This window comes from Malania oleifera, chromosome 4, assembly GCF_029873635.1.
Source record: "Malania oleifera isolate guangnan ecotype guangnan chromosome 4, ASM2987363v1, whole genome shotgun sequence".
Taxonomy (NCBI): domain Eukaryota; kingdom Viridiplantae; phylum Streptophyta; class Magnoliopsida; order Santalales; family Ximeniaceae; genus Malania; species Malania oleifera.
In genome coordinates this window covers 112,602,421-112,674,509 of record NC_080420.1, presented here as the reverse complement: position 1 = coordinate 112,674,509, position 72,089 = coordinate 112,602,421, and the positions used below count along the sequence as shown (strand labels likewise).

General features: G+C 36.1%; 2 protein-coding genes across 2 annotated transcripts; both read right to left on the bottom strand.

Annotated features, from left to right (window-relative positions):
• Positions 1 to 24,482: 24,482 nt before the first annotated feature.
• Positions 24,483 to 26,637, bottom strand: LOC131154106 (heavy metal-associated isoprenylated plant protein 32-like). Its single transcript, XM_058106628.1, has 3 exons — positions 26,202 to 26,637; positions 25,951 to 26,026; positions 24,483 to 25,790 (listed from the first exon to the last, which is right to left on the bottom strand). Exons 1-3 carry the CDS (start codon positions 26,229 to 26,231, stop codon positions 24,616 to 24,618), a joined length of 1,281 nt encoding a protein of 426 aa, XP_057962611.1. The 5' UTR covers positions 26,232 to 26,637; the 3' UTR covers positions 24,483 to 24,615.
• A 10,545-nt stretch (positions 26,638 to 37,182) lies between these two features.
• Positions 37,183 to 67,598, bottom strand: LOC131153144 (probable E3 ubiquitin-protein ligase LUL3). Its single transcript, XM_058105233.1, has 4 exons — positions 66,876 to 67,598; positions 38,931 to 39,441; positions 37,635 to 37,737; positions 37,183 to 37,490 (listed from the first exon to the last, which is right to left on the bottom strand). Exons 1-4 carry the CDS (start codon positions 67,358 to 67,360, stop codon positions 37,483 to 37,485), a joined length of 1,107 nt encoding a protein of 368 aa, XP_057961216.1. The 5' UTR covers positions 67,361 to 67,598; the 3' UTR covers positions 37,183 to 37,482.
• Positions 67,599 to 72,089: the final 4,491 nt, after the last annotated feature.

Below are 72,089 nucleotides of genomic sequence, written 5' to 3'. Positions count from 1 at the left end.
AAAAAAAAAAAAAAAGGTAAGCAATTTTTTTTTGGCTTTCTTGAGTTTTTAAATTTGTTTGGAATTTATAAGAATTTACACTATATGCGAGAGCACTAATGTTAGAATTTTAATTTAAATTTATATAAATTTAAATAAAATTAAATATTATTTTATATTATATTTCATTCAAAATTTACATAAATTCAAATCAAAGTGGGCCTCCTCAAATGCACAATTAATTTTTTATATTTAATTATAATTAAAAACAAAAATATCCATAATTAGACATCATGATTGATTAAAAATCCCATAAAAATTTATAAGGTCGTCCTCATGCCCCCCTTGTGGGAGGCATGGGATCTCAAGTCCCGATATTCTCTCACATCAATTGACATGCATCTCTTAACCTATTTTTATTCATTCAATAAATAAATACATTCCCAATAAAAAAAAATTCAAAAAAAATAATCTCTAAATAAATAAATAAGCTCTTAAATAAATTGTAATTTTGGTTGTTAAAAAATTAATTTCCATACAAGGAATTGGAAAAACACTTGTGTCATTGTCATCCCTAATAATTTCAAGCAATATGTCTTCTTGTTTGATAAGAATAAGAATAAAAGAGAAAATTAGTGAAATTTTAAAATTTTAATAAATATTTCTAAAAGATTTGATGAAAGAAAATAATTTTTTTAAAAAATTTTAAAAATTTTATGGACTTTTTTAAAAAAATATATTTTTTAAAACACTTCAGCCTTTTTCTTGTGTTCATCTTTTTGTCTAAATATAAGCATAATTGCATCATTTTGTCAAGTTTCATCAAAGATCTTAAAAATTTTAAAAGTTTCAAGGAAAGTTGTCTCTTTTCATCAAATTTCAAGGAAATTATCAAAATTTTGAAACTTAAAAAGTCATACATGGTCTTACGACTTTATGGAAAGTTGTGTTTTTTTGTTAAATAATTGTCTAAGCCTGATCAGAGCAATCCCCTTTGTGAGTAGGCATCTTTTCTCCTGAAGTTACAAGACTATTTTGCAGAATTTCTTAGAGAGAGTTGTCTCACGCCACTATGTATTCTTTATCTACCAACTTATATCGATTTCGAGTAGAGACACCCTTTTGTTGAAGGTCATTCAAGTATTTTTCTAGGAGTATGACATGGGTTACTTCAGTGCCGTAGCGCTTGATACTCAAACATTGATTGAGATTTACATCCATTTGCCAAATCTCGAGGGATGCTAGTGCATTTTCTCTTAAAAAATAATAAATATTTCAAGTGAAATAGTATTTCTTTACTGTTGTTTTTTATCCCACATTGATAGAATAGTTTTACATTAGTATAAAAAGTTATTTTGAATTTTTATTTTTATTTTTATTTTTTGTATTATTAGTCCCACATTAGAGAGAAGTGTTTTTTGGACTTGAGGTTGAAGCTATATAAAAAGTTCAACTCTTCATTTGTAAAACACACTTCAAAGTTGTACTTTATCAAGAAGTAATGGATTGATCATCAGCTTCCAAGGACGTAGGTAATTCTATATCGAACCTCGTTAATTTCTTATCTTGTTCTTTTTACTATTTTATTATTAGTTTATGCATTACTTTAGTTTCTTATATATTCAATAGCAATAGTTGCAGTATTGGTGTTTGACACAAGTGAAGTGCCCGACACGACAATTGGTATCAGAGTTAGGTTTAATAGTGTCGATACAGAGGTGTTCCCCTATTAGGATCCTTGATTCCACGTTTGATGCTTAAGAAAAACCTTGTCTAAGTGAGTGCTCAGAGACCATTGCGGCTCACTTGCTCCCTAGAGGTTGGTCTGGTCAAAGTGAAATTTCATAGGATAAAACAGAGTAGACACAGTTGGTACGTACTATTCATCCTAGGCCTTTTACTTTGTTGGTTGCTATTGAATATATAGAAGATGGCACAAACTAGTGTAGCAGTAGAAGAAACTTTGTCCACACGAACTCTAACCCCTTCGGCTTCGACCTCATCATCGAAGATGATAGCTAATGCTCAGTTTGAGGTGGAGAAATTTGATGGTACCAATAATTTTGGTATGTGGCAATGTGAGGTGATGGACATCTTGTATCAGCAAGAACTAGATATTACTTTGGATGATAAACTAATAGATATGGGTGACAGAGATTGGGAAAAGATGAATCATCAGGCATGTGGTACGATTCGTCTATATCTCACTAAAAAACAAAAATATTGTGTTATGAGGGAGACATCTGCAAAGAAATTGTGGAAGACATTGGAAGATACATTTATGACCAAGAGTCCAGAAAATTGGCTCTATTTGAAAAAGAAATTGTTTCGCTTCCAGTATCAACTAGGTATTTCAATTAATGACCACATAAATGCTTTCAAGAAAATTTTGGCTGATTTGTTAAATTTGGATAGGATAAAGTCATATTGTTACTGAATTCTCTCCCTGATGAGTATGAACATTTGACCACCACTTTATTATATGGGAAAGATAAAGTTACTTATGATGTTGTTTGTACTGCATTGATTAGTACTGAATGTAGAAAGAAGGATCATAGGGTCCATAAGGAAACAACAAAAGCACTAACAATAAAGGGATGTTCTCAGAGTCGTATGCTTAGAAGGAAGAGAAAATCTCATGGGAGGAGTAAATCTCGTGAGAGACCTGCTAAAGATGAATGTGCCTTTTGTCGTAAGAGAGGTCATTGAAAGAAAGATTGCCCTAAGTTACAGCAGAAGAATAAAGGCAAAACATATTCTAATGCCAATATAGCCAATGATGATGGAAGTGAGTCAGATTTTTATCTTGTTGGAACATCTTCGTCACATTATTTTGATGAGTGGATTATGGATTTTGGTTGTTCCTATCACATGTGTCTCAATAGGGAATGGTTTTCTAATTTTGAAGAATTAGATGGTGGGGTTGTTTTTATGGGAAATGATAATACTTGTAAAACAAATGGAATAAGATCAATATAGTTGAAATGTCAAGATGAAACTATTAAGACCTTGACTGATGTTAGGTATGTTTCAAGCCTAAAGAAGGATCTGATTTCATTAGGTGCCTTAAAATCATCACTTTTAAAGAAGGAACCTTAAAGATTAAATCATGTGCGCTGGTGGTAATGAAAGGAATAAGGAAATAGAACTTGTATTATTTACAAGGTAGTACAGTTATTAGCTCAACAACTGTTGTTTCTGAGAAAGATGTAGGTTCAGATACAACCAGGTTATGACATATGCGATTAGCACATGTAGGAGAAAAATCTTTGTAACAATTAGCTAAGCGAGATTTGTTAAAGGGTGCAAAGGTGTGCAAACTTGAATTTTGTGAGCATTGCATTCTAGGAAAATAGACTAGAGTGAAATTTGGCACTGCAATCCACCAGACTGGAGGTATTTTAGACTACATCCATATAGATGTATGGGGCCCCACAAAAACGGCTCCGTTGGGTGATATGCATTATTCTTTTGTTGATGATTTTTTCAGAAGAGTTTGAGTGTATTCTATGAAGCATAAAACTGAAGTGTGTGATATTTTCCTTAAGTAGAAAAAATTAGTTGAAACTTGAACTGGCAGAAAGATAAAACGGCTCAGATCAAATAATGTTGGTGAATACATGAGTGACTCGTTTATGAAAGTATGTTAGGATGAAGGTATTGCTCGACACTTCACATTTCGAGATACACCATAGCAGAATGGGGTGGCAGAGTGCATGAATCAGACTTTGCTAGAGAAAGTTCGATGTATGCTGTCTAATGCTGGGTTAGACAAAAGGTCTTGGGTTGAGGCTGTTAGATATGTGTGTTATATCATCAAGTGTCTACCATCATCTGCAATAAGGGAAAAACACCCTATAAGGTATGGTCTGGAAAGTCTGCTAGTGATTATGATTCTTTACATGTATTTGGTACTATGACTCATTATCATGTTAAAGAATCTAAGTTGGATTCAAGAGCCAAGAAAGCAATATTCTTGGGGATAAGTGCAGAAGTCAAAGGATACCGTCTTTGGTGTCTAGAGACGAAAAAAATGATTTCAAGTAGGGATATGACTTTTGATGAACTTGCGATGATGAAGAAAACAATACGCAAGGAGTCACGAGTTGAAGAGAAGACCAGTGGTACTCAACAATAGGTGGAGGTTGAGACAATTTTCGGGAACCCAGTGAGAAATGAGACTACACAAGGTAACTCTCCAGTTACGGTGGGGAATAGTTTACAAGAAGAGGAGAGATTTCAATTCAAGAATCTTCACAGCAATAAGAATCAATTGTTTCTCAGAGGCCAAGATGAGAAATTTGAAAACCTGCTCAGTATACTGATATGGTAACCTATGCACTTCCAGTTGTGGATGATAATGTTCTTTACACTTTCAAAGAAGCAATAAGGAACTCTGAATCAGACAAGTGGAAAAGAGTGATGGATGAAGAAATGCAGTCTCTTCATGTAGTAATCGAGAAAATTAAATTTTTTTTAAATAATAATAATAATAATAAAATAAAATAAATTAATTAAATTAACAAGTAAAATGAATAGTATGATAAGGAATATATATATATATATATAAAAGTTATTATGATATATATGTAATATATATAAGTTAAAGGTATATATATATATATATATATATATATATATATATATATATATGATTGCACAAGCTTCTCCAGGAAGCTTGCTTTAATTTTGAACAATTCTCTCTTTCTCTCTCTCTCCTACGACTCTCTCTCTCTCTTCAATTTCGGGCCAGTTTTACGCCGAATTGACAAACTGAAGCCACCACGACACTCTTGGCGAAGTTCTCTGCAAATCTGCCGGAGCATATCGTTGGAGAAAGCAATTTGGAAATCATCCCTAAGTTGAGGTAAGACTTTTTAAGCCAAATTTGAAGTTGTGATAGTTGAGAAAAGTGTTATACGCATTGAAATATTAAAGTTTAATACTGTGAGTTTTTGTTTCCAGGTGTGTTGATTGGGAACGTTGGTAATCATCCCTAAGTTGAGGTAAGACTTTTTAAGTCAAATTTGACTTTGTGGTTATTATAGAAAATATTGTACGTACGAAAATACTGAAGTTTAATACTGGGAATTTTCTATTTCAAGGTATTGGTCAGGAAATCTTACGGGGGTTAGACTAGATTGTTTTGGGGGCTTTCTCAGTAGTCAGGTAATTCCTAAAGCTGCTCCTTTAACTCCCGAAGTTTTGCTAGAGCCATCCGATATGGAGCTTTAGAGATCAGCGCCTTACCAGGTAGCAACTCTATCACAAACTCTACCTCATAATCCGGAGGTAAACCGGGTAAATCATCTGGGAACACATCCAGGAATTCGCTGACTACGCGAATATCCTCGAGTCTCAGCTCATCTTGCGGCGGTTCCTCCACACAAGCTAAGTACCCCTAACATCCGTCCAAGAGTAGCCTCCTCGCCTTTAGTGCCGACAGAATCTATGGCGCTGAATGCACACACGATCCCACAAACTCGTACTCTTGCTCCACAGAAGGTCTGTAAACTAGCATCTTTCTACGATAGTCGATCACGGCATAACTGGAGAACAACCAGTCCATCCCCAGAATGACATCGAACCCTAACATGTCGTATACCACAGGATTCACCGGTAACAGCTTTCCCTGAATTTCCACTGGGCATTCTATCAACATCTTCCTACAAAAAGATACACTCCCATATGGCATAGTAACAGCTAATACCTCATTCATGTCTTGAGTCTCAATCTCACACCGTCCCACAAAATTTACAGACACAAAAGAATGGGTTGCACCCAAATCAAACAGAACAGAAGCTTTATTCGAAAGCAATAATAAGGTACCTGTCACCACGTTACCTGCATGCTCAGTGTCCGCTGGAGTAAAAGAGTATACTCTAGTCGGAGTTGTGTTCGTCTGAGCGGTTCCCCGACGTATCTGATTACTCCCTCTGTCCCCACTAACTGCAGGCACGTCTCGCCTCGGTGCTCGACAATCATGAGACATGTGGCATGGCTGGCCACAATTGTAGCAACTACCCCCAAATGACTGGCACTCTCCCTCGTGCCACCTGTGACATCTGGTACAACAACCACCGGTCTAGCTCGTTTGAGAGTCCTGGTGCTCGATATTCTGGTGGTAACCCGAGCCCTTGCTCCTCTTCTTCCACGATCCCTGACGAGATCCTGTCTAAGAACCAGAAGGTACCGTCCTTTTCCTCAATTCCTAATCCACCTCGTCCTCTTGGATACCAATCTCGATCACCGCAGCTTTATCCACCAACACCGAGAACTCGCGGATCTAAAGCATACCCACTAGTCTGCGAATATCCTTCCTCAATCCCTTCTCGAACCTCCGAGTCTTCTCATACTCTCTCGAGATCATACATGGTGCAAAGCGAGACAGCTCTATGTATCAAGCCGCATACCCTTGCACCGTCAAACTCCCTTGAGTCAGCGCAGAAAACTCATCTGCCTTCGCATCACGTACAAAAGCTGAGAAGCATCTGTCAAAGAACACCTCTTTGAAAAGGCTCCACGTCATCTCCTCAGGACCGGCTCTCTACCTTTCCAGCAAACTCACTGCAGTCCACCATCGACCCCCCTCCCCAGACAGTTGGAAAGTAGCATAGAGGACTCGCTGCCTATCCGTGCAGTGCAAGACTCCCAGAATCCTCTCAATCTTCTCCATCTAGTCCTCCAGAGAACGTCGGAGGATGCATGCGTGTGAACCTTTCAATGGTGCACCCCGCAGCAGTAGGAGAGCGCTCGTGTCTCCTCACACTTCGCCCAATCTCCCATAACACCTGCCTCATCAAACCTCGAGGTACAGAAGGAGACTCATCACTCGCAGTCTCCTCGAAGCCACTTCCCAAGTCATTATCCTTGGGCTCCATTCTATAACACAATAGGAACCTATCAGTATCGCTACAACACATACAGTTAACACCATGATCTACACTAATCGTGTTAACTATTCCCTGTCAGGTCTAGGTATGTCCTATCACACCGACACGAAAGTCATCAATGATCTACCCCACTTTTACTGGAATCGTCATCCCAGGAAAAACACGGAATACCGTCGACAAATTCCAGTCTAGCAACCGAACAACCCTCAACCAACTCTACCCATATCCACATCCTATACTCTGGTATGTACTCATAACTAAGCCTAACCAAGTCTACAAGATCTAGTAACCTGCTTAGTTCTGATACCAAGTTGTCACGCCCCGAACCCCGAAATGGGACCCAGGGGTGAAAATGTAATCTAACTTGTCCTTGTATCATACAAATCACCACAAATACAATACAATGTATGAGGGTCCGACCCTGTGGGGTTCCTAGGCACCCTAAATACATCCAAACACAATCATATACGCAGCGGAAAAACGTCATCTATATACATATACAGTACCATACCAGAGTCTATACAATAATAGACACAATGCTTTATCAAAAATGTACAAACGAGTGCGCAACACATCCCAAAATGGCAACCCACCAAAATTACAGTCCTAACACTTACCTAGCGCTAAACGCGGTACATCGGCCACTACGCTCCCTACACCAGGACGCTAGTTCCGACTACCCAAAGGACCTGTAAAAATGTACGTACAGCAGGGGTGAGACACCTCTCAGTAAGGAAGAACACAAGTTATATCGGTGTGTGGAATTTGAGTGTTATTATGATACAACATACACGCAGTTAAATGCATTCCAGTACTAATTTACACAGGGCATACATGCACACATACGGCGGCCATTTATACACAGCCCCGTCACAATACATACACGTGATCAGTAATCCTCAGTGTCGTCACACTCTTCGGCCCGAAGCCGGCCCGCGACATACAGCGTTGGCCCGTAGCCAACCCGCGAACACAGCACCACTGGCACATGGCTAGTCCCCGACTCCCATGGCATCGTACCGGTGCTAAACTGGTGGATCCACACCCTTCGGCCTGATATGTCGAAATAGGCTCACACACTCGGATGTAAAGCCGGACACTCTTGCCTACATGGCAGGCGATAACACGCCCTCGGAAATAGAGCCGGACACTTTCAGTACCTGGAACAATTTTGGAACCGCGTTCCTGCTAGCATTTCAACATATCACACACACATGCATGCTCATATAACCAAACAAACCACATTCATTTGGTAATCTAAATCATGGTTTTCCAAAAAAATACAATTTAAACAAAGTCAAGACACGACCATCCCAATATCACAATATAAATCACACATATACTCGGTTTTCAACAAAACCCGGGATTCAGCTCGTCGCCCCCTTTTTCCCAAAACTGTAATAATAAAAAACCCATAGTTTTTCCCGTTAGATCCCCCCAAATGAGTAGCCAAAACACACACAGGACCGTGGACCACAGTTGCACCAAGTCCGATTTCAAAAATAACCAATATAAACATAGTTCCCCTTACCTTAACCCCGCAAGCAAATCACGAACTCCAAGGTCCCTAAATAGCGAACCGAGTTCCAAAACCTACAAATAACAGTACAGAATATGTTCACAAGACAGTTGCCCACAAATCTACCGGATCAGAATTGAAAACCGAGCCTTACCTCGATTTTACGCTGAAACCCGAAAATCTCCAAAACGAGATTCTGATCTGTAGAAGTTGTAGATAATCCTCCACGATCCTCATGGTAGCTTCCGTTTTTCGATTCCCTCATCCATCGGCGAAGAATTCTAGAGAGAAGGAGTAGGGAGAGGTTTAGAGAGAGAGTGAGAGAGAGATATTTGAGATTTCTTAATGAAGAAGCAAAGGAAATTTCCTTTTATAGCCCTTTGACCTAGAATTTCTAATTTTGCCCCTCTCTTAATATTTAAACCCATTTTTCATATTTCGGGTTCTTACATGGCGAGTTATGATAAAATGTGAAATACCGGCGTACGGGTCGATGATTTTCATGATATATGTATATGTGAAAAATGATATGAATGATTTGATAATTAATGATATGAGTTATCCATGTATTACTATTTTAGTATATGTATATGATATCAGAACTTAGTTAGCTTGGTCTAGGCTAGCACTTGCACGGTACCGTTGCTTTGTGTCCATGGTCTTCGTGATCATAATATCTGTGTTAACACCGCTGTACGGAGTGGTGTGAGAATGGATAGTCGATGTGGTTATTTTCAACAAGTGTGCTGTTATCGCCCCTGGTGTACGGACCAGGTCTAGCAGACCCATCGGACCTATAGACTACTGTTTGACTTGGCAGTAGTAAACAGTGATCGGCCAACCATTGTCAAGTCCCGCCTTCGGGCCACACAACCCAGTCATGTGGGAGTAATACATGACAACAGTCAGCTAACCTACCAGGATTGTTTTATGTTATTATTATTATATGAGATTGAATATGATTACGAAAAATGCAGTATGTTCTACTATGTTTTGATGGTATATGTATGTTTTCCCAAATTTGATAAACAGTACTGAACATGTTATGTATGATATATGTTGAACACAGAATACTCATGTTGCCACACACTAGTATTAGTTTATTTCTCTTACTGAGAAGTGTCTCACCCCTAAATTTTACAAACTTTTCAGGAGCCCCTGATAGGCGAGCGGGAAAAGCCTCGCTGACCTAGTGCTGGATATTTGCCCTTTTTGAAGGGTAAGATTCTTTTTATAGTGATAGTTAGATTTTGTGGAAAATGTCCCTAGATATGATTTTTGGAATGTATATACTGGAATACAGTGATTATAGTAACTCTGGTGTTGTAATACACATTGTGATGTATGATATAATGGTATGTATATGATTATACATTTTCTACTGCGTAGGCTTCTGCTGTATGTTCTGATGTATACCTGGTACCCACAGGTCTAGGTGGATTGTGACCTACTGAGCTGGAATTTGAGATGTGTGGTATTGATTTATGATGATATTATTATATAAAAAAAATATGTGGAAAATAAGCAGGTCATGACACTTCATTAGAATTAGACTTAGGAGCTAGCCCAGTTGTCCAAAAGTAAGAAAGCAATTGGTTGTAAATGGGTTTATGTAAAGAAAGAAGGATTTCCATATGCAAATAATGTTTGCTTCAAAGTTAGATTGGTAGTTAAGGGCTACGCACAGAAGGAAGACATTGATTATAATGAGGTATTTACTCCAGTTGTTAAACATTCTTCCATTCGAATTTTGTTGGCTTTGGTAGCACAATTTGATCTTGAACTAGTTCAGCTCGATGTAAAAACTGCATTTTTACATGGTGATTTGGAAGAGAAAATCAATATGAATAAGTCAGATGGATTTCAGGTTGTTGGAAAAGAAAATTGAGTATGTAAACTGGGTAAATCGTTATATGGTTTAAAATAGTCTCTAAGACAGTGGTACAAACGATTTCATCAGTTTATGATGGGTCAGAAGTACATCAGAAATAAATATGATCATTGTGTTTATTTTTGCAGACTACCAAATGGATCTTTTATATATTTACTCTTATATGTTGATGATATGTTGATAGCTTCAAAGAATAGGGAAGAAATCAACAAGTTGAAAAATTAGTTAAATCAAGAGTTTGAGATGAAATATCTTGGTGAAGTAAAGAAGATACTTGGCATGGAGATTCGCAGAGATAGAATGAGAGGAAGAGTTAGTTTGTCTCAGAAACAGTATTTGAAGAAGGTAGTACAGAGTTTTGGCATGTTTGAGCAGTCAAAAATAGTAAGCACTCCTCTTGCTTCTCATTTCAAACTTAGTGCGGTTTTATCTCCTAAAGCAGATAAGGAACGTAAGTATATGTCACAGGTTCCTTATGCAAGTGTTGTTGGTAGTTTGATGTATGCAATGGTTTGTACTAGACCTGATATTTCACAAGCTGTTAGTATGGTGAGTAGGTATATGCATGATTCGGGTAAAGGACATTGGCAAACTGTGAAATGGATTTTGAGATATATTATGAATACGATTGATGTTGGTATAGTATTTGAGAAAAAATAAAACTATTGATCAATGTGTTGTTAGATATGTAGATTCTAATTTTGCAGGTGATTTGGATAAACGTCGATCAACTATTGGATATGTTTTTACATTTGCTAATGGTCCAGTGAGTTGGAGGTCTACCTTTACAGTCTACCATTGCCTTGTTTACAACAGAAGCAGAGCACATGGTAGCTTGAGAGGCTGTTAAGGAAGCTATTTGGTTGCAGGGTTTACTTGTAAATTTGGGAGTTGTTCAGAAGCACATTGTTGTGTTCTGTGATAGCTAGAGTGCTATTCATTTGGCAAAGAACCAAGTCTATCATGCACGGACGAAGCACATCGACGTTCAGTTTCATTTTATGCAGGATATTATTGATGAAAGCAAGATACTTCTTCAGAAGATTGCTACAACTAAAAATCTCGCAGATATGTTGACCAAGATTGTGACAACAATCAAGTTCAAATATTGTTTGGACTTGACCAATATCCTGTAAGTCTAAATATTTTTTGAAGGCGTCAATGATGTGGAACTCTAGAAAATGTTGGTGACTGAAAAATTTGTTGAATTTATCGTCAAGGTGGAGATTTGTCGTTTTTTGTCCCCACATTGATAGAATAGTTTCATATTAGTATAAAAAGTTGTTTTGAATTTTTTTTTTATTTGTCCTACATTGGAGAGAAGTGTTTTTTAGACTTGAGGTTGAAGTTATATAAAGAGCTCAACTCTTCATTTGTAAAACACACTTCAAAGTTGTACTTTGTCAAGAAGTAGTGGATTGATCGTCGTCGCCCAAGGACATAGGTAATTCTATACCGAACCTCATTAATTTCTTGTCTTATTCTTTTTACTATTTTATTATTAGTTTCTGCATTACTTTAGTTTCTTATATATTCAATAGTAATAGTTGTAGTATTGGTGTTTGGCACAAGTAGGGTACTCGACACAACATCTACTATAAAACTTTTTCTTATTGAGATCTTATTGGGTTTATACTAAAATTTTAATTTTAAACATCATTAACTTTTGATTTTGAATTATTAAATTATATTTGAATAATTTTTCCTTTCTTTTTCATAAAAAAGTCTTTAATCTATAGAATCTTAAGGACCAAATAGATGAAAAGCAAAAACTAGATTTAGACAAGTTAATTTTTTAAAAGATTTGAGGTTTTTCTTCAATTAGTGTGCAAAGTACTCTTCAACTAAAAGGGTTAAGCCAATAAATGTCTTGCATTTCTTGTACTTCCCATTACATGGTATAGTCCACCCTACTCTGACCTAACTATAGCCAAGCTTGCTACCTTGACTAGTAGTCAATTTAGGTTAGTTTGAAAAATTCATACCAAGCCTACTACTAATTAATTTTTATTAATAGGGTTTTACACATTGTACTTTGATTATTTTTTTAATGGTACATTAAAATTTTATAATTTTTTTATTAAATTAGTGTTATAGTATAATAGTAGAAACATTTTATCGCAGTGCATATTCTCTCTTTTTATATTTTATTGTCGTATGTCTCTTCTATGATATAAAAAGGGAAAAGGTGTAAAAATTAGTACTTTAGTTTGACCTTCGGATCAAACTAGAGAGCGAATGAGAGTAGATATGAGATGTTCTAGTAGAAAAGTAAAGAAAACTCATGTGGTCTGATTAGAACCCATCTGACCGTTGAAAATGTTTTCAATTTTAATTTTTTAAATTATAAAAATGTCAAAAATAAAGAGTTTGTTTAAATGTACAAAATAATTTTTTATTTTTAGATTTTAAGATAATCACATAATTTTTTTTTTTTCAATTTTTCAAATTCATATAAAGTTATATTTAGAATTATGGATTTTGAGACTTGACTTTTTCCTATTTGTGTATATTTAGAAGAAATTTTATGCATAATCTACACAAATTAAAGTCCAAGATCAAAATTTGGTGCTTTCATATGTACAATAAGAGTTTGAAGTTAGAGTAATAGTGAGAAGATGTTTTCCCACTTTTCTATATAAATTTGAGGAATTATAATATAAGGTGGGATTTTTATAATTATTTTAAAAAATAGAAAAAAAATAAAACTATTTTCACAAGTAAATAGTATCAAAATTGTTTATTTTTATTTACTTATTTCACACAATTTTTTTCAAAATGAAAAATAACCTAACTTTTTTTGTAATTTTTTAGAAAATTTAAAATAAAAAATAAAAATTATTTTGAACTTTCATGTTAGGAAAATTTTCCCAAAATCAAGTAGTAACTTACAACATCCAAAATTGAGTTCTCATAACAACTAATCAAACCAACTAATTTCATCCATTTAGTTTTCACGAGATTCTAAATTTATATTATTTTAAATAAAATTAAATATAGTTTTGTATTATATTTCATTCAAAATTTACATAAATTCAAATAGAATGCATAATTACTTTTTCATATTTAGCTTTAATTAAAAACAAAAATATCTATAATTAGAAAATCATAATTGATTAAAAATCCCATAAAGATTTGCTAGGTGGACTCCTCATGCCCCCATTGTGGGAGGCATGGGATCTCTAGTCCCCATATTCTCTCACATCACTTGACATGCATCTCTTTACCTTCTCCATATCTTCATTTCTCCCACTATTTTTTATTCATTTAATAAATAAATACATCCCTAATAAAAAAAATTCAAAAACAAAAAACAATCCCTAAATAAAAAGCACTTATGTCATTGTCATCCCTAATAATTCCAAGCAAGATATCCTATAGATTGATAAGAATTAGAATTAAAGGGAGAACTAGTGGAATTTAAATTTTTTTTATAAATATTCCTAAAGATTTTAACAAAACTTACGAATTTTATAGATTTTTTTAAAAAAATTAATTTTTAAAATACGCATACTTTTTCTTGTATTCATATGTTTGTTAAGTTACATTTAAATGCTTAAAAATTATGAAAATTTCAAGGAAGATTGTTTCTTTTCATCAAATCTCGAAGAAATTATCAAAATTTTGAAACTTAAAAATCAGGCATGATCTTACAACTTTACAGAAACATGTGTTTTTATTAAATAGTCATGTAAGCTTGGTCATGATAGCGATCCCCTTTGTGAGGAGGCACCTTTAATTTTCTCCTAAGTTACGAGACTATTTTACTGAGTTCCTTAAAGAGCGTTATCTCACACCCTTAGGTATTCTCCATATGCCCATCTGTGACGGTTTTAAATACATGCACTCTTTTGTTGAAGGTGATTCGAGCTTTTTCTAAAAATATGATATGGGTTACTTCAACGTCGTAGTCTGGTACTCAAATATTGGCTTGAGATTTACGTCCATTTGCCAAATCTTGAGGGATGCTACTGTATTTTTTTCTTAAAAGATAATAAATATTTTAAATAAAATAGTGTTTCTCCACTCTAAAAGTTTTGTTGGTTAAAATTTTATTTAGTCTAAACTAAAAATCGAAAGTCATTCATCTCTCATTTTACATCCTTTGGACTTTTTTACTATTCTCGAAAAAACTCAAACAAATATATTTATACTATAATTGTAGTTATTTTATGGACGGTCCACTTGGCCACTATATGAAGCTTAGGTTATGGAAAATATCAATTTTAAAAGCACAAAAATCTCATCAAGTCCAAAGTCTGCATGATTGCATCTGCGTAGAACAAATGAAAAGTAAATAATAAACAAATGAAAGTGGACATGAGCAATGGACCTTAGAAAAATTGAAAGCCATTGCCCTTTTATATTTTTGTAACCTAACATTCAAAGAAAGATCACCAATCTCCGCCCTACACTTTAATCATTGTGTCACCTCCTCTATACCCTTAGAGCTCATGGGGACCCCACATGCACGGGTCCCCTCTTCAAAACCCTACTAACATTTTTATATATGCCGATACTATTCTCTTAACACAAATAGATCGATTACAATTTACGAGAGAGTATTATTTTAAGCACAATTTTTTTTAAAAAAAGTCATATTTTTTTATTTGAGAGGAGTAGATTCGTAATATATGCATAGAAAATCGAACGAGTCATATAATATGATCATCAACTTCGTTTACGCGAATAAAATACATTTCCTACTCTATTTTCATAGTTTAATGATAATTTTTAGGGTAAAAGACATTAACCTTTTGAGAGATTTGATAAAAAGATAATGACTTCTACTGAGATTTTCAAAAATTTCAGAAACCTCCATTGAAATTTGTCAAAAAGACACAAAATTTCCTTTACAAAAGATAATATTTTTTAAAGAAGATGTGTGTCTTTTTGACAAATTTCTGGAGATGTTTGTGACATTTTTTAAACTTCAGAGAATGTGTATGACATTTTTGCAACTTAAAGAAAGATAAGTATCTTTTACCCTGTATTTTTACTATTTTTGACGATATTTTAGGATATTCATTTTCATTTGTAACTCAAAATATTATCAGCATGCATCTTATAATATTTTGCACACGATATTATTTCATAACTTACAACTTAATTTTTTAGAATCTATTGGATTATTTAAAGAAGTGGTAAAATTTTGAAATTCTTGAAAGGAAGTATACATACTTTTTCTAAAATTGCTAGTTGTCTTTAGCACTTCAAATAATAAACTTTAAGAGCTATTTATTTTCTTAGTGACAAATATTTTTTTTTTTATATAATCAAATAAAAAATAATTTATATCATTAATAAATTTACCTTTTACCTTTTCCTTTGACTTTAAATATTATCATTATTATTATTATAATAATAATAATTATTATTATTATTAGTATATTCTCAACTCTTAAGGTAACATAAGGATCAAGTGCAACCATAGTTAAGTATATATTACTTGCAAAATAGCGCACCCATTTTCAAAAAGAAAACTATAGTTGCCTAAAATTTTTGTTTTAATGGGTAGAATTACCTAAAAAGCATCATTCTTATAAATTCATCAATCAATATACACTGCGATCATTAGATCAAAGTAGAAAAAAATAATTAAGAGTTAAAAAAAAAAAAAACATAAACAAAGCTTTGGGGGAAGCTTTTTTTTTGCATAATGGGATTTCTTGAGGATTCAGATTTTGTACATTAAAATTTGAATATACAACCAGTAAGCATATAAAAATGAATGTTGGTTTGATGTATGGTTAATAATGAAATGTAAATCTATTAGGGAACATTCTTGAGTGGGAAAAAAAAAGATAATAAAATATGAACATCTTATTTAACTTTCACTTCCTAAAAATATTTTATATAATAATAATTTTTTTTATAAGATAATGACATTTCCTAAAGTTTCAAAATTTTAAAGACATTTTCTAAAATTTCAAGAATTTCAAAGACCTCCATTGAGAGTTTCCAAAAAGGCAATGTTAGCATATCTTCCTAAGTTACCCTTGTATACCCTCGTATCTTCTTAAGTTACCCTTATAGTCTGCCTCCTTTAGCTATAAAAGGATGGCTTCTTGTACGGTGTTTAGATACACAATCTAGAGTTTCTCCCTTTTGACATAGTATCAGAACCTAGGGTTTTTTAACCCACTTCTTTTTTTTCTTTTCTGTCGCCGCCATCCGCTCAAGCCCTCCTTCTAGCTACCGCAACCGTAGCAGTACCCCTGTTTTCAGTGACCACAGCAGTACCCCTCGTCAATCTTCTAGCTACCTCTCGGTGTTCCCTCGGCTTCTCGGTGCTGCCATTATTTTATTTTATTTTATTTTCGACATGGTATCTTTTAGACTCGTCTCCCAGAGTGCTCGTATCTCCCAGATTTGTCTCTTCGATTCCGTTAAATTGCTCTTTGCTCTACATCGGTCAGTTTTATCCATTTTTTTAATGGTGTCTTTAACTGATATTGCTCGCCTTATAGAAATTGTTTTGAATGACTCCAACTACAATGTGTGGGCTCAACAAATGTCAGTTTTTTTTATTGTTCGGCGATTATGGCGTTTTGTCACTAGAACAAAACCAAAACCCACCAAAACCACCATGCAATCCACAGAGAAGTTTGACGTTGTAGGTTTATTCAAATGCTGATTGGGTAGGGGACCCTACTGATCGTCGGTCTACCACTGGTTTTCTTTTTCTACTTGGTGACTCTCTTATCACTTGGCAGAACAAAAAGGAGACTGTTGTTGCTCGCTCTAGCACTAATGTTGAGTATCGTGCCCTCGCTGATACTACTTCTAAGCTTTTTTGGCTTCTCCACGATATGAGTGTTCCTCATCCCTCAAGCACTCCGCTTTACTATGACAATCATAGTGCTGTCCAGATCACTCACAATGATGTCTTTCATGAACGCACCAAACACATCGAGATTAACTGTCATTTTGTACGTCATCATCTTCAGGAAGGGACACTTTGCCTCCTGTCAATTCCTTCGATTGATCAATTGGCTGATATCTTCACAAAGGCTCATCCACCTGGTCGTCATCGTGCTTTAGTATGGAAACTCCAGTTGACATCTTCAATACCACCTTGAGTTTGAGGGGGGATGTTAGCATGTCTTCCTAAGTTACCCTTGTATACCCTTGTATCTTCCTAAGTTACCATTGTAGTCTGCCTCCTTTAGCTATAAAAGGATGGCCCCTTGTACAATGTTTAGATATACAATCTAGAGTTTCTCCTTTTTGACAGGCACAAATCTTCTTTTGTATTTTGAAGACAAGCATTTTGAGAAAAAAGTTTGTGTTTTTTTAGCAAATCTCAAGGGAGATATGTAGTTTTTTTGGAATCTCAGGAGAGGTTTGCAGCATTTTTAAAATTTTAGCAAAGGTCTCTATCTTTTTTCTTAATCTCACAGAATGTGAATGTTTTTTATGAATTTTTTTTAATTTTTTAATGAACCACTTGTCATTGCACTTGGGCCCATTTTATTATGAGAATGAAATATATGTTTTTTTAATTAATAAAAGGATAAAATATAATATTAATAATGATGCAAATCATTTTTTTAACACTAACCAACTCTTAAGTAACTATTGAATAATGAAAGGTTATTTTTTGACAATAAACTATAATATCAAGGGATTCTTTTGTTATCGCAAAAAATTGAAAGGCTACAATGTCATATTTAGAAAGTTTGAATATATCTTTAAATTTTACCTAAATTTAAATCGATCCACAAAATCTTTAGGTAAATCATCACTTGCTCCAATAAAAGGTACAAGGAGTTCAAATCATCTTTGTGTGGATTGTTGCAACCTTTGAACATGTTTATGTTTGATTATGGTGTGGTTGGTATGTAATGTTGGGGCAATTGGATGATATTGCAACCTTTTTTTTTTTTTTTTTTTAATTTTTTTTTATTTTACGTGAGAACTTCAACCACTGACGAGCCCTTTGGACCCCCTCATGTGGCACTAAATCCATGAGACGATAGCCTTCCCCCTTGGTTCGCCACTTGGGTTAATCCGAATGCGGTCACAGTCTTCATTAACTAGTTAGATGTTCGACCAACTTGAAACTCGGGACACAACCTAGGACAACTCGGGCAAAAAGGCATCAACTGGGAACAGACCCTATGGGTCATTCCTGGTTTTAATAATAATAAATACTCTTTGTATTTAATGACTTTCAAGTTTATGTGCAGGATCGTACTAGCTGGATCATATTGATGGCATGCAGTAACTTGAAGAAAAAGAAGACCCCGACATATTTATTTGTTGTAGTTTCTATTTGGGTCTGTAATTTTTAATTAAGAAAAGGTCTGTAATAATGCATATCATACATGTAGGAACTACAAGCTCAAAGGCCTTAGAACGACTCTAAGTCCCTACACATCACTTGAAAATCAAATTACCTTAGACAAGACTTCGGTCGATTGACGCCGGATTTTTTTAGTATCCTCAAAAAAGACCTAGACTAACCTTAGGTCCCCCATGTAATGCAGAAAAGAGTGCCCTATTAAAATTAAGTTGATCATCATATGAATAGGAAAAATATTTTAAAAAGAAAAGGACCAAAAATATCAAAATCGACATGTTCGGTCGACCGAACTCAATTACACTAAGATCCTCGGTCTACCGAACTCCCATCAGGTCAACAGGTTGACCTCTCGGTCGATTGACTAAAAGTATATGGGCAAGCCCTAGTCGACCGAACCTCCCTGGGTTAACAAGTTGACCACTCGATCGACCGACCATAATTATATGGCCAACGCCCTAGTCGATCGAACCCCCTCGCGGGAAATGTCAACTGCCTGGTCGATCGAACCTCGTAGTTCAAATTGACTCGGTTGATCGAATCGCGCTGATTTGGAAAATCGCCCTTGAACCTTGCAAGTTTGGTCGACTATCTTTTCAGTTCAAATTTCTCCCTGTCTACCGAATCCAGCCATTTGGTCAACCAAACCTTCAGTTCGGTTGACCGGTGCTCTCGAGTTGAAATTTTTTTTTTACCGAGGTTAAAAATATTTAAACAGGGTTAACTTTGTTAAATTGTTTTAAAACAATTCTAATAATACCTTACAAGTCCTAAACGGTCATAATTTGCCCAACATCTATATATAGGGGCTCATTTGTGAAAATTAGTAAGAGATTAGTAAGATCATTAACAAAAAATCCTCTCAAATTTAAAAAGCCTATTTTGTCAAATACTATCCCAAATACTTCTCTACTTCATTTTCTTTGATCATCCAAGCCTAGAAAGAGTGTTTAGATTATTAGTGTTTCATTCTAAATAATCCTATACTCTCATTGATATTCGTATTGTTTGATTTTTGTATTGAGAGTTTGGCTAGAGTTTTCCCACAGATTTAACTTGATAAATCTTGTGTTGGTTGAGGATCTTAGCATTGATATTGCAAGATTCCTTAAGCATTCTTTTTGTGTGCAAAATATTTTACAAAACTTGATTTCAAACAACTCTTGTGATAGATACATTTGAGAAAATATTTTTGAATTCGTTTGAATATTATTGCTAGCATCCTTGAAACACTAATATGATATTGAGATTTGATACACTTTGTTTTCAAAGATTAGTTTATTAGAATACTCTGCGCATATTTGAGATCATACATTCTACTAAGTGTTGATAGCACACATACATCATTAAGCTTATAAATCCTATAGTATTGATGTGCATTGATTGATTGATATTGGTACAAATTTGTTTGTTAGAGAAGTATACACTTTGTACACTGTTTGTATTGTGAAATCTGTCGTATTCCAAGCGTGGTTTGAGGGGGCAGTAATCCAGTTCGGTAAGGATTGGTTGTAAAGGTTGAGGTTAGCCCTATGTTAATTGACCTGGTTGTAAAGATTGAGGTTAACCCTGTGCTAATTGACCTGTTTGTATTAGGTACTACTCCACCCATTAGGTGAGCCTATAATGTAATCCTTGTGCTGGTGAACTAAGGCGGGGATGTAGGCAGTATTGGTTGAACCCTGATAACATTTCTTGTGCCGCATTTAATTTTCGCACTTAAATTTACGCACTTGAATGTTGTCATTTTAATTATGGTGAATGGTTCAAAAATACTGAGATTGCTTCAATTGCTTTACATTCTTACTCAGTTTGAATTCTGCTGAATTGGTTAATGGTTAGAAAGAACCTAGGTTGGGAAATACTAATTGTGATTTGAATTTGACCTAAAAAGTTTGAAATTCCAATTCACCCCCCTCTTGGGAATACACCAAAACTAACAGGATCAAAACCCCAATACTCCTACTTGAGTGCTAGCTTCTTTCCACCGTGTCATGCATGCGCCCGGGGGGGGGGGGGGTGCGAGGGGGGCATTGCGACCCGAAGGTGGCCTTTATGTTAGAGATGGAACCTGAAGACAGCCAGGAGAGCTGAGTTGGAAAACGCAGTGAATTTAATTTCATGCGGTGCAATTTATGGTGCAATTTATCTCTTCGTTGTAACTTCCGATTTGATTGATTTGTATTGATTATGATGTAAATTCCAAGCCTATATAAAGAGGGTTGTGGAAAGTGTACAGAGTACAGTGCAAAGATAGCATAGAGTAGCTCAAAGAGAGCAGAGAGGAAGAAGGGAGGAAGAGAGAGAGAGAGAGAGAGAGAGAGAGAGAGAGAGAGAGAGAGAGAGAGAGAGAGAGAATTGTAATATTTTCCGGCAAGTTAGTGAATACTTGGTGTGTGCTCCGTGGACGTAGGTCGTTATTGATCGAACCACGTAAAAATCTTGGTGTCACTTTGATTTGGATGCTCACAGGTTTCTAACACTTTATACGTTGAAGGGCTCACAAGGAAAGGGAAAAATCGACTCTCATCCCTCTACCATATCTTTGGTCTGCAAAATGTCTTGTGTTAAGAATATATTAGTTACAATAGGATAATTATAGTTAATTAGTATCATATAAAATTTTATATTAATACTATAAAATAAATAACAATGCAAATTCTATTTTAAGTTCATATAGAGAATAGACAAGTAATAACTATTTTTAAATTTCATTATATGAATATTGATCTATTTATTTCTTATTATATATTGAATAAAATAATAAAAAATATAAAAAATAACCAGTACCTCCTTTCCCAAAATTTTTATTATATTCCATCTTACTCTAAAATAACTATTTAATTGACTGAACTTACTATGACTAATCTTTTTATTCTTTTATTCATAATAATTGATAATAAATTTATAATTTTTGCTTAAAATACTATATTTATAATTCATTTGTGCATAAATAAATTATAGACAAGCATGTGCAGGCTGCATGTGTAGTAATCCAAAAAAATTAATTAATTACTTAATTTATAATTATTAATTAAATAATATATATAACATTACATGAAGGGTTGAATTAGATTTAATTCTAATTGAATATGAGTATTCAAGAACCCCCCCCCCTCTCCTGCTTTCTCTGGCTAGTCTCTCTCTCACTCCTCCATTTGCTCTCTCTCTCTCTCTCTCTCTCTCTCTCTCTCTCTCTCTCTCAATTTTTTTCACCGAAACTTGCGCCAATTGAAGAATGGAAAATATTTGTGGGTTCCAATTTCGCCCACCAAGGATTTGACTGGTAAAATTTCGTCATTTGTACATCGTAAATACCAATCCAAAGTTAGGGTAAGTGAACTAGATTATGTCAAGCTTATTTTAAAATATTTCCGTGAATTTAATTAGTTTTTTATTATTTAAAATATGTCCGATTTATGTTGAGTATGTCAAATTAATTATATCCATGTTCAGATTTTATTTTAAAAATATGCATAATTTTAATTGATTACGTTAATTTAATTATTTCCATATGCTCGAGTTATGGGGAAAATTTTGGAATTTTATTAAAGTGCGGGAATTTGATCATATTTGGGTATTTAAATATATTGAGGAATTAAATCTAAAAATAGGGAGTTGATCATACCCGCGTTTTAATTAAATTTACTGATTATATATATTTTTTGAAAATTTCGCAGTCAATTTTGTGAAAATTATAATTATTGAATAAATTGTGTGGCATAAGTTTATTTAATTTTGTTGTCTAATTGAACAAATTGGAATTTTACGATGTTATATTTGAGATGTATTTGATTTGGAATATTGATGAGATTTATGGCGAATTATATGCTGAGAAAATGATGAAGTTATGCTGTTGTTTTATTACATAAATTGCAATTATATGTTTTGAGAACCCTGATGGGTCGGATGTGTTGGATACTCGGTACCATAGCTACAGAAGAATATCAGTGCAACCACACTGTTATGAAAGTGTTGGCGGTGGATAGTCAGTTTGACATGAGAAGGGTTGTACCCACTTGTTTCCGAATCAAGAAGTGGTAGGCAAACTGATCTTACAGACATAAACTTTTGATTTAGCTCTAATTAGCCAACCAATGCTAAGTCCAGTCTTTGGACCGCACAACCCGGTCATGGGGGTTAAACATGACATGCATCGGGCAAAAGTTGTTCTCTTATGTATATATATATATGGGTATTTATGTGACTTTTGTCATTTAATAGACCTACATGTGTTGTTTTGGGGAAAAATACGTGTAATTATTTACATATGTGATTCTTAGGTTCTAAATGCAATTTCTAGTATAGTAAAGTTATTTAAAATTATTATTAAATTATTTCTACCTCAAAACTCATTTTAGTTACACACTGATAATAATCTAGTTCATACTTACTAATAGGTGTCTCACCCCATAATTAATTCATATTTAAGGACATACCAAAGAATGGGCGTGGCCAGCTTTGGGGTGGGATTAGAAAATATAGTATAAGGTAAGTGGTTGAGTAATACTAGTTAACAATGTTTCTCTATATATATATATTCCACGTGTTGTAAATATTATTACTTAGAGACACTCATGTAATTATGGTGGTTTAGTACTCTGGTAATGTAATATTTGAGGCGTTAAAATTATTTCTGTTGCTTGTATTGATTTTATTTATAAAAAGGAGGCACCCTGGAACCCACTGGGTTTGGGGTGTCACATTTTGGTATAAAAGGAAAAATTTTCTTTGGATCGTTACACCATGGGTCTAAGCATATAAACATTTTTATGTTAATGCCAAGTATTAAGCATATTAGATTGGATTATGCTGACATTTAAGTCAAGCTAGGTTGGTTTTTATCTAAATTTATATTTTTTATATTTTTAAATATTAAAAATATTGAAACTTATTTTAAATAATTAAAATGTAAATATATAAATGTATGCATATATAACTATGTGCATATATATTTACTCTATTAAATTATTTAGTTTGGGCTAATTGAGATTTAGGTTTTTATTTGGTTGCTCAACTGTACCTATAGATAGGAGCAACTCTGTCAACTAATACTTGAATTCGATGCAAAGATGTTCGAGTTCTTATATTCACATATGAGCACAAAAATTTACCCTTGCAACTATTGTAATTGCTCTTTAAAACTTTTAAAAAATAAAATTAAGATGAGTGATATTATAAGTTAGTCTATGCACTATTATTCATAATTTAATACAACTAAAATTTTAACTTACAAATGTCAGGCAATTATTTTTATTATCCTAAATTCTCCTTGCAAATGTAAAATGTTGAACTGCGTTACACAGTGTATAATTTTGTTTAATGCTAAAAAATAATCTTAAAGAATTTTATTGAGTTACATACTAATGAATATTTATTTGAATTAAAGGAGTTACACTTTATCCATGCATATGTTATTAGAGAGTAAAAATTAATACCCTACTCTTTTATTTTAATTAATGGGCGTTATCTTTTACCCTATAAATACTATGGTGTGTTTTAGGTTATATTAACATTTAATATAAGTATTTTCTCAAATCAACCTACACCATTTGGTTGAAAATTTATTCAATTAAAATAAATCCTGAACTAATGATCGACCCTAACTAGGCTTCTGTAATTAAATTTATAAAGTAAAACTGTAATCAGATGATTTCAAGAATCTAACTTCTGATATAATTTTCAAAAACAAGAAAGGGTATGGGATGTGTGGGCACAAATCGATTCTTGGCTGTTACGCTGCACATCCGTGTTTATCTCCAGGAATGTGATGAGCTAGCTGCTCCTGGCGTGGGATTAGTCGGGCTAAGCCTAGACACCCGACGTTATTCAAAAAAAAAAAAAAAAAAGGATAAAATAAAATTTAGACATTTTAAATATGTATAAACCGAGACATAATAAAGTACAAAATTATATTGGATTCCCCAAAATTTATACAAACCCTAATTTCAAAACATGAAATTGATTCTTCCAAACATACCCTAAAGCCATACCAAATACAGGAGGAAAATTTCCATTTTCCCCCCATTTACATAATGCTGCAGCCATTGGCATTCTCATCACTGAAGAAGCTAGTATACGGATCCGCCACCGGCGGCATCGGCGGCCAGTAGCTCATGGGCGGCTGCGGCCTCGTGTACATCATCGGCTGGTACATGTCGTTCCCGTTTGCCGCCCTCTGCTGGTTCATCATCGCCGCCGCATAAGGGTTACCCGCCGCCGCCGCCGCCCCCATTCCCATCCCCATCCCCATCCCCATCCCCATCGACGGATAGTACCCGCCGCCGTTCATGGCCGCGGCGGCCGGCAGCCCCTGCACCGCCGGAAAATTGCCCATATGACCCACTGCGTAATTACCCATTTGGCCCCCGCTTCCCCCTTTCCCATTTCCAGATACGTTCACCTCATGAGACCCATTTTGCATTTTCCCATTCTTTCCTTGCCCTCCCTCATTCTTTCCTCCAACTTTCTTTCCCCCATTATTGTTGGCGCCGCCGCCGCCGCCGCCGCCGCCATTATTTCCACCCCCGCCGCCCTTTTGGTTCTTTCCATTTTTACCATCTCCGCCATTTTTACCACCATTTTTATCACCGCCTTTCTTTCCTCCATTCCCATTCTTCCCATCATTTTTTCCGAGGATCCCCTTTAGCTGCACAGGTATGTCAAAAACCCCACCTTTCTTGGTAGTGGCCTTCTTATCATTCACGGGATGCCCAGAGTTCAACCCGTTACCTCCTTGGGCTTTACCCATGATGGACGTCATTTTGTAGGGCGGATGATGGGCACCCCCATATAAATCATCATCATCATCGTCAAACTCATCATAATCATCATCATCATCAAACATATCAGAATCATCATCAAAATCGTCAAAATTATTGTGTTGGGGCAAGATGAACTTCACAGATTTCTGGTCTTTGTGGGGCAATTTTTGGTCCTTGGAGGCCTTACTCTGTTGCTGGCCACCCTTTGGTTGCTGCTGCTCCTTCCCACTCTTCTGAGATTTGTTGTCTTTGCCACCTTTGCCGCTGTCAATTTGCATGTTCTTGAACTGGATATTGAAATTGTTTGAACCCTTTTGAGCTCCCCACAGCTCTGCATGTTTCCCTGATTTCTCAAGCTTCCTTATGAGAGTATATGGGTCAGCAGTTCCTGAGACTGTCACCTTCCCCTGGTCTGCATCTATGGTTGTGGTATACACACCTAGCCAAAAATAAAATGAAATGAATGAACAAGAAGTACCCAGAATAATCCAAACAATAAGGTGTAAAATTCAAATATACAGAAGTTAAAATAACCATCTTATTCTACAAAAAAAAATGCAAATTTTTCAAAAAAAATCTGCTCAAAATGGAAACCATACCGTCGATTTTCTGTAAGAGTTTTTTTACTTTCTGCTTGCACCCATCACAGTGGATATTCACTCTGAGAACACATGTCTGCCATCACAAGTAACCAAAAATAATAAACAAAAATGGAGCAGAGAAAAGAAAAGAAAATTTTCCCGCGTTTAAGAAGTCTCCATATTTACAGATCAAGGGCAAAACCAGCAAAAGAGGCCAACCTTCTTGAATTCAGAACATAAAAAATTGATGGAATGATCAAAGCAGGTACCTGAATCTTGACGAAGTCCTGCTTGTTCATCCTTCCTGATGCAAAAATGGGGAGATGAAAGAAAACACAGCAGCAGAATCAACTAGAACAGTGAAGAAGAATTCCAGAGAAGAGCTTAAGAGGGTTCTCTGCTCTTCCTTTTGGGAGACTTGTGTGCTTCAGCCTCTTTTTAAGATTTGCAGAGCGCACAAGGTTCACTCATGAGAGAGAGAGAGAGAGACAGAGGGAGAGAGCAAAGGCAGTTGGCATGCATTAAATTCTCACACTAGCTACTGTGTGTGTGTGAGAGAGTGAGCAAGAGCAGAGGCTAGCTAAGAATTAAGAACTCCTCTGTTCCCCTTTTATCCACAGTTTTGAATTGCGCAGGTTGGAAGGCAAATAAAGCACATTAAACAAGTAGAAAAAATTAATAGGAGAAATGGGGTGGCTCCACCCCACTGGGATTAGCTGTAAGTGATTAGCCTTTTTGTAATTATGAAATGTGAACACATGATTAGATTTCAGCACCTTCGCAGAAGTCTCTGTGCACAAGCCACACACGTACCCTGTTTTGTTTTAGCCCCCCCATTGCATGTGTTCTAAGGATCACAGTATCACACACACACACACACACAGAGTAAATTGAGAAAGCAAAATATATATCTTATTTATCTGTATATCTATCCTTATGTTTTAGAATTTCAATCTTTATATATAAATGTAAAGAATCTCATTAAAAGTTTTCAAAACAAAGATAATTATCTTTGAGGCTTTGTGTATCTCGATTGTCTTAGACAGAGGTTGGAATGGACCCCACTCTTTAGGTGTGGGATACAAACACAATCCCATGTGTGTCCTGAACACCCTTGAGATACACAAAGTCATCAAACGTAATGAATTTTTTCAAAATATCTCATGTGGTTATCTAAAAAAGGATGATTAATGTTGTAGTTTAGGATAAGAGTTCCTTTTGAACAAATATTAAATAATAAGTAGAGTAATCAATTATCTATTTATCTCATGTCAACAATAATTAATAGCACACGCAAAAAAGATACCAATATTCACGTGAACAATCCTTTGATATGATTGAAGATTTACGGGCGTACCATCTTTAATATTTCAGCATGTAAAGTAGTAGAATTACAATGAGTCTTCTCTTATTGAAAATAGAGGTATAGAATAATATATCCTTGCCACCATCACAAGATCGGTCATCAACTATAAAAACATAGAGAGGTCTTACTAAAAATAAGAGCAAAAAAATAAAAAAACTATTACAAAAAATTATATACTTAAAAGATCTCCAATCATCAGCCACACAGTCAAAGTGTAAAGATGATGAATTTTTGACTAACTCCCAAAATTTCAACATAATAGAAATCAACAGTCAACATCAAGAATTCGTCACGTATGACTTTCAAACAAAATTTTCTAATAAGATGCATTGTTTCTCTTATGCATCTTCATCTTGAACGCATACCCTATGTTTTGCTATTTTGAAATAGGAACAAAGACTTTTTTTTTTTTTTCTCATTTGTGACACTCTTCAAGTAGAACATCCTCTAAGACAATTACGACATATGAATATTGAGTTGTTTCTTAAATTAGGTCTAGATTGTTTGGAGCTAGTGAACTTAAAATTCTACTTCTTGTAGTTATCAGTCTAGAATAACCTTTACACGAAATACAATGTAGGTTGTAATAAGAAGGTCACCAATAAAATGATTTCATCAAAGAATAAAAAAAAAAATTATTGAAGTTAAAGAAGTCTTAATTCAAATTTACCCATGAATTGTTTCATTTTCTCCCTCAACAATGATTTCAATTCATCACTTACCCATTAATTCCCTCTAATGTGAACAATGATTTCAACCCATCATTGCTTAAAAAAAGAAATGTATTGGAAATTTTCAATGATTAATTATACCTAGCACTAGTCCCCCCTATCATTTGATGCTCTTAATCAAGACATGAACCCTAAATTTTTAATTGCATAAAAAAATGTTACACAGAGGGCAGCATGATTTACGCAACACTTTGCAAAACAGGGCAACAAAAAAGATAATCCAAAAAATCAGGGTTTGGGTTTGGGAAGGAGTTCAAGATTCAAGAGGCCTTTGCTTTGGCTTGCAGCAATCCACCAATGAACAGTTCTCCCGTCTAGAACTTCAATGTCCCTTGCAGAGTTGGGGTGGCAATTGACATGTCTTTTCAATTGGGACCTATATGTAGATATTTTCAGGGTATGGGGTCAAAATAAAAATAAAAATAAATTAGATCCAAGACTAACTTCCCACTTTTTATTTTTTTAAAATTTCATTGCAAGGATTTGATGTGGAATATGCCATTTGAAAAATGCTAGCAATCTTGGGATTTGTGTTTGGAGAGGCACCCTAACAAGACATAGGATTGGTGGTGGACTCCACACTTGATATGGGCCTACATCTAGCCTATGTCTTGTCAGAATGCATTTGGAGATCAAAATCTCATGACAAGGGGGTGGTAAAATGGGTTGAAACCTAATGGCTAACCCATGACTCGTCCATTTAAATCGAATTTAGATTTAGCATAAAGTGACTCATTTATAAACGGTTCAACCAAAACCCGACCTTTTTAATAAACGGGTTGGGTAGGTTTGGGTTGGGTACTCGCCAGGTGACCCGTTTAATTTGATATATATATATATATATATATATATATATATATTACATTAACAAAATATTAATTAAAGAGATGTATTGTTTTCTATATTTTCATGTTTTTTTGTTAAGATATTAATAAATAAAATAAAAAGCGTTTTTTTTTTTAAAAAATAATGTCACTTTATTTGAAATCTTTTAAAAAATTAAAAATAAATAAATTATATTTTAAAATAGGTTCTTAACAGGTGCCCATTTATGATATATTTATTAAATAAAAGAGTTTGAATTTATATGTTAGTCACTCGTTAATAAAGAGGTCAATCTGAACCCAAATCCATTTAACCCATTACCAGTTTATAACCCGCCCAAATCCAACCCTTTAACCTGTTTTGCCACCCCTAACCACACCCCTCCAATTTCCATTTCCACATTGAGTGTAATAATAGGTATGTGAGTTTAAGGCAAGAGTCTACATATTTTTAAGTTATGTACATTTCAAAATAGGAAAGATAGTGGTAATAATTAAAGAGAAGTTTCAAAAACTTTCGGTGTTTTTTATTTTTTAATAATTATTTGCATTCTAAGAGACATTTATTCCAAATAAAACTCTTACTAAAGGTCATAACAAGGTGCATTCATGTGATTATTTAAAGAAAATCAGCTAACATGTTGGTCAAGTGGTATCTGGATCAAACAAAAGAGGATGGGGTGAGGCCCACTCCTTTGTTAAGCCATGAAAACGACCTAAATGTCGTTTCTAAGATACTGAACACTGTCCTTTTGTTCGCAAGAAGACTTTAATCTTTTTCTCTATTTAGATTGTAACGCTTGAAGCATTTGTACTCAATTTAATGAAAATTAAGAAGTTTCTTCTTTTGTAGAAAAAAAAAAGAAAAAAAAAAAAAAGAAAAGAAAAGAGAAGAGTATTTGCATTTAAAGCACACAATAACAACATTTTGTTTTTTTTTTTCTTTTTCCTTCCTCCCCTTTTGGTTGTCCATTTCCTCTATCATTACTGTTGAGAATTTCACCTGTAAGTTTGTCCCACATTGAAAAATTTGAGTAAATAATGAGTATTTATATATATGGTTGGATCTAAGATCCAATAAGTTTAAACTTTTGGATCAAGTTGTTGTTCAACCATGTGTATCAAGTCCACCCAAGGGCTCTTCTAGTGCTAACAAGTGGCATCAAAGCCGATTGTTCGTAACTTTGGGTGAACGACATCGTAAAAAAGTTGAAACGTAAAACTAATTCTCTTGACGTGCTAACAGTTCGAGGACCAAGTGTGTGACCGATGTCAATAAGGATCACCAAGACCTAAGATGGATCCGAATAGGGTCAAGACGTAGGAGGTAGGATTGGTTACGTGGAATGTAATTCAAGGCACGTACGGCACCAGTGGTAAGGGCCACTTGAGCAACTGTTGGGGAATTGAGCTTACTCCTACACGGGAGACGGTTTCCATTTAAGAGGGAGTAGTTGAAACTCACAAATGAGGAGGAGATTGTTGAGAATTTCATTTGTGAGTTTGTCCCACATTGAAAAATTAGATTAGATAATTGATGCGCATATACATGGTTGGGCCCAAGACCCAATGAGTTTAAACTTTTGAGTCAAGTTAGTGTTCACTCATGTGTATCAAGTCCACCCATGAGCTCCTCCAGTGCTAACAAATACTAACTTCATATTTTTTATATTATTAATTATTTTGATGTAACTTAAACTATTTACATTACTTATTAATCAATATGTGTTAAGACGAGAGTTACTAATAATTTAGGTTACGTTTGATTTGTGAAATACCTAATTTTAGGAAAAAACTAGTTTTTTTCTCCCTTTTTTTTGGGGTTATCATTTTCCATTCAACCCAAAAAGAAAACAAAAATACACACCCTTTTAAATTATTAATGGTCCACTTGTCAAAGATTTTCTTTTCAATATGGAATGCCAAAAAAAAAAAAAAACCATCATTTACATTCATATTCACATATATATTTTTATAATATGTATTTATTACGAGTCATGGAATGAATAGTGAGACACCATATCAACATTAATACACTGCTTTATTTTGTTGGATTACCCATGAATAATAGATCCAAAGAAGACGAAACTATATACCCATTCTAAATGCTTTCATTTAGGGGTTCATAAAGTTAATGATCTGTTTGGATTAATGATTTCTATGAGGGAAATGAAAGGAAAGAAAAATAGGTGGGAAACTTATTTTTTTTATTATATTTTTTCTCTATACTAAATAATATTAAAAATAAAAAATTGATATAATATAATTAAAAATTAAGAAAAATCAAATGTTAGCGAAACCAAAAATTAAAATTTTATTCATTAATTTGGTATATGCTTTATTTTCTTTCTTACTTTCTTTACAAAATCAAACATAAAAAAATAGATTCCTCCATATTTTTTCTTTTCTTTCCCTCACATTTTTCAAGTTTCAAATAGGGCACAATGGTCCACGTGATAAAAAGAGATAAGAAGAATAAGATTGCAAATTAGCATATGTTGGACGTTTTTTTTTTTTGACCTGAAACTCGTATCTAGGCAAATTCTTCGGATCGAAAAATTATACAAAAAATTTATCCATCTCCATGTTCATTTGCCTATTTCCTAAATTCTAAATATGTTAAACATGTATCCCCTCTCTATATATCTAGTTGGATCCATTTATCACATATTTAATATATAAAATCCAAACACATGGACACATGAAGGTACAGGTCTCCTATATAATTTTTCCTTTGGATCCATCGAGACAGTTCCAAATCGAAGAATGAAAATATTATCACCCGTCCATTGACTCATTTCGATAGTTCACTAAGCAAATCACAAACAAAAAATCGAACCCAAGATCATGAGTTCACTAGTCCAACTGCACTCATCGCATCATAAGCTTACAAAGGCAAGCATTGAAAGAGGTCATGCAAAAATGCATAGGCTCTCTTTATTGCCCTGCTCTGAGGTCCAGATCTGATCAGCGCACACAGCATTATCTGGATTAATCGTCCAGCCTAGCTGCCCATTTTAGAATTAAACAATAATTGATTTTAATCACTTAATTAATTAATTAATTAATTATTTGTTTATTTCCTTCATGTGCACCAGTCAACGGTGTCTAAGAATACTAAAGTGAATTATATATTTTATTTTTTTTATTGAAAAACTTGAATACGGAAGGGTGATTATTTAATTATTAGTTTTCCCCTTTAATATTGTGTGTGTAATTTAACTGTAAAGTAAATAGGAGAGCTCTCTCAACATAAAAATTTCAAAGAAAAGGTTGTTAGCGCGCATGTTTCTTTTTAAGTGACACATATAACACATCTTATTTTATTTAAAAATATTATTATCTAAATTATTATAATTATTATTTTATTCAAAAATAATAAAAATCATCATAGAAATTAATATTATAATATCAAAATCAATTTCTTGAAAAATAATTTCATGCGATTTTAGAATGATAGAAACTAAACAATATGGTATGAAGTTGGCTCTGATACCACTAATGAAAGCATAATTTCAGAAACTACAAACAAACAATTGTTTACAAGCGGAAGAGAACAGTAATTTCACCTTCAGTCATAACTGTTCGAGTTTTCAAGAAAGGGATTTGAAATAAGAAAGAGAACTATGAGAAATAGAGAAAGAGATTTGAGAATTCTCTTTACTCTCACTGTGTTTCAAAAGAGTAAAAGGAGTAGAGTTTTTAGCCAGTTTTATATCACCGTAAGCCAATGTGTGACGTAATTGTTAATCACAGACCTTATTTATAAACTGGTCAAGACCTCATCCACTAAGAGATTTCCTCTCATATTTCCCACCATCAAGGATTGCGAGTTTTCAAAATCTCTCATTTGAATTTCAAATCATATTCAAAATCTTTCATTTGAATTTCAATCTAACGACTTAGTCTTAAGAGACTTAATTTTAGTATATCAAGTAGTTACTGTAAAATCTCATCTCCCATATTTGATTTTTTGAGTAAAATAATAATTATAATAATTTAGATAATAATATTTTCAAATAAAATAAGACGTGTTATGTGTGCCACTTAAAAAGGAAACATGCGCGCTAACAATAATACCTTGATATTTAAGTGGAGAATGATAGAAGGATAGACCCAAGTGTCCAAAGGGCCTCCGATACCATTGTTTTAAATAATAATAATAATAATAATAATAATAATAATAATAGTAATAACATGGGTGTGGGTGCATTAAAACGACAATGCCAAGCCTCCAAAGCATACAGCAAACGACAAAAAATAGAACCAAACTTGGTTCATGCAAAGATTAATACTATAAGATATTTAGGGACAGGGTGCGATAAAGTGGGGGCTGAAAGCAAGCTGTTGAGCAATCATTTTCTTCAAGACTGAATTCTTTTGTAACCCCAAAATCATTAGTTTTTCTTTTCCTCCTTAAAAGCCTCACCCCCTGGATCAAAATGTTTTCCTTTTTTCTTTTCTTTTCTTTTCTTTTCTTTTCTTTTTCCTCCCCTGCTCTTTGAAAATGTCCCTTTCCCAGGAAAAAGAGGTTTGAATGGCAACAAAAAAGATGCCCTCCAACCCTAGGGCACAACCCCAAACACCTAGCCTTGCTAAATGCTTTATGTTAGGGCATGGCCATGGCCATGGGTATACCCCAAAACCAAAATGGTCTTTTCTAATCAAGATTTGACTAATCCACTACCTTAATATCTTTGACACTTTTGCGATCTAGCTAAATCATGCATATAAAATATTTTTTTTTTAAAAAATATACTAAATTAAGTTTACGAATTTAAATAAAATTTTGGGTCTTAAATTTAGATTTAAGTGAATTTGAATAAAATAAAATAAAAAATTCAAATGCAATCTTAAGGCTTGTTTAGTTTTGAAAATAATTTTTATGTTTTTTCATTGTGAAGAAATAAAAATTAGAAAACAGAAAATAGCAACTGTGCCAAACAGACCCTAAATGTTTTGGGTTTTAAGCATTGCCCTACATCAGTCTCTCTGGAGATAGCCTAAGTACCCTAAGTTCATCTATAAGACATTTTCCATTTCTTTATCATAGGTAAAAATAGAACCATTTGGCATAAAAAGAAAATATAAAAAGAAAAATGACAAGAGAAAACTTCATTAATATTGTAATTTAAAATTAGGGAGTTCTAAGTTCAACAAGCTCAAGGTTCCTGCAATTAAGACGTAAATTTTTGCAACAAAAAGTACAATAGAAACACAGAGAAATAAACCAAAAATATATCAAACCGATGAATAAATTTTATTTTTATGCATCATTAACAATTGATTTTTCTTAATTTTTAATTATAGTAGAACAAATTTTAATTTTTAGTATTATTTAGTATATAGAGAAAATATAGTAGAAATAAATTTTCCATCTATTTTCTATTTTTCTTTACTTTGCTTTTCCCTATCAAAATCCAAATGAACTCAAAACAAAAATAAAAACAAGAGAGAGAGAGAGAGAGAGAGAGAGAGAGAGAGAGATTAGCTTTTTGATTTTGAACAAATCCACTTTTGACCATAAATATAAAATTAAAGAAAAAAAAAAAAAAAGAGTTTTGCAGCACAACCTTGCTATTGTTTTCAAAGAGAACCACCCCCTCTTGTCACGTGATAATCATGTGCGTCCTCGAGCATACATGAGGGTGACCAGTGAAGAAGAAGAACGTGCACATTGAGAAAATTAAAAAAAAAATCTTGAACTGTGATCCCACATACACCACCCTCTTCATTTTATTCAAGTCATTTCTTAATTTTCTGATTTTAAGTTAAAAATGTTTATTCCCGAATAAGCTGTTCATAATATAAGAATTCAACTACTTTTTTTTAGAAAAATAAAATTATTCTTCTAGCGAATGACGATTAAAAATTTATACAAATCCATAAAATGGAATAAATTTTGAAAGCAGCCATCTCTTATCCTTAATATTACTTTTAACATAAAATCTTATTAATTTTTATATAAATTCAAATTTAAGATATGAAATTCATGCTCTCAAATAAAACATAAGACAATGTTTGATTCATATAAAAATATGATGATAGTATAATTTTGATTCAATACTCAAAATATATGCAATAATAATAAATAAATGGGCTCAATACATACGAATAGAAAAAAAAAAAAAAAAGAGGACAAAAAACCCTTTGAACAATATTATTGTTGTGCAAAGGGATTTTGACAGTAGGACACTCTGTTGGCAGAAAAGAGAAGAAAATAAAAAGAGCATTTTGGAGGGGAAAGGGAGGAAATAGGGTTACATTTATTTGAGTCTTTTTTGGTGAGTGATTTGAGTTGAGGGCTTGTTGAATCCCAAAGGGGATAGTGACCCCTTCACACTCCACAGTTGAGAAGCTCAGTTAGGGGTCCCCTACAGAAGGGCAGGGCAGGGCAGTCCTAACCAAATAGGGGCCAGACTGGCCTTTATGTCGGGGTTGGGGCAGTGGGTGGTCGGTATGACTCGCTCACTTGATCACCCTCATCAACCCCTTTCTGACCCAAACCCTACCCCTGCCCTATTCAGGGATTGGACAGTGTCAGCTTGGGCTGGATATGGTCCCCATCATTTTCGCTCTCTCACCCAATCAATCAATGGTGTCATGCTCCATGAGCCACATGTGAACCCTAATTTCTAGTATATGAAACATTACATGAACATTGTTCTAAGTACGTTTGTCCACGACTTCACTGGAAGAATCAGAGGAGGGTGCACCCCTCCCTCTCGGTAGCAGTCACGCCAGCCAAATAGCGGGCAGGGGTCCAAGGGGCGGTGCCCGTTGGCAAGGACTCGGAGGCAAAAACGAGTTAGGACATTCTACTTGCACTGATGTTGAATAGTGAATTTGATGACCTAATCTGACTTCAAGGACGTTGGCAAATTGTCAAATTTCATATATATATTTGAAATCTGTGCATTGTGATTTTTTTTCCCCTCATTTTCTTTGTTTGCTGATTTTGTGCATTTTTTTTTTTCACAACATTACATGGCAGTATTACAGAGAGAGTATAGGCGCTAACACGAGCCCTATGTATTTCCCTCTCTAATGTTGTCAGGAGAACTTGTGACGTCTCTTGATCGTGACCCTAAGCCTGCTTTCTAGACCTAATAATACTACCACCATTAATTCGGTGTCAAAACTTCTGCTATAACCCAGAATCACATAAATCAAAATTAAAGTTTGAGACTTGAAATCTATGCTTTCATCCTCTATTAAATTGAGAGGTACTAAAGATACGGACGAGACCTGTCTGTCCATAACTTTTTTTTTTTTTTGGGGCAAAGCTCAAAGAAAGGGATGAATCCAACATGAAATCTTGGGAGAGCAGCCAGAGCTAACAATGCATGCTTTTGTTTTTTGTTTTTTGTTTTTTTTTCCTGGCTTGGTTAACATTTCATCATAACATGCAAATGACTTGAACAGGTTCTCCCAAAAAGAGAGACAAGAGAGAATAAAAACAAAATTAAAGAGGCAATGTTCAGTGGCATCATTTGACAAGGCATGCCTGTTTCAGAGCACTCAGTGATCTGCAGAAAAACAATATTCTCCATCCCTGGCAACACATTCCATGCAATCTGCTGGGACTTGCAGAGGCTCAGAGGAACATGAAATGCAGTTTCAACTGTTGGGAGTCGGTCTAATCAGGTTGTAGAGTTAATCTGAAAGTATTGTGGACAAGAAGCTATTAAAGCTTGGCTGCAAACTTGATAGCAACAAGTCCAAGCAGAAACATCAATATCCGAAACCTCCTACAGTTTTTCCCAGCTGAACCAAATGGTTCCCCATAATAATAATTATCATACTTGGCTCTCTGCTTCCAATCTCAAGTTCTCAACTATTAAGTCCTAAAAAAATATATACTGTTTTTATTTTTCTAATTTTTTAGGATAGCAAACTATCCACTTCCATTCACAATTCTTGTTTGATTGCATATCTACACTAGGTATGGCTACACTATGACATGTAGCCTTTCTCCCATCTCATACCCCGTCTCACCTTTCTTAGGATTTAAACCTCACACCCCAACCCAACATTTAACTCCCAAAATACCTCCTAAGCCACATTCACGCTTCTATATTCGTTACAACAAACTATAAATACCAATCCAATGCGTCTAGCAATCCCATAGTCCTTGTCCCTACTCAGGTTACCACCATTCCACTACCAATCTCCTGGTTCCCAAAGAGGAGACCCAGGTTCAATTCCTCCAAAGGTTGGCTTCGCGTTGGGGTGGTTTTAGGTTTTATTGGCTGCCCTGTGGGGGCCCTTGTAGATAGCCGCCATCAATGCCAAAAAACAAAAGGTTCTACAATTTCAAAAAGCTCACTTGAACTGTGAAACTTGTAAATCCATTTATTGGCAGTAGAATGAGAACAAATATGTATCAACATATATACAAAGCTATATGAAGATTTTACAAATTTTTCAAAAACCAAACCAACATAAATATATGTACTTACCAGACTTCCCATGTATAAAAAGTCAGAATAAAACTCTCCAGCCAAATGCTGTAAAGCATTGGTGCCCTTTAATCTCCATATAGGTAAGCTGTACAAAGATCTCCTGTCCATAAGTTTTGCAGATTCTTCTGAATGGGGAGCGGTACTGTTGCTAAATCCCAGCCTTGTTACACTCCTGAGAAAGAAGAAATTGATGATAATAAGCAACGAATTGCTTTATACGAACAGGGAAGCTATAATTAAATTCTCAAATTCAAGGAAACAAAGTAAGATCATAGAATGAATTCAGCTTAAAAATAACGATCTATATAACTTATACCTCTATTAACCTTGATCTCTATAAATTTCTGGATCGGTTGGCGACATATGGGACAAGTACTTGATTGAAGCCTCAATTCTTTTGCACATTCACTGCATAAACACTGGAAAAGAAAAAAGGCCACAGTTTTCAGCTTTGAAACACAGGCGCGTGCTTGTGCATGGGCACGTGCACGCGCACACGCACACAGAGAACTGCTGCAAGTTATAATGGAACCGAACTCTAATAGAGTAGCTACACCCAAAACAAAAAGATTGGTTTTCCTTTCTACTACAGCTTTCATAGGCATAATTTTCTTGCATAAAAAAACCGTTGACTTGCAAAAAATGCAAGGTTCATCAAATGAGTTGAATTAGTCTGTATACTGTCAACTAGAACTTCAACAAACTCCACCCTCTGTCCACAAAATTAAAAATTATAGGTGTTCCTGAATCTTTCCGAAGGAAAAATTATTACAAAAAGTTCACATAGAATTTTTACACTGTATTTGTCCTGTATAAGAACAAGTATTTCCCATTTTTCTATATGAGGTTACAGTTGTATTAGATGTTTTTGTCCAGGAAATTTCCATTGGGACAAATGAAATCTATGCAATTCATAAATATTTAAGAGGATACTTTCTATGCCCCATAAAACGGCAGTATCAAGGATGTACAAATTCATCTAATGAAGTCAAAGGCAAAGAGAGCTTCCTGATAGGACCACCTACATCAACTACTATCCAAACTCCAGCAGTCGGTGTTCCGGGTAAATGATCCAACTTGGTTTAACAATCAATGGGACTCCTTGATGGTTCCACAAACCAAAGTACCATTCTGGCCATGCAAGATTTCATAAATTTGATTACCAAAAATTATTTCCTGGACCACCCATAAAACTGACAACAGCAAGGAGAAATTAGATAACAGAGGATTCTTTGGCTCGGACACTCTGCATCAGCAAATATGCAATGATTCTTACTGCTGGTACTTAAGGCATCGTACCAACTTGGTGAACCATCAACCAGAACCTTATTGTTGGCTCAAACACTAGACTAGGTTGTCAACAAACTCACAGACATTAGGAAATCCTAATGACTCCAGCACATTGGCCTCACTAATTTTTATTCCTTCCTAAAAATGTAAAACAGCCCTCCTCTAATTTCACATGGCCAATAAATACAAAGGTTTAATCCAACTATATCAGATTAACCAAGCTCCCTGCGCCAGTGACCTATCAGGTTTTGTAAGCATCGTCTACCTCCAGTTAACTAGAATTTAGAAAAAATAAAGAGGCTTAAAAAGGTGGGGCTCTAACCATGTGTCGACAAGGCAAAACAGCTGTATCTTTAGGCTCTGTCATACAAATAACACACTCTTCACCTGCATCATTGTTGTCAATCCCTGCTTCATCTGAATCCTTGATGCCATAAATTTCACGTAGCTCATAGCGAACCCTATCCACCCACAAGATCTGCTTGATTACTCTCACTTGGAAATGACCATCATCATCCCGTTTTAGGATGGCTTGTGTAATCTGCATATGGGGAGAAGCCATTTGCGGAGGGTGAGCAAGCTGTTCACTGACAGGCAAAGGCGGCAAACATGCTTCTGCAACAATGACAAGAGGGAAAACATCTTCTTCTGGTGATGGTTTTGACAGTTCATCAACATCAAAGAAACCAAGATCAATGCCAGTCCCTGAAGGCTGAGAAAACTTCTGGCCCAACCCTTTTTCAAAGGTAACTTTTGCTGGTTTATAAATTTCAGGGTATAATGGAGTGAAGGTACAGTTAATCCCCTCCTTGGCAAAGTAAAAGATGCTGACACTGTCAATAAAGAATAATGAAGAAGAAAACAAAGAGTCATCAAACAGATGCAACATCATCAAGTTACCAATCAGCAAGCAAATTCATGTTGATATAAACAAACTAACAAGCCAGCAACAAATGAGCGTGCACGGATGCATGTGTGTGAGATAGAGGGGCACATAAACACACAAACACACATAGAAATTCATGTTAATAGTGTTTAGTAAATTGGAAAGCCCCATTACAACGACAGGTCTCCATCTCTATTTATAATGTCATGCACATCACGATGATCATCACACCCCTACAAATTCACACTTACCAATATATGCTAATAATACTATAGTACCAAATTATTGATAACAGTTCATCATCCTACAAGCAACTATCCACAACCATCATTTTCCCCACTATCAGATTGCCAGCACAAAAATGATTGATATCAAAAGGCGAATGCAGAACTCAAACTTGAAAATGCTTCATACAATTTCCCACCATAAAAGCCTTAATATCCAATGATGTAGGATGGCAACTGGGATTCGAAAAAAGAGAGAGAATTAAGGGAGAGAAACAGAGAAAGGAGAGAAGAAGAAGAAGAAATAAGGATCATCTAGACTTGGAAGATGGATTTGAATAGGGTCAAGATGTGGGAGGTAGGATTGGTTCGAAGGCACGTGGAATGCAATCCGAGGCACATAAGGCGCAATGGTAAGGCCCACTTGATCAACTGTTCGAGAATTGGGCTTACTCCCATAAGGGAGACGGATTTTGTTCCAGGGGAGCAATTGGAACTCATAAGTGAGGGGGAGATTGTTGAGAATTCCACTTTTAAGTTTGTCCCACATTGAAAAAAATTGAGTGGTTGATGGGTGCTTATATACATGGTTGGACCCAAGACCCAATAGACTTAAGCTTTTGGATCAAGTTGGTGCTCAATAATGTATTGGGAAAGTAACAAGACAACTAGCACAATGGATAAATCTTTCCCAAAAATTAAATCTACGACGAGCAAAAATAACCAACCAACAATAATAATAAATCACACACCACAATAGGAACACCACAATTTTGAACATGGAAAACCCCTCCAATGTGAAGGGTAAAAACCACGGGGCCTATGAGACTCAATAAAATTTCCACTATAACAGAGGCAAAAATTACCGCAGTACAATCATCAAAAAATGCTCACAAACTTAGAGGAAAAAAGGATTCCCCAAAGAATCACGATAAAATAAGAATGAGCGGAAAGAAGTCACCTGAACGCAGTTATTGTCAGTACTACAAAATCAGGTCCTCCAAAGCTTTGAAACAGATCTCCACCGTCCAGATCAAAGGTCGACAAATCCCAAACGTGCTCTCCAAATTTTAGCAAAATCAGATCACAAAAGACCTTCCGATCGTTGAGTTGATAAAGACTACACAACACACTACTGTTGCCTCACACACTGCCACACACACTTCTCTTTTACTGTTGCGGCACTCCATTTTTTTTCCCCCTCCCTGTAGCGGCACTCCACACTCCTGCCTCCTTAAATTGCCCTAATGGGCTTCAAGCACATGGGCTTCTTTTTTTTTTTTTTTTTTTTTTATTTACTTATGTGGGCTGGACAGAACAAATCTCCCCCTATAGCCCATAAGAGGAAGGAGAGACATTCATTAAGATTATCAAACAATTTTGATACCGCCTACCTCGGCACACAACTCAAGCTTCGCACGAGGCACCACCTCTATCATCAAATCAGCAGCATTCTTATCAGTGTGGATCTTCTCAAGTTCAAGCAACTTAGAATCCAAAACATCTTGGATCCAATGATATCTTACATTAATATGCTTTGATTTACCATGAAAGGTTGAATTCTTACTGAGATGAATAACACTTTGGTTATCACAAAATAACACATACCTCTTCCGAGTGAATCCAAGTTCACGAACCAATTTCTTCATCCACAATAACTCTTTACATGCCTCAATAGCTACAATGAACTCAGCTTCTGTAGTGGACAAAGCAACACATTTCTGCAATCGGGATTGCCAAGACACAGCTCTCCCTGCAAAGGTAATCAAATAACCTGAAGTAGATTTCCTCGAGTTCGAATCTCTAGCCATGTCTGAATCTGTATAGCTAACCAAAATAGGTTTTTCAGAACCAAAACAGAGTTTCAAATCAGCTGTACCACGGAGATACCTCATAATCCATTTCACAGCATTCCAATGCTCTCTACCTGGATTAGAGAGAAATCTACTAACTACACCAACTGCATGAGCTAAATCTGGCTTTGTGCAAACCATGACATACATTAAGCTACAAACTGCAAATGCATATGGAACACTTTCCCATGTCTCTGTTTTCTTCATCATTAGAAGGAGACTGTTTACTACTTAACTTGAAATGTGTAGCAAGAGGAGTATTTACCACTTTGGCTTTCTCCATGTGAAACCGTTGAAGTACCTTCTCAATATACTTTTCTTGAGATAACCATAACTTCTTAGCATTTCTGTCACATGAGATTCTCATGCCAAGAATCTGTTTCGTTGGTTCTAAGTCTTTCATGGCAAAAGACTTGCTCAAAACGTGCTTTAACCCGTCAATTCTAGAAGCATTGTGACCAATAATAAGCATGTCATCAACATAAAGCAACAAAATAATGAAATCATTATTAGAGAATTTTTGAACAAATACACAATGGTCTGAAGTCGTCTTCCTATAGCCTTGTTGAACCATGACAGACTCGAACTTCTTATACCATTGTCTAGGAGCCTGTTTCAGGCCATACAAGCTCTTCTTCAATCTGCAAACATAATTCTCATTACCTTTCACCACAAAACCCTTAGACTGGTTCATATAAATTTCTTCCTCGAGATCGCCATGGAGGAAAGTAGTTTTCACATCCATCTACTCAACTTCCTAATCAAGACTAGCAGCCAATCCCAAAACAACATGGATTGACGACATTCTCACTACTAGTGAGAAAATCTCCCTAAAATCAATCCCCTTTTTCAGGCTGAAGCCTTTGACATCTAATCTAGGTTTGTACCATGGGAGTGAAGAATTCTCTTCCTGTTTTAATCTATAGACCCACTGATTTTTCAAAGCTCTCTTACCTTTAGGTAATTTTACCAGCTCAAAAATGTGGTTGTCATGCAGAGATTTCATTTCATCTTCCTTTGCACTAAACCATTGTTGCTTCTGCTCACTTTCAATGGCTTCTTCACAAGACTCTGGTTCTCCCTCATTAGTTAGAAGAACATATCTATAGGATATCTCGTGTAGGGTTGTCGGTCTCTGGTAGACCTCCTAAGTGAAGTTGTAGGTGGTTCAATAGTCCAAGTGCCTTCCTCATCAACAGTTTCGTGATCTTCCACCACATGATCATTCTGAACATCTGCCTCTGTATCATACTGATTGTCAATCTCAACTATATCAAGAAAATTTTCAGAAGGAATCAGATCCAAGTCAACTGAGCCATCACTATCCTGAAATTGAGAATTTTCTGTCTTGCTAATGTCTTCAATGGTATGATCCTCCACGAAGACTACATCACGGCTTCTTACAAGTATCTTTTCCACTAGATCATAAAACCTGTAGCCAAACTCATCCTGACCATACCCAATAAAAAAACACTATCTTGCCTTGACATCTAACTTAGACCTTTCATCTTTAAGCACATGAACAAAGGCTTTGTAGCCAAACATATGTAGATGGTCATAGAAAACATCCTTCCCATACCAGATTCTGTTAGGGACATCAATCTGCAGCGCAACAATAGGAGACAAGTTAATTACATGAACAACAGTATATAATGCCTCACCCCAAAATGATCCAGGTAGTTTTTCTTCTGAAAGCAAACATCTGACTCTCTCTACTAGTGTTCTGTTCATCCTTTCTGCCAAACCATTCAACTGAGGAGTCTTAGGAGGTTTCTTCTTATGTAGGATGCCATGTTGTCTACAGTACACATCAAATGGACCACAATACTCGCCGCCATTATCAATGTGAATACATTTTATCTTCTTTCCTGTTTCTTTCTCAACTAAAGCTTGAAAATCTTTAAACATATCAAGCACCTGATCTTTGGATTTCAAAGCATAAACCCAAAGCTTTTTTGAATGATCATCAATAAACGTAACAAAATAAAGTGCACCACAAAGTGTCCCTTACCTTCACAGGGCCACAAACATCTGAATGAATCAACTCAAGTAACTTTGTTTTTTTTGGAAGGAGGATGACTCTTAAATGAAACTCTTTTCTACTTCCCGGCCAAACAGTGAACACATCTTTTTAGTTTTGCACCATTAAGCCTGACAGCAAATTCTTCTTGACCAAGCAACCAAGTCCTTTCTCACTTATGTGACTAAGTCACTTATGCCATAACTCTGATGTGATATTGCTATCAACTGTATTCATAGAATTCAAGCAAATAGAAGCATTCATAAAATATAAATTAGAAAATTTATTACCTTAAGCCACAATTAAATTTCCTCTGGTAAGTCTCTATTGTCCATTACCAAAGAAGTTGCAATATCCATCATCATCAAGTCTTCCAGCAGAGATCAAATGCAGATGAACACTGGAAGCATACCTGACATTATTGAGTACCAATTCTTTTTCATTGCTGGTCTTTAAGCAAACAGTTCCAATGCCAACTATCGGCACCACAACATCGTTTCCCATTTTCAAAACTCCAAAGTCACCGAAAGTATATGAACTGAAGAAATCCTTCCTTGATGTCACGTGAAAAGAGGCACCGCTATCAACCACCCAGCTAATTCCATTACAGGCAACACTAATTACATTATCATCATAGGCAAGAACCAAATCATCTCCAACAGTAGTGGCAACAAGATCATTATTATCCTGATCCTTCTTTTCTTGTTTGTTACTGTTACTTTTATTTTCTCTCTTCCACTTGTAACACTACTTCTTGATATGACCATTTTTACCACAATAATGACGCTCAAGATTTTTAAATTTTGACCTTGACTTGCTTCTACTTTTACTTCTACCCATTTCATTTTTGTATCAGCTTCTCCCCTTATCTTCTGTAACAAGTACCTGGGTATTATCTATACCCATTTCTTTCCTTCTGGTCTCTTCATTAAACAAGCTATCTTTAACAAACGACGGGGCCAACACACCGTTTGGGGCTGAGTTGCTAAGAGATACTACAAAAGTCTCCCAACTATCTAGCAAATAACTTAATAGCAACAAAGTTTGTAGTTCATCATCTAAAATTATCTTCATGTTGGTTAACTGGTTTACCAAATTCTGGAAATCGCTCAAATGCTCTGTAACAGATTTTCCTTCTCTAAGCTTCAAATTTACAAGCTTTCTAATTGCAAAAGCTTTGTTGTGAGCAGTCTTTCTCTCATAAAGACTCTCCAACTTCTTCCAAAGTATTTGGGCATCTGTATCTTGAGCCACATGATGAAAAACACTATTTATCCACCCATGGTCTAATTATGCCAATTGCTTTCCTATGCATTTTCTTCCAGTCAGCTTCAGTTTGTTTTTCCGGCTTATCGCTATCCAACTCAATCGGATCAAATAAATCCTTACAATAAAGAATATCCTCCATCTTTGGTTTCCAAATTGAATAATTTGAAGTTCTGAGCTTGCACATAGTACCTACGTTGTCTTCCATATTTTATATGAACCTGACTCTAATACCACTTGTTGGGAAAATAACAAGACAACTAGCACAGCAGATAAATATTTCCCAAAAAATTAAATGTGACAAGCAAATATATCCAACCAACAATAATAACAAATCATACACCACAATAGGAACACCATGATTTTTAACGTGGAAAACCCCTCCAATGTGAAGGGTAAAAACCACGGGGCCTATGAGACCCAATAAAATTTCCACTATAATAGAGGCAAAAATTACAGTAGTACAATCACCAAAAAATGCTCACAAACTTAGAGCAAAAAAGGATTCCCAAAAGAATCGCGATAAAATAAGAATGAGCGGAAATAAATCACCCGAACGCAGTTATTGTCAGTACTACAAAATCAGGTCCTCCAAAGCTCTGAAATAGATCTCCACCATCCAGATCGAAGGTCAACAAATCCCAAACGTGCTCTCCAAATTTTAGCAAAATCGGATCACAAAAGACCTTCCAATCGTCGAGTTGATAAAGGCTACACAACACACTACTACTGCCTCACACACTGCCACACACACTTCTTTTTCACTCTTGCGGCGCTCCAATTTTATTTTTTTCTCCCTGTAGCGGCACTCCACATTGCCGCCTCCTTTAATTGCCCTAATGGGCTTCAAGCGCATGGGCTTTTTTAAAAAAATTTCTTATTTACTTACGTGGGCTGGACCCAACATAATGTGTATTAAGCCTACCCATGAACTCCTCCAGTGCTAATAGGGGGGAGGGGGACTGAAACTACAATCCAATTCAAATAATAACTGTGAAAATAACTTAAAAACCCAGTATTTATACCCATTACTAGCTAAAGAACATTTACATAAAACCCCAATAAAACATGAAATTACACAATACAAAAAAACACTCTAATACAAACACAATTTCCTAAATCCACGCCTAACATAACCATGTTGAATGGGTGACCTAAAAGACGTAGGTGGTCCTCCATCATACTCCCCCGGCTGAGGACAACTCAGCTCCAGAAAGTGTGACCAAAAATATGACTAAAAACTTGGGAGAGTCCTCATGGACAGCACCCTCAGTAAACGTCCGAATTGGGACGACCTTTCCATCGAACCAAGTATTGGTGAAAAGACAAAAAGCACCCTAAGGAAATGACATGAACTCATCATCCAAAATAGACTCTAGTATATCCTGTGGCTAAGAAAGAGGAGGCTGAGGAGCTCCAAACTCTTGAATATGAAATGGCAAAGAAAGAGGCTCAAAGGTGCCCCATCAAGGTGTCAAATCATTTACATTAGGAACTGGGCTAATGGTCATTTGAGTAAGAAAATCAAGCAATATGCACTAGGCTCAAGTTTCTTAGGATAAAGAAAGGGTCAACGACACAGGCATGGAGCTTTTTAAACGAATTTCTACGGTAGCGTCAAGGTCTAATGCGGACCATGACACCACCACCTACATTAAAGTCTCTAGCTCTACGATGCATCTACAATAAGTTATTACATATTACTTGTGGCAAGTTTTTGCCTAACTTTAGCATGCAACTGATGAATGTGATGAACAAAAGGCTTTGTAATATGGGCATCTGATGGGGAAGGAACCAGACCAATGGGTGCTCGGAGTTAATAACTAAATACACACTCAAAAGGACTCTTACTCTTGGACCTATTCATAGAATTATTGTAAGCGAACTCAATTGAACGTAGAACCAAGTCCCAATTGTCCTATTTTTCTCCCACTATACACCTAAGTAGGTTACTAAGACTCTGATTGACAACAGTTTGACCATCAAGGGGTGGCTTCCACAAGTAACTAGAAAACTTGATATCCCTATAAGACACCATGGAAGTTGGCAGACCATGCAATTTGATGACCTCTTTAAAGAACGATTTAGCTACATAAAATGCATTAGAAGTCTTATTACATAGGAGCAAATGTTCCATCTTCGAAAACCTATCAACAAAATGTATGGAATCATGTCCCAGGCTAATTTAGGGAGTCCAAGAACAAAATCCATATTTAGGTCTCCTCAAGGTATGTGTGGTAATGGAGTAGTGGTATAAAACATCAAGTGAGCCCCACATATTTTCCAAAGTGCCTTCCACAAGTAACTAGAAAACATGATATCCCTATATGACACCATGGAAGTTGGCAAACCATGCAATTTGACAACCTCGTTAAAGAACAATTTAGCCACATGAAATGCATCAAAATTCATATTATATAGGATCAAATGTTCCATCTTGGAAAACCTATCAACAACAACAAATAATATGGAATCATGTCCCCAAGCTATTTTAGGGAGTCCAAGAACAAAATCCATACAAAGGTCTCTTCAAGGTATCTATGGTAATGGAAGAGGGGTATAAAGACTAGTGCTGTGTCTCCTAGATTTGTCTAACTGATAGATATGACACCGAGACACTATCCTAACAACTCCCATAATAAAAAATAATATCTCCAATGTTGAAGCGATCTTATGACAACAAAAAATTCTTACCAAATGAGCTATATCTCTAGTTAGCATCTAAGAGTTTCCCACTAAATAATGATGTAGCGTGTACCTCTTCAAAACTCCACCTATACACCCAAGAGGTATGTCACAAGCCATCTCAAAGACTCTACTAAAGTCTCGATGTCTTACTGCTTTAGTCATCTTCTATTTGACCTCTCTGGAAGCTTTAGTAGTTAAAAGGGTCCAATGGAACTCCCCTTTCTTTAGACACTTGGTAATGGCAGCCATAATGGCGCTAAAATGCCTTATGAATCGCCTATAGAAAGTAGCTAGGTGTCACGAGTCAAGCTTATTCAGGGCATTATGCTTGCCTATGACTAGTTGTCTTGTGTGCATGGGATGGGTAACCATCATGTAAATACTAGTATAAGATTTATTCTTTAAGAAGGATAATGCCTTGATAAAAATGGTGAGTTTAACTCCTCAATCCCCTTGATGTTTCCTAATGACTAAGTGAGAATAGCATAGAAAGCTCTTTAGGGGAGGGTGAGTGTTCATCAATCATTGTAAAACTCACTTAGCTATTACAAACATGCTTAGCCTACTTGCCCCCCTCACTAAACACATGTTGTCTACAAAGATGTGAATAATAAATTGTGTTGCTTTACACTGCTCGACTCTTATTTGCTTACTACGTCCGCTTACTTTACACTGGATGGTTGTAAATTTGTTCATCTAGTGAAACCATAGTATACTTTGAGCTAGCTAGTTAAGCTTGTGTGCTATAACTAGTGTTGCACGGCCCTTCACAAGGTGTGAAGTATTCAATATGTGATGGCATCAAAGCTTGGTTAATTGTTTCATGAATTTGGTTGCCTTTGTATTATGGGATTGTGTGAAGCATTGGTGGGAGAACCATGTCGAGCGCGAATACCAAAAGAATTGATACGCTAAAGGTGTAGGCTAAGACGGATGACAATGTGGCTATAGAGATGGCCCAACTTGATGTGTTGGAGGAACATGTTGAGAGAACTAATATGCTAAAGGTCCAAGCTAAGACAACCGACAATCTGGCCAGAGATGGCCCGACTTGATGTGTTGGCAGAACATGTTGATGTATTGGAGGGATCCCAAAAACTGCAATAGGGTTTCATCGATGAGTTGTTAAAAGACTTCCTTGCTACGGCAGAAGCTCTACAAATCAAACGGGTGACCTTACAGCCAAGATGAACTTGATAGTTCATAGTTCGTACTAAAGAGAATTCCAATTCTACAACAGTAAAGCATGGAAGAACAAGGGTACTAGGACCTAGAGCCTATAAGGGGTGCCCATGATGCTAAGGAGTTGGAGAACTTCTTATTAGACATGAAGCAATACTTTCGTGAAGTTGGGACTAACTCAAATGAGGCGAAAGTATCCATAGCGACTATGTACTAGAGTGATGACGCTAAACTGTGGCGGTGTACCAAATGCAATGAGATTCAGAATAGACGTGTGTAATTAATAGTTGGACAAATTAGATGAGAGAGCTCCATGCCCAATTCTTTCCTAAAAAAGATAACTAGAATGCCTGGTGCAAATTACAAGATTTGGGACACGTTAGAGAAACACAAATTGTTCTATTTCCTAAAAGGATTGAATCCATGGGCAAAGGCTAAACTTCATCAACAAAGAGTCCAAACTTGCCTATTGCATATGCTGTTGTAGAACACTTGACTAATTATATTGGAGAGAGTTCCACCACATAAAAATAGAGTGGCATGTTAGGTGGAAACAATGGGAAGTCTTTCAAGATAGGCAAACCCAAAAGTGGGGGAGCCGACACCAAGGCATCAACTTCAAAGAAAGCTTCATCATCTCAGCCATTCAATACATCCAATGGTAAGGATAAGTTGGTGTGCTTCTTATGTCGAGGCCCTCAAAGTTGTTGATTGCCCTCACAATTCATTGTTCAATTCCTTTCAAACTTCCATTGCAGAGAGGACACAAGGATAGGATGAGGATGATGAGGAAACCCCAAGGATGGTTGCAATGTTGTTACTCAACATGTTAGAGGGGCAGATGAAAGAACCGAAAGTTACCTAGGTTAAAATGTTAATGTTTGTGGATTAATGGGAAAAACACCTGTGTTATGGTGGATATCATGGCTACCCAAAATGTTTCTCATAGGCAGAAGTGTAAAGACTCATCTTGAACTTGGAGAATGATTCAAGACACATGAAATCAGTTAACTCTATAGCTCAACCTACTCTAAGAGTAGCCAAGCAAGTGATTGCAAGACAAGCAAATTTCAAAACCATTAGAATGGATAATTTCCAAGTGATACTGGGAATGAAATTCTTGAGGGAGACTAAGGTGGTACTAATGTCGTTTGCAAGTTCCCTTTATATGATGGAGATTGCCCTTTCATGGTGCAAGTAGTAATAAAGAGGGGGGATGACAAGAAGCTACTTTCAGCCATTCAACTCAAGAAGGAATTGAGAAGGTTGACCAAACATATCCTACCAAGTTGATGGTGGATTAAGAAGTAGGACAAAAGCGAGTGCCTATTGCCATCCAAGATGTGTTGGAGAAATATAAAATTGTGATGCTGAATAAGCTACAACAAAACTTGCCTTCACAACAAGGTGTAGAACATGAGATCAAGCTATTACCAGCGGTGAAGCCTCTTGCTAAAGGGTCATATTGAAAGGCTCCTCCAAATTTAGATGGGTTGAGGAAGCAACTTGATGATTTATCGGAAACAAGTTATATACGTCCTTCTAAAGCACTATTTGGAGCACTAGTGTTGTTTTAGACTGGGACATGATGGGAGCATGTGAATCTAAGTGGAGTACCGCACACTCGACAAAGTGACTGCTACAAGTATCTCATTCAACCAAGGTTGTCAAAATCAGGATCCTACGTAGGATTGTTGGGGGGGCTGCAAGATCGGATAATAGAATCGGATTGAGAATCGTAAAATTATACTTTCAGTGTAAAATAAATATTTAAAATCAATGTATATAGAATTTTATGACAATTATTAAGACTATAAGCTTAATTAATAAGTAAATCAAGTTAAAAACATAATTTAGGAATGTAGTAAGCACAGCTGCAGCATAAATCTTAGTCTCTTAGACCAACAAGTTATCAAATTTACAAAAAAAAAAAAAAAACCAAATCAATCATCAATCAAAAAGAGAAAATTTCAATTAAGTTAAATACTTCAATAACTTAAAGAAATCTCTGATTCTTTCTTGAGGAAAAAGATGAACAGCAAGAAAAAAAGAGGAGGAAGAAGAAAATCAGAGCTCAGTAGCTGCAGCTCACTGCTGAGTGCTGATTCTGCTGAATTATTATTTCTTTTCAAGATTCAAGAAGAAAAAATGTTTCAAGGCTTAAGTATAACTAGTTGAAGACTGAAGAGTGCCAACTGCTGAGGTGTTTGACACAGAAAAGAGGACTGAGGAGTGGAGTCAAACACCAAAGAGCTATCAGCAACTGAGTGGTGAGTGCTGATCGACCACGAACATAAGTAGTTGGCTAGAGGAGAATGACGAGAGTCAGGAGACCAAACACCAAAGGGCATGTAGAGGACTAGAAAACTGATAGAAGGGTTGGCTGGTTCCTGGCTTGCTGCAGAGTGCTGAATGTCGATCGAACACCAAAGCTCTCTGGTTCTGGTCGTCGAACAGAGCTGGTCGGTCACTCAATTGTTGAACAGAACACCAAAGCTCTCAGGTGCTGGCCTGCTGCTGCTGGAAGCTATTTTGCCCTAGATTTGAAGATTTTGGGCTAAATGCAAAAACTTTGGGCCCTTTGGTACGGTAAAAACACATATTGGGCCCTATCATTAAATCCCAAAGAGGGAAAAAACCCAATCCAAGCAACAAGGTAGGATCGTTAGGATCCTACTTACGATTTCGATTCCAATGATTCTGCCACATTTCTATAGAAATGTGATTTTTGTTAGGAGTTGGTGTTGTGCAAATCAATGCGCACCGTGCAGAAACTGATCGTACAATACAGCAACTAATGATGAACAATATGGAAACACAATCACACAGATTATAAGGAAAGCAATAAAACAATGACACAAAGGATTAACGTGGTTAGGCAATTTGCCTACGTCCACGAGAGCAAGCGGCCGAACCGCGTTAATCCTTTGTGTCATTGTTTTATTGCTTTCCTTATAATCTGTTTGATTGTGTTTTCGTATTATTCATCGTTAGTCGCTGCATTGTATGATCGGTTTTCGCACGCTGCACATTGATTTGTACAACAAATTGGTATCAGAGCAATTGGTTACAGTGGCTGGGATTTCTTCTACAAAGTTCAACGTTGTCAAGTTCGACGGATCAGGAAATTTCAAAATTTGGTAGAGGAGGGTTAAGGATCTGTTAGTGCAGCAGGGTATGGCGAAGGCGTTGTACGGAAGGCAACCGCAAGTCATGGACGGAACAAGTTGGAAGGAATTGGAAACGAAGGCTATGGCGACTATCAGGCTTTGACTGGCTGATGATGTGATGTATCATGTCATGGATAAGGAATCACAAGCGACGGTTTGGCAGAAACAGAAAAGTAGATATATGTCCAAGTCGTTGACGAACAAGTTGTATCTTAAGTAGAAACTGTATTGGTTTAAGATGTCGGAGAGTTTAGATTTGAACCAACACAACAACGTATTCTATCAGATCATTAGTGATTCGAGGAAGAAGACAAGGCGTTGATGCTACTGAATTCCCTACCTGCATCTCATACATGATATGTATGAAAATTTGGTTACAACTCTAACGTGGGGAAAAGAAACCCTGAATTTGGAGAAGATCACAAGCGCTCTGTAAGGTTTTCATTAGAGGAAGAAAGGCAGCGATGAAATTTCACTAGGTAAAGGGGTTGTGGTGAAGGGTAACTAGGAACGTGGGAGAAGCAAGTCCCACAGCGGATCAAGTAGCAATAAATCTCGATCCCATTCTAGGAAGAAGAAGGACATACGTGTTTAAAGTGCGAAAATAAGGGGCACATAAAACCAAATTGTCCAAAAAGGAAGAAGGGGAATGCAGAAAATCAAGAGGGTTCATCAAAATTTGCAAATGTAATGGAAAAAGAAAACTCAGAGAACGGTGATGGTGATATGCTTTCTATTTCATCGGGTTCATATTGTCTCACAGATTCTTAGATCCTGGATTCGGCATGCTCTTATCACATGACACCAAATATAGATTTGTTTAGCACCTACAAGTTAGTAAATTCTGGTTCTATTATGATGGGAAATGATGCTTCATGCAAAATTGTTGGAATAGGGAATATCAGAATTAAAATATTTGATGGTGTCGTGAGAACGTTATGTGATGTTAGGCATACACCGGATCTACGGAAGAATCTGATTTCATTGGGCACTTTAGATTGTAACGTATTTAGTTACAAGTCTGTAAATGGAGAAATAAAGGTAAGTAAAGGTGTCTTAACCGTGATGAAGGGGCAGAAGTTAGCAGGGAATATCTATACACTACTAGGTACCATAATTGTAGGTGGAACTGCAGCTGCAGAGTCAAAGTCAGATAATACTATCTCGTGGCATATGCCGTTAGGGCAAATGAGTGAGCGTGGAATGATGGAGCTTCATAAGAGAAACCTTTGAAGGGTGTCAAAACATGCAAGTTGAATTTATGCAACTATTGTGTTCTTGGGAAACAGAATAGGGTGCAGTTCAAAACAGCTACACACAAGACGGAGGAAATTCTTGACTATACTCATTCAGATGTTTGGGGGCTGGTAAGGGTAGCATCACAAGGAGGACATATGTACTTCGTGAGTTTTATCGATGATTACTCAGGAAAGGTCTGAGTGTACTTCATGCAGCACAAGTTAGAGACGTTTACCAAGTTCAAATTGTGGAAAGCTAAAGTGGAAAACCAAACCGAGAGGAAGATTAAATGCCTCGGGTTAGACAATGGAACTGAGTACAATGATTCGAGGTTCATGGAGTTGTGCGAGCAGCATGGCATTAGGAGAGACTTCACATTACACAAGGCACCACAACAGAATGGTGTGGCGGAAAGGATGAACAGAACTATAGTTGAAAGAACTTGGTGTCTTAGGTTGAATTCAGGGCTTGCAAAGAACTTCTAGGCAGAGGTAGTAAATATGGCATGTTTCTTAATTAACATATCACAAAGGGCATCACTAGATGAAAAAGTTGCAGAGGAGGTGTGGATAGGCAGCACGGTAGATTACTCTGGTTTGAGAGTGTTTGGATGTCCAGCCTATGTGCATGTTTCTAGTAAGGAGAGATCGAAATTTGACGCAAAGTCTAGATAGCGCATCTTTCTGGGATATCTGAAAGGGGTGAAAGGGTTCAAGTTGTGGGATCCCAAGGCAAAAAAAGGTGGTAATTAGTAGAGACGCAGTTTTTTATTAGAAAGCCATGTTGCAGCATACTCAGGAAGAAGAAGAAGAGAAACAGGTGCCAGAAAACTACAGCAGCAATGAGTATGTGGTGCAAGTGGAGTTAGAGACTCATGGCAGGAATGACAATGTTCAGAATGCAAGGAGTTTAGCTCGGGAGACCAGCAACTTCACAGTATAGCTATAGACAAACCCAGACGCACCATCAAGCCACCCCTTAGGTATGAATTTGATGATCTGGTTTCTTATGCCCTCATTACTAGCAACAAGGATCCTACTACTTTTAAAGAGGTGGTGCATAGCCAAGAAAAGTAGATTGATGGGTGCTATGGTGGAAGCAACAGAGTCACTGCATAAGAACTAGATGTGGGAGTTGGTGGAGAAAGAAGCGGTATCAAAAAAAGGAGAAAAGTTCAATGCTCGATTAGTAGCAAAAAGTTATAGAGGAAAATGGTTGATTATGATGAGAACTTATCCCATGTGGTCATACACACTTCCATCAAGGTAGTGTTGGGATTGGTGACGCATTTCAATATGCATTTGGAGCAGATGAATGTAAAGACAGCGTTTCTCCATGGTGATTTGGAGGAACTGATTTGCATGGTACAACTAAAAGGGTTTAGTCAACTTGGATAGGAAGTTAGAAACACTTGGTTTGTAAATAGAGAAAATCACTTTAGGGGCTGAAGCAGTCTCCGAGGTGATGGTACAAGTGTTTTGACTCCTACATGATCCGAATTGGCTATAGAAGGTGTGAATATGATTGCTACGTTTATGTGAAGAGTCTTTATGATGGTTCTTTTATTTTTCTATTGTTTTATGTGGGTTACATGTTGATTACTGCAAGGAGTATGACTGAGGTTAATTAGTTGAAAACTATGTTGAATAAAGAATTTGACATGAAGGATTTGGGTGCGGCCAAGAAGATTCTGGGGATGGAGATTCGCAGGGACAAAGCTTCAGAGATATTGTGGTTATCTCAAGGGTAGCTATGTTGAGAGGGTGTGGAGAGGTTTAGCATGGATAATGCAAAATCGGTAAGTACACCGTTGGAAAATCATTTTAGATTGTCTACTGCCCAATGCCCAAAGATAGATGATGATGTTCATGACATGTCAAAGGTCCCATACATGGTTTTAAATCGCGGTAGTGGTTAGCGTAACGTAACGGTAACAGGTGTAACGGGAAGTGGGAGTAGCGGATGTTACATAGCAGGAAGCAGGTGTAATAGCCGTGAATTTTTTTGAAGCACGCACAATCTTGTGCATATTAGCATACTTTCATGTTTAAACTTTTAGCCATTCTTAAAAAGAGTTTTAGTGTATTTTGGATCCTTTAGTTCGAGTAACTAAGTTATTTGGTAAGGGCAACAAGTTTACACTTGTTTTAAACCGCCATTGATAGAAAATTGCGTGTGTGTGCATATTTATACTTTTCATTGTTCTTATCTGTGATAAATTATTGTGTGCGCTAAATTAATTAATAAAACAAAATTCATTCTACACTCCATTAATCTATTAGACACATAAGACATATGAATGATATAACTATAAAATAGCTAGAAAAGAAAGAAGAAGTTGGAAAATAAAGAACATAAATATTACAGTACTAAGATTATCAAAAAAAAAAAAAATTATTTTCCTAACAAGTTAGTATCTTGAAATTGTTAATTAATGCATCTATTGTGAGTATTTAAAGAAATAGTAAATTTTGTATCATTGCCATCCTCATTATAATCTTTTCCCCCTCTTGCCACTTGGTATATTGAGAATGATTTATGAAAGAGAAAGAAAAAGTGAGAAGAAAAAGTAAAAAATAAAATTTTTTTCTTTTTTGGTGTAACAGTCCTATAGCAGTACGTAACGGCTGTAGCGGTCTTTACATAATGGTCGCGGTCTGTAACGGCCGCTACAACCGTGATTTTTATTCCCACCGATTTGGCAGTGTGTAACGGTATCGGTAACCCAAAAAACAGTTACATAATGGTGTTACGTAATGGTCGTGGCCTTTATTTAAAACCATGGTCCCATATGCCAGTGTAGTGGGGTGTTTGATTTATACTATGGTATGTACAAGACCGGATCTTACACAAGCTATCAGTGTGGTGAGCAAGTTCCTTTCAAATCCTGATCTATAGAATTGGGATGCAGTCAAGTAGATTTTCAAATACTTGAGGGGTACTACAGACTATGTCATCATGTTCGGTAGGCAACAAAGTGATCCTTCAGTCATGGGATATGTGGATGCAGACTATGCAGGGAACTTGGATGACAGGAGGTCTACCACAGGGTATGTGTTCACCCTTGTGGGAGGGCCTATTTGTTGGAGGTCCATGGTTCAATCTCTAGTTGCACTATCTATAGCTAAGTCAGAGTATATGGCAGTGGCCGAATCTGCCAAGGAAGCATTGTGGCTAATAGGATTGGTCAAGGAGCTGGGTATTCAACAAGGTGAAGTTCAATTGCAATGTGACAGTCAAAGCGCCATTTATTTGGAGAAGAACTAAGTGTATCATACGAGGACCAAACACATAGATGTGAGATTTCACAGGATCACAGAATTGGTTTCTTTTGGTAAACTCTTTCTTGAGAAAGTTCACACTTCTGAGAATGGCAGACATGTTGACAAAGTATGTTACCACGGACAAGTTCAAGCATTGCTTGGACTTGATCAACATCTCCAGATGCTAGACGGGAGGCATCCCAACCTATTGTCCTAGGTGTAGCTGCGGGTTATGTTTTCGATTTTCTCCTAAGGGATGAATATTCGCCAAGGAGGAGATTATTGTAATATGTGGCTCATATTTTGAGTGAAACACATGTATAAAGAAAGCATGGTGAATAAAAACAAAGAAGCTGGCTTGCAGAAGAAACCATCGAAGCATGGTGAATAAAAACAAAGAAGCTGGCTTGCAGAAGAAACTGTCAACGGTTTGCAGAGTTACATCGACGGTGTCAAGCTCAGGAAAAAACTGTTGACAGTTTGGCAGAGACCATCAACGGTTTGGTCTCGAGAATAAACCGTCTACGGTTTGTCTAAAATCGTCAATGGTTTTGCTTTGCGCTATTTTTGAATTTTGAATTGGGAAGTTCAATAGGTTGGGGATTCGGAGGGAAAACCTCCGAGGGTTGATGTGGGTTAAGCATATATACAATGTTGTAACCCTTATTTGACAATATAGTGAAAATTTCAACCGCTTGCTCCCATGGACGTAGACACATTGTCGAACCACGTTAATCCTTTTTGCATTGTTTTATTGTTTTCCTTATAATCTGTGTGATTGTGTTTACGTATTGTTCATCGTTAGTTGCTACATTGCACAATTGGTTTCCACACGCTGTGCATTGATTTGCACAACAGTTGGACTGTGGGGGTGAAATTGGATCATAGAATCGTATGATTCTAAGATTCAAATTGCGATTTAACAACCATGCATTCTACTTATTGCCAATTTGTTTGATTAGCTAAGTCATGCCAAGTACTTCACCAAAATTGGCTTACGTCAGGCTACTACCAAGTGAAGATAGCATATGGTGATGAGCTAGAGACTACTAGCACGACATGGAATGGGGCGTACAAACATGAAGAGCACCACGAAAGGTGCTTAACAGGCTAAAGGAGAACAACCTTTATGTGAAGAAAGAGAAGTGCTTTTTTCACTTAAGGAATATCAAATTACTAGGCATATAAGTAAACAAGGTTGTATCCAGATGGAGCTATTCAAGATTAGAAGATCCTAGCAACACTCAAGGAGTTGCATTCTTTTCTTGGACTTACCAACTACAATCACAAGTTTACGGAGGTGTACTCAAAGAGGATTAACCCTTTAACAAAACTATTTAAGAAAGGTCATAGGTGGAACTAGACAAAGGAGTGCCAAAAAGCCTTTGACAACTTGAAAGAAGCCATGAAGCAAGATTCATTACTTGCTTTTTTGAACATCATGAAGCCCTTTAAGGCACAGCAAGATGCATCAAACCATGCCCTAGGTGGTCTTATTACAGGATTGGCTTCCTATCATGAATGAGAATCGTAAGCTTGGTGAAGCTAAGAAGTTGAAGATATCCTTGCAGACAAAGAGTTCACATCATCAAGGAAGAAGCAACACAAGTTCTTAATGAAGTGGAAGGGCCTCAAAGATGAAGAAATCAATTGGATGTCAGCAAAAGACATGAAACCATTTGTAAACAAATTCGAGGAGTGCTTAGAGATAAATTCTACAAGAACATGGACAACATAAGTAGGGGAGAAAGTCACAAGCCAAGTTTGTTTAACTTGCTTGTGACTGCTTGTCTTGTGTACAAGGTATAAGCAACCATCATGTAAATACTAATGCAGGTTGTATTCTTTGAGTAGGATAATGCCCTAATGAAAATAGTGAGTATAACTCCTCATCACTTTGATATTTCCTAGTAACAGAGTGAGAATAGCATAACTCTTTTGGAGGAAGGTGAATGTTCATCAATTATTGTAAAATTCACTAGTTATTGTAAACATGTTTAGCCTACTTGTCTCCCTTACTAAACACACATTGCGTATAGAGATGTGAATAATGAATTGCGTTGCTTTAAAATTCATCATGTGACTCTCATTTGCTTTTATGATGGTTTACTAGTTCCACTTACTTTACATTGGATGGAGGTGAGTTTGTTCATGTTGTGAAACTGCAATATACTTTCGGTTGACTAGTTAAGCTTGTGTGATATAACTAATGTTGCACAACCTTCGACAAGGTGTGAGGTGTTTGGCCCATGACTGATGACACTAGGTAATGAGGGCTACAAAACCCAATAATAATCCTAGGCTTAGGCCACACTCTAACAGCTTTAACCTTATCACAATCATAAAACCAAGAAAAGGTACACTAGACTATAAGAAGCTACATTCTTAAGGTTAGAAAACAACTTCACTTCCCTCAGAGTGATAAAAACCTCATGGAGATGTGTCAGGTGCTCCTCCCTAGTCTTATTGTCAATATATCGTCAAAATAGACACTAGGAATTTTCCTATGAATGGCTGCAAAACATGTATCATAACCCTCATAAAAGTGTTGGAAGCATTGGAAAGTCCAAAGGGCATGACCAACCACTCATATACACTATCTTGGGTCTTAAATGTTGTTTTCCACTCATCTTCTAGTATAATTCTAATTTGGCAATGCCCACTATGCAAGTTAGTCTTGGAGTACCAACTAGCATATCAAGCATATCTTTAAGTCTAGGGACATGGAACTTGTACTTGAAGGTAAATTATTGATGGCTCTACTATTCATAAACTTCATCCAAGATTCATCCTTTTTTCGAAATTAGATGAGCATACTGCACAAGGACTAACACTATGTATCACAAAAACCTTGCCAAGGAGTTCTCTTACCTACCTATTAAATTCAATACGATCTTTAGGGTCATCCCTATAATGCGCCAAATTAGGCAATTAAGAACCTAGAATGAGATATGTGGCATGTTAAGGGTCTGCTTGGTATCGTTGTTTTTTGTTTTCTATTTCTATTGTTGATTTTCAACTCTTTACAAAAAAATAAAAATAAAATAAATAAAATAAAACCAAATTTTATGGTTTTTAGTTATTTTGGCAACCTGCTGTAAAAAATTTTTAATATCCAAAAATAGTTTTCTTGGATTGAATCATTCATTTTATACACTTAAATTAAAATTAAATTAAATGATCATATGAATTTAAATATAATTAAAATAAAAATAAACATAAATTTTAAAAAATAATAGTAAAGCCAATTACAAAATATTTTACTATTTTTCAATTGTCATGTCCAATAAATTTTTTCTTGTAAAGTGAATTTTGAAAGTATAACAATGAACTAAAATAATTATAATAATTTTTATTTTATCGTAATATTTTTTTAAAATACATATTATTTGTAATTTTATTAATTTATTGTATTTTTATATTTTTTTTAAAGATGAAAAACATACATAAATTTCAAAAAATAATAATAAAGCCAATTACAAAGTATTTCTACTATTTTTCAATTGTCATGTCCCATAAAATTTTTATTGTAAAGTAAAATTTCAAAGTATATCAATAAATTAAAATAATTATAATAATTTTTATTTTATTATAGTATTTTTTTAATACGTAATATTTGTAAATTTATTATTTTAATCATGTTTTTATAATATTATTTGATTTAAAGATGAAAATGGGCATGCTTTAATTAAGTTTTAAATTTGTGTTGGTTTTATAAATGTTAACCAAATAGGTTGCTAGTTTCTGGTTTTTAGTTTCTATTCCTGATTTTTGATTTTTTATTCTGATTTTCATTTCTGTAATTTTTGACAATGATACTAAACGGCTCCTAAATGTCTCATAGAGGTGGTATCTCACTAGATAATTCACTAGGTACTACATCAGAGAACTCAACTAACAAGTCTCCTACCTCGAGTGGATACTCACATGGAAACTCTTGATCCTTAGAAGGAACCACTCAAGCATTGATTGCTAAAACATATGTTTTCTACACTCTCTCACTCAAACCTTATGATCTAGCAAGTGAATTCTTCTTTTAAATAGAACTTGAAGGGCTATCTTGTTCCAAAACTTGGGATCTTTGGGAGTGGGATAGTCAAGGGTCAAGATGATCTTCTTATCTTTATGCCTAAACAAATAACTGTTTTCCATGATTGGTTATATCATGATCATATAACCATGGATGCCCTAATAGTACATTGGCCACATCCATCAAGAGTATATCACGATAAATCCTTACAATCTCCCATTTGGATGTGTACGAAGAACCTCTTAGTGAAAAGTAGATTTGTCATGTTTACCCAATTAACTTTAGAAGGATGAGGATGTAGTTCCCCCGTAAGGTTCATCTTCTTAGAGCAGCTTTGGAGATCACATTGATGCTACCAACCCCATTAATAACTAGCTTGCATGTCCTATCTCCATATCAAATGGAAGCGTGAAAAATAGTGATTCATTTCCAGTTTTCACTTCTCACTATCCATAATAGTGGATAATTGTAATGGTCTTGGGCCCAAGTTCGATGAGATATTGTCCACTTTGGCTCATTGGCCTCACAAGTTTGTTTTATAAAAGACATCTCACATGGTCGGAGCCCAAACCATCCTTATAAACCCAAGATTTCCCTAGTACACATCTGATGTAGGACTATGACTATAATACACACCTAACCACACCAACGTAGCTCTCATCCTCCTCAAAATCATAAACAAGCTCACCTTTATCTCCCAAGTACTCAATGGAATCTACAACCTAGTCTTCACAAAGAAGCATGTCATCTATTTCATGCTCTAAAGCTAAGGTTTGTTGGGTACAAGGGGCAGCAATGCGATCTCTACTGTGGCATCGATGATGCTGCATAGATAAGCTACTAGCCTCAGGAATACTATACCCACTAGAGCAAACATGAGGACTCTATTTGCCTCACAGATCTCTCTCTAGGGGTAGACGGAGGGATGATAGACATAGATTAAGGAAAGGATTTGGAATAACAAGACTCATTTACCTAAGATGAAGATTTATAAAGGATCTAGATGTACCTTCTTATAGCAATAGATTTCTAATGAGCACCCTCTAGACTCAAATGAAAACAATTCAACCTCTTTCCTAACATCCCCATCAAGACCATTCAAGAACATAGGCATGTGTGGATGTGTGACCTCAACAATACCACTCCTAAGCAATAGCTCCTTGAATTGATCAATATAGCTTGCTATATCATATCTCAAAATACTTATCAAGGATTACAAAGATTGTTATTATCATGGACTACACATATGATCACCAAAAAAAAAAGGGGAAATTGCAAGTGAACTTGAATTCTCAAAACAGCGTATCAAGATTGTTGGCCTTACAAAGCTTAAAATCTTGTTTTGATGATAACAAATCAAAGGAATTTAACAAGTTATGGCTTAAGTGATGATATTTCAGGAAACCTAGCATGTCAAGTTCAAAAGGTTCAAGAATTGAAAGTCCAAAGATCACAAGTACCATAAAGCTATACTTCATTCACAAGGTGATCAAAATGAAAACTCAAAGAGGTCCAAGATGGTCAAGACATATGAAGCTTAAAGAATACTCAACCTCAAGGCAAAGATGATTCAAAGCAATGATAACTTTAAATATCATTTTGAATGCTTTGAAGCTCATTAGGGGTTAATATGGGCTTAGAGACCTTACTTTAAAAACCTCGGAAAATACTCTTTAAAAGTATCAAAGCAAGATGGCTAAGGCTTTTTGGAAACAAACTCAAAAACAGCATTTTTTATCTGTTCAAGCGACTGACCTGTGCTTGGTCAGGCAACTGACAAATATCCTAAATGGAATTTGAATAGGCAGTGAAGGATCAAGCGACTGACCCCTGGAACCTCAGGCGACTGACCCTGTTTTGAACTAAAAAATTATACTGTGTTCAAAGGTCAGGCAACTGACCACCATGGGTTGAGGCGACTGACCCTAGTAACGGCTAGTTTTTAAACAACTTTTAAAATCCAAATTTCGAGTTGCTTGTGCCCTAAACTTTATAAAAGCTTGGGAAACACTCCAAGTAACTTGGGCAACACGAATTTATTGCTTTTTGAGCCTATAAATACATGGTTTCTCAAATCAAATCAGATACCAAGAATTGAAAATCAATTTTCAAGCTATATTGCTTATACTCTCTCAAAGCCCTCTTGCACACATATTCTTGCTAAGAATTTTCTGAGATATACTGAGTCTTTGATCACTGATCTAAGAGCAAATCTTCTGAGTTTTGATTCAAATCAAAAGAAGAATTCCCGTGACACATTCTTTGAGCTTCAAATTCATTCTTATTTGATATTTACTTTGAAGTATTAGATGTGCTTAGTCTTGTACTAACCTCCTCTATCTGAGAGTATCTCTTGTACACAAGAATTCTTTCTTGTTTCTTTGTTTTCTTGACAATTCAAGGTCATTAGATCGTTGTACCAAGCGTAGGGTATCGCTTGGAGAGGGGGCTCCACCCTAATTGAATGAGGGATTGTAATAGTTTGCTTCGCCCGTTAAGAAGCGTTATAGTGGAATCCTTAGGTGGTTGCCTAAGGCGAGGACGTAGGCTAGTATAAGCCAAATCTCGTAAAAGCTCAGTTTCACTCTCTACCCTTACTCTTTAATTCTTCTGCATATATAAATTGCGTGGTTGTAAATCTAAGTGCAGGAAGCTAAAATATTGAGATTGAGAAAACTTTTAATTTAAGGAAGTACGTTGATCGATCTTTTGCGGAAACCTTAAAGGGAGTACGTTGAATAATCATTTGCGAAAACCTTGGTTAAAAGGAAGTGCATAAAATCCATAAATACAGGGCTTTTATCAAACTCTACACTAAGCTATACAAACGCTGAATCATGAAAGTGCTGCTGCAACTTTTGTGCTAGTAACTTGTGATTGGTAAATTGGTTGGTTGATTGATTGACATTGTTGAAAGTATCAGATTAAGAATCATTGGCTTGTATTTGATCAATTCAATGATGGAGTGTGGTTTGTGATTGGCTTAATTAAGTATTGAAAATCAAATCATTCTTGTGTGATTAAGAAACTTACAAAAGGTTGTGAATTTGTAAAAAGATTTAAAAGAAACTTTTAAAAACCCAATTCACCCCCCCTGTTGGGACTACACCTTAGTTTTCAAAAATGAAATAGAAATTGATGTTATTATGGACTACACATATGATCACAAAAATGAGGAAATTGCAAGTGACCTTAAATTAATGGTTGTCATAGATTATCAAGATGAAAGTGAAAGCTCAAAGAACGTGTAGATGGTAGATCATACAATGCTTTGAAGGCCAAACAAATGCAATGGAACAACACATTCAAGTTGTTGGAAAGTCCCAGGAGTCGGCGGCAAAACTCAACATTGAAACTGGGAATTCAATACAGCATAAGTGCTTTCTAGAGGATGAAATTGTTGAATCTTGTGAGAAGCTTGTGACACAGACCCCAAGCATTGAATCATCTTCCAAACTCCTTAGCGTAAAACTTCTCCACCTATTGACTTCATTGAGTTTGGGTCCTTGGGAATCTTGAGAATTGCAATAATTTGTTGTTGATGTTTGCATGTCAATCTTGTTGCACCATCAGAAAAATAGAGGTCAAGTTTTCTCTAACAAGGGGAGTTTGATGGAGGATCGCTTGCAAATTTTTCTCTATGCAACCATATTTTGTTGAAGATTTAGAAATCAATGATTTTGTCTTAAATTAGTAAATTTTAGATATTTTATAATTTTAATTATTAAGGGTTATTTGGGTGTAATTTGTTATTTACCATTTTAGTTGGAATCTTTTGTAGTTATTTATGTTAATTGTAGTATTGGGTGTAGAAATAGTGAGATTGTGTATGGTATGCGACAGCTATCAGATTTGAATTCAAAACTGTAATTCAGTTTCCCTTTCTCTATCATGCAGCCCACCTTCTCCTTTTTTCTCCTTCTTCCTTCTTTTCCAACTTCTTCCCTTCTCTTCCACTCTGTTCTGTCCAGCAACCTCTCTGTAATTCTGCCTTGCTGTTGCTATTTCTCCTTGTTCTGTAATTCTGTAACTCTCCTCCTCTTCTTCTATAATGCAGCATCTACTTTCTTTCTCCCTTCTTATTCCTTCTTCTTTTCTCCTATCTCCCTTAATTCTCACCTGATTCTCTCTCTGTTTCTGATTTCTGTTAATCAGTGGGCTACGCCAGTAGCCCATCTGGCCAAAAAGAAGTTACAACATGTTGAATTACTACAAGCCCAACTTTCTGCAAACAGACATCCCCTTTTCATTCAAAATGATTTAGTTCTCAATTTCAGCAGAGAATCACACCCAAAAAAATTGCCCTTACCAAATTTTCACTAATCTCTGTTCCAACTTCTCCATTTCCAACCAGCCGGAATTTCTCCATGGATGATTGTAGCTAGGTTATTCCTAAATCAGTCTGCAAATCTGAGCTTCTGCGCCATTAACCTCTTGAAACCACCATGCTTCACCTTCTGATTTGCCTTTCTGGCCATCTCAACCATATCCATAGAGCTACAATATTCACAACACAAATGAGGATTCTCTGAAGCAACTGTCACAGGAGAAATAGATAAAGCTTCTCCCACACTGAAGTTTCCATAGCATCACAAGCCCACTGTCTCTTTACCCTCAGGCATTCTAATAGACTGATGTCTCCCTGCATCAAGAAATTTCTCAAAGAGAAAAAATGTTCATTAACATTCTCCAAAGCATCAATAACCTTTTTTTTTTATGTTTTTGATGAGAATTGTATTAAAGAAAGAAAGAAGGACTACAATCAAGAGAACAAAAAAGGACAAAATAAAAAACCAGGGAGAACAGGATATCCTCCATTACAATAAGAAAGCAACTAAACAGAAAGTAAATACCGAAAATAAATACAAAGCAAACCAAGAAAGCAAAGCAAGCCAATCCCACTGCATGTGTTCCAGAGAAACATTGTTGGAATAATCCACTTGTGCTATGGGCCAAACTTGAATAAGGGTGGAGGAAGACCAGCGGGGAGCTGGGAGAATGCTGAAGACAGCTGGTGAGCACTGGAGGGGATTAGGTGCACGTGCGAGTTTGGGCTGAATTACCGTGTGGGGGTTGGGCTGAGTCCTTGCGAGCTGAGATGTGGAAGTCGGGCCGAGGCATTGTGGGCCAAAGCCCATTTTATCTTTTATTTCAAAGTCTTCTTTCATTACAAACTCTATCTTTTGCTTTACGTAAAGAAAAAGCCCATGTGGGTATTCTAGAAGCAGGTTGTTGGAAGTTGTTAAGGGTATATAGTGGTTAGTGGAAGGAGGGAGTTAGATAGAAAATTGGGAATCTGTTTTGTTTCTTTGTTTCTTTGGAGAGTGGCTCTCTCGAACCAGCCAACATGTAATTTCATTTCCATTTTTATTACATTCAATAAATCTCCATTCAATCATTCATTCCATTTTTTTATTGAAATTCATCCAATCATATAGCTCACACTAGCAGATTCATTACAACTTGCCAAACACCAAAGAGATGCCAAAAAAGACCACTCTGCTACAAAGCATTACTAGCAGTTGCGACCCATTTCAAGATTCCGTCATTTTTTCCATCCAAATGCACCAAATAATAGCCAGATCAGTGCACCGCCATAAAACTTTCCTCTCTTTTCTCTTACCAAAGCTTCCAGAGATAGTAATTCAAAAACGTACCAAAGAAGCCCGGCACACCTAATTTTCTCCAAATATCCCAAATAAATTATTCCAAAATGCCCAAGAGAAGGGGCAATATAGAAACACGTAAGAGCACCTTTCCCATCCCTAAAGCAAAGAACACAGGTATTTGTAGATAGGACCTTGTTGGGTCTTCGCTTCTAGTAGATCATTAGTATTGATTTTCTCAAGAATGGCAGTCCAGGAAAAGGCCTTGATCTTTGAAGGAACTTTAACTTTCCAGACTAGAGAACAGAGGCCAAAGGAGTTGAAATTGAAGTTATGGATCAGATGAGAGAAAAAAAAGATTTGCACAAGAAATCCCAAGAAGAACCAAGATTCGAAACACATTTATCACTTCAACCAAAAACTCAAAATCAGCTCAATCATTATCAATGCCCATAGGATTGCATCTAGCTAAGCAGAATAGGACTTTGATTTTTAAAATTCCAATCCATAAAACTTGCTTCTATCTAGGAACGCTCTACCACCGAACTGTTTTGAATTCACTTCAAATTCCATATCAAGCAATCAATACTCTGATATTGGATCACCTTGCTTCTACTATGGAATGTTCTACAGCAGAACTATTTTCAATTCACATCAATTCCCATATCAAGCAACCAAAACAGTGACATTGAGTATTTTAATTCCAAGCTCAAACCCCAATTCCGTGCAATTAAATACAACTAAAAGAAATCCCCGTACCAAGCAAAGAATGTAAAATTGAAATAATTTTTTTAAAAGGCGTAAATTAAAGGTGTAACATAAGCAAAGTCCCAGGCATACCTGCCATCAACTAAGGCATCAAAAGTAAAGGAAACCAAATAAGAATCTGAATTCTTCTCATCCACATCAACTCTTATCGTACCCTTCTGCACATTAACTTCATTCTTGATCTTCTTAGCACTCTGATGATCTACATACGGCGGCGTCGGGTGCTCCATCACCGGAGGGCGAAAACCGGCCCACCCATTAGCTTGATTGGGGAGATATGGCGGAAACGGGGCCGGAGCCATCACAGGTCGGGCGTAATTGGAGGGATTGTAGGGTATGAGCTGGTGGGTGTTGAAGGAGAGGTGAGGAGGCGGAGAGGGAGCAGGGAGCGCAGGATAAGGGGGGTGAGAAGACGCAGGATAGGGGGCGTTGGCGGCGAAGGCGTAGGAGGCTGGTGGAGTAGGATGCTGTGAAGAAGGGGCTGGAGGGGGAACTGGGTTTGGTTGGTAGCGGTGGCCATGGTTGTGTCTTCTTCTAGAGCTCCATAAAAGACCCATAGTTGAGAGAGAACAGAGAAAGTGCAGGCTGCGAAGAAGTCTTTCTAACTCCACGGTGGGGAGGGAGAAGGAAGCCGCCGGCAGGATATGTGATGAATCCAACAGTAACGAACTCAAAGACGAAATGGGGATTGAAGAGGGAAGGTCAAACGAGGAGAATGAGGAAGAAATCAAACGATCCCTGCGCGGACCGTTCTAGAAGAGTTTTGGGTTTTCAGATTGGAATGAAATAATCTTTGTATTCAAGGAAAGCACTTTAATTAATTAGCAGCCTCGGATAATCCTTAATGATAAAGACATTTTAATATTTTACTATAAATTACAAAATAAATAAAGTGAAATAAAATGCAATGAAAAATAGAAGCCCACTTCAATTAAAATGGCAAATTCAATGAAGTTATATTTAAATTTTACCAAAAATAATAAAGTGGTATGAATAAGAAATTGTTTCTTATTTTATAAAAGTTTTAACGGTTGTTGGTGCCTTTAATATTAAAGAAAAAAATATAAATAGATAAAACTTTTGCAACCACCTCATAATGAGGGTAATATCTTACTAATGAAATATTAGAAGTCATAAAAAGAAAGCGAAGGAAAATGACAACACTTATTCCACCCTAATACTTATTCCACCCTAATTTTTGTTTGAATATTGAAGAAAGCCCTTCAAAAACTACTTAGGGGTTTTTCTTTTTTCTTGATTGCAAGTCATCGGTGTTGGCCCTAGAATCGAGTCTACAGGGGAGTGAATAGACACTTTCGCGTATTTTCGCTTTTCTCTACAAAATATAAGATTTGGCAAGATGCAAATGATTATATCACAGTAAGTACAAAGTAAACAATGCATAAGATATAAACTAAAGAGAAGAGAGGAAAAGCTTAATACCGATGTTTAACGTGGTTTGACCCCTTGCCTACGTCCACGCCTTCAATGATACTCAAGGTTTCCACAATCCACTAAACAAACTCCTTCACTTGCGGAAAAGCCTTTATGCCATGGGAACAAATCCCTTTTGCTCACCAAAGTCTTCTAGCAAGGTTCACCAAGAACTCTTATAATTCGGTTCACCAAGAACCCTCTTACTTTGGTTCATCAAGAACCTTAATACAACAAGATGATGAAAAATGATTTGCAAAACAAATGCTCCTTGAATGAGCTAATAATTGATACAATCAAAACCTCACACAAATCTCTCCATGTAATGATTCACAACAAGATTAATGAGCAAGAGAGGTTTTGAGCACAAGAATGATGGATTAAAATGTGGTGTGCTTGGGAATAATATATGAACGACAAAACCAATATTTAAACAAGATTTTGGACTTGTATTTACAAGCAAATTGGGTTACTAGCTATTTTATGGTCGTTGGGCTAATATATTAATTGTTTACTTTAAAAACTAGTTGTTTATAGTCGTTGGAGTTGGAATCCCGATGCAAACAATCGACAGTTTGCCCTACTTTTTTCATTATCTAAACCTTCTCATCTTTGAAAACCTTCAACATAAAAGTTGTGGAATTTTTTCTTAGCTTTCTGTAGATACCAAGATTTCCCTTTTTGAAATTTTATAGCAAAAGTTATGCTCCAAATACTGAAAGTTGTTTCAAGAAATTCGAGAGAGGAATTTGAGTGGTGTATAAATGAGGTTTTAAACCCAACTAGGATTAAGTTTTTAAAAGATTATAACACTAATATGATTGAAAACTTGTCCCATATAAAAATAAATTTGAGTAAAGGACATTTTTATAAAACTCTTGTTTTAACTTTGAAAACTTAAAAGGACGGAACTTATAACTCGGTGATATCTTATGTACTCTTACGAACTAGTATTCACATGCAATTTGCTCAACTCTTACTAAATAAACTTGCTTGAATCACAACCACAAGAGTTACAATGGACACTACCTCAAACACTCCCCATTACATTGTTTCTACATTAGCTTCCATTGGTAGTGCTTGATCTCTTACGATTGAGTGTCTTCTTGATCTTTGCCTATTTGATTGTCCACTTGATCTTTGTCTATGAGAATGTTCGCTTGATCTTTGAACTAGAACTCATGTCTGCGTGATTTTGCCACTCATACCTACCACAACTTAGTATGCAAGGATTAGTTTAACGAAGAACCACTAATGTGTTGTTATCATCAAAATATGACATTTAGGATCATGTAACCACTCAAGCTAACAATCGTCCCCTTTTTGATTATGGCAATTCATTGGTGTTCTTATAGGACATAATTACAAGTTCCCCCTTAATTTATGCACATTGTTTGAATAAGATAAAAATTCGCTCCTATAACGACCCGAAGAATAATGATATTTAAATAATAAAGAGGGAGGAAAATGGGAACAGAAACAGAAGGAGGCAACAGACTTCGTCGACGAACGCTTTGCGTTCGTCGATGACATTGCATTTTGGATATAATAACCCAAGAAATTTTCCAAGCACTCGTTGACGAACACAGGGGTTTCGTCGACGAGGGTTCTTTAGGATCTCGTCGACGAGGTCCCATCTCATTGACGAGAAGATACCGAGAAAGGATTTTTGGGAAGTCTGAAATTCATCGACGAGGGTGCAGATTCGTCGATGAACTTTCTATAGGACTCATCGACGAGGTGACGTGGCTCGTCGACGAATCCCGCAATATAAATAGCCCTAAACTCAGTTTAATTGCAGAAAAATCAACGCAACTTTCCTTTCTCTCTCTCTCTCTCTCTCTCTCTCTCTCTCTCTCTCTCTCTCTCTCTCTCTGTCCTACAGTCTTTCCTCCATCTTTCTTCGATTTCGGTACCATCAGACACTAGATCGATGATCTGAGGCCACCTGTTAGAAAAGGTGTATACCCAAGAGGGGGGGTGAATTGGAATTTAAAAACTTTTTCTCCTAGGTTAATCTATCCAACAACAGTATATACACAACCTAGGGTCAATCTATTCAATTTCCAAATGTGTAGATAAATATAATGTGGAAATTAAGTCATACACATCATTCACCCATAACATACATGTGCGATAAATATAAAGTGCGAAAATGTAACTAAACACACGATATGTTATCAGGGTTCGGCCAACTGTGCCTACGTCCCCGCCTCAAGCTCGCAAGCTCGAGGATTCCACTAAAGGCTCACTTAAGGGTGAAGCGTCACCGTTTACAACCAGGTCAAATTAACACAGGGCTGACATCAACCTTAACCAAGTCAATTAGCGGGGCTGCCCTCAACATACATGCCTTAACAGGACGACGCACCTAGCTTTTCTAACCGGGTCTAAGCCAATCCGGGACTATTCCAGGGCTAGTCTTCCTCTTCAGGCCCGTGCCTGGAAATACTACAGTATTTAAAATACAATCAAATGGTACAATGAATAAGCTTTCAAGTAAAGCAGATGTGTACCCAGATACGCGCAATCACAAACACCACAGTATGATTCAATATGTAAGCTCAATGTGGTCTAAGATGTCAACTCTCAAATAGATTTACTATCGTTGTAATGAGTGCGTGAGAGTGCAAACCTAGATGATCTTTGTATCATAGGATATTCAATCTAAGTGCTTAAACAAAGATATTATCCAAACTTCATATATTTCAATCAACAAGTTTTCTCAATACATATATGTATATGAAGCTTTAGCAATGTATAAGTTTGGTTTGCAAAAAGAGTTTAATCTTTGTATTCAACTATAGATATGAATCAATGAATATTGCAACAAAGATTTTTCTCACACAGACAAATATCTCTTTAAGGATTTATCAAGGCAAAGTACACTAGATATTTGAAAGTATTTTGAAATGGTTTTGCAATCCACACCAAATACAAAACTTCACAAGCTATTGCAATGAATGTGCAATACTTGGAGGTTTAATATAAGTCTTCTTAGGAGAGACTTATTAACAAAGTCCCCTAAGAACACTTGGGTTAGCTCTCAATTAAAATCATCAAAAATAATTATCGCACTTGGGAGAGCTACCCTAGAAAGCAACAACACCTAAATCACACTTACAAAAATGTTTGAGTGGAAGATCTGGTAAAAATAAGTGTTGGAGGATCAGTAAATGAGTATTATGAACTTTAGGATTTTTAGAGAATTTCTCCTAATCAAAGATTGCTAATCCCATGCCTAATTTTCTTAAATGATTTCATATATATAGGCAAGGGAGAAAATATGACCGTTGAGGACCTATAGGGTATTATTAGAAAAGTTTAATAACGTTTAAAGCATTTTAACCCTGTTGAAAAAATATTAACTGTGGTAAAAAATTAGGGCAACCCGAGAGGTCCGGTCGACCAGAAATGTTTTGGTCGACCAAGTCTCAAATGGTTCGGTCGACTAGGGAAATATTGAACTAAGGGCACAGTCGACCAGGAGAGGGCGATTTCCCAATTTTTCGAGTTTCGGTCGACCAGGACATTTTGAACTGCCTGGTTCGGTCGACCAGACTACTAGGAATTCTCCCGAAGACCCTCCGATCGACCAGGTGGTTGAAGAACAAAAGTGGTCGGTCGACCAGATGGTCAAAATTTTGACCCCAGTGGGTTTCGGTCGACCAGGGCCTTATGAACTACCTAGTTCGGTCGACCAAATGGTCAAACTTTGACCCAAGGAGGTTTCGGTCGACCAGGGCCTTTTGAACTACCTGGTTCGGTCGATTAGGTGGTCAAAAAGTTGACTAAAAAGGATTTCGATCGACTGGGCTTTTTGAACTATTCTGGTTCGGTCGACCAGGTGGT

What these genes read in the sequence shown, in the direction of transcription:
- LOC131154106 (XM_058106628.1), bottom strand. Translation starts at nt 26,231, where the DNA reads ATGAACAAGCAGGACTTCGTCAAGATTCAG. An exon ending in AGGACTTCGTCAAGATTCAG is followed by an intron (nt 26,027 to 26,201) that starts GTACCTGCTTTG and finishes TTGTGATGGCAG; the next exon opens with ACATGTGTTCTCAGAGTGAA. An exon ending in ACTCTTACAGAAAATCGACG is followed by an intron (nt 25,791 to 25,950) that starts GTATGGTTTCCA and finishes ATTTTTGGCTAG; the next exon opens with GTGTGTATACCACAACCATA.
- LOC131153144 (XM_058105233.1), bottom strand. Translation starts at nt 67,360, where the DNA reads ATGGGTCTTTTATGGAGCTCTAGAAGAAGACACAACCATGGCCACCGC. An exon ending in GATGCCTTAGTTGATGGCAG is followed by an intron (nt 39,442 to 66,875) that starts GTATGCCTGGGA and finishes CTTTATTGACAG; the next exon opens with TGTCAGCATCTTTTACTTTG. An exon ending in TTTTGCCTTGTCGACACATG is followed by an intron (nt 37,738 to 38,930) that starts GTTAGAGCCCCA and finishes TTTCTTTTCCAG; the next exon opens with TGTTTATGCAGTGAATGTGC.